This window comes from Camellia sinensis, chromosome 3 (genome assembly GCF_055761805.1).
Source record: "Camellia sinensis isolate YWXY chromosome 3, ASM5576180v1, whole genome shotgun sequence".
Classification (NCBI taxonomy): domain Eukaryota; kingdom Viridiplantae; phylum Streptophyta; class Magnoliopsida; order Ericales; family Theaceae; genus Camellia; species Camellia sinensis.
In genome coordinates this window covers 103,057,333-103,129,421 of record NC_138963.1, presented here as the reverse complement: position 1 = coordinate 103,129,421, position 72,089 = coordinate 103,057,333, and the positions used below count along the sequence as shown (strand labels likewise).

General features: G+C 34.3%; 3 protein-coding genes and 3 long non-coding RNA genes across 6 annotated transcripts in view; 3 read left to right on the top strand and 3 right to left on the bottom strand.

Annotated features, from left to right (window-relative positions):
* The first annotated feature begins 17,159 nt into the window (after positions 1-17,159).
* LOC114319378 (uncharacterized) lies at positions 17,160-19,097 on the top strand. Its single transcript, XR_003649417.2, has 2 exons — positions 17,160-17,706; positions 18,836-19,097. It is a non-coding gene; the product is annotated as an uncharacterized LOC114319378 (long non-coding RNA).
* A 5,514-nt stretch (positions 19,098-24,611) lies between these two features.
* LOC145821732 (uncharacterized) lies at positions 24,612-26,065 on the top strand. The gene is made up of 3 exons (XM_082918291.1): positions 24,612-24,941; positions 25,022-25,470; positions 25,633-26,065. The coding sequence occupies exons 1-3, from the start codon at positions 24,612-24,614 to the stop codon at positions 26,063-26,065; spliced, it is 1,212 nt and encodes a 403-aa protein (XP_082774417.1).
* Positions 26,066-35,229: 9,164 nt separating this feature from the next.
* On the top strand, positions 35,230-42,342 carry LOC114266075 (uncharacterized). Its single transcript, XR_003630536.2, has 2 exons — positions 35,230-35,372; positions 41,992-42,342. It is a non-coding gene; the product is annotated as an uncharacterized LOC114266075 (long non-coding RNA).
* LOC114266074 (protein DETOXIFICATION 46, chloroplastic) lies at positions 41,537-55,320 on the bottom strand. The gene is made up of 14 exons (XM_082920483.1): positions 54,685-55,320; positions 49,827-49,921; positions 48,434-48,542; positions 48,225-48,280; positions 47,061-47,116; positions 45,943-46,081; positions 45,687-45,824; positions 45,535-45,603; positions 45,313-45,423; positions 44,921-45,049; positions 42,927-43,004; positions 42,470-42,541; positions 42,186-42,248; positions 41,537-42,094 (listed from the first exon to the last, which is right to left on the bottom strand). Exons 1-14 carry the CDS (start codon positions 55,166-55,168, stop codon positions 41,984-41,986), a joined length of 1,710 nt encoding a protein of 569 aa, XP_082776609.1. The 5' UTR covers positions 55,169-55,320; the 3' UTR covers positions 41,537-41,983.
* An 11,529-nt stretch (positions 55,321-66,849) lies between these two features.
* Positions 66,850-68,109, bottom strand: LOC145821731 (uncharacterized). Its single transcript, XM_082918290.1, has one exon. It carries the CDS (start codon positions 68,107-68,109, stop codon positions 66,850-66,852), a length of 1,260 nt encoding a protein of 419 aa, XP_082774416.1.
* A 2,782-nt stretch (positions 68,110-70,891) lies between these two features.
* The window catches only part of LOC145822705 (uncharacterized), a 1,490-nt gene continuing 292 nt past the window's right edge, over positions 70,892-72,089 (bottom strand). The window contains exons 2-3 of the long non-coding RNA XR_014364370.1: positions 71,839-71,901; positions 70,892-71,479 (exon numbers count right to left, since the gene is read on the bottom strand). This is a non-coding gene — a long non-coding RNA (uncharacterized LOC145822705). The remainder of the gene's footprint in view (positions 71,480-71,838; positions 71,902-72,089) is intronic.

Genomic DNA, 72,089 nt, shown 5'->3' with positions numbered 1-72,089 from the left:
TGCACCATGTGAGCCACAGAGGCAACCAGCTGAAGGAGACCATCCATACACTCCATAGGCGCCTGCAAGTAAAGTTGAGCAATCAGTATCTGAAAAGGGAAAAGACGGGATGCGAATTATAAAGCACGGTCCATACCTGCGGTGTGCCCAAAGCTCTAACATACCTATGCTTTGCCTCTAGTAGCTCTATGGGGATTTGATAAGCTGTCCCACTCGACCGCCAACAGGGAATCACAGTAGGAATCACTGGCCAACTGGTTGCATGCACAGTAGGAGGGGCCCCTCTAATATCAGTCTCAGCCTCATGCGTAGTCTCTCTAGCCAAGTGGGCGCCTGCTGCATCGCCTATGCGAACTCCAGTCAGGGGCGGCATGACATGAGTCCGAATAAAGGTCGTGTAATCTCTGTCCCCTCTGAAGAAATCAGCGTCTCGCCCCGTCATGAACTGAACTATAGCCTTAACTGAGAGGCTTTCTATTGTCCTCATGGATGCCGGAGGAGGAGTAGCAACAACCAGTGTAGGTAGGCCCATGGTCTGGCGTACAAAACGCTCATCCAAAAACCAAGCCTAGCAGAATGGGCCCTCTAACAGGATCCGATACCGGGAGATAGCCCAAGATCCAGCGTACTGGTCCAATACTCCAATCGGCATCATTGCCCATGGCTGCCATGTGATCTACAAATGGAGAATTTATAAGTTGTTAGTTGCTGTTAGGTGTCAGGGTATGGATCAGAACAGTTAACAATTGAAATAAAGCAAAAACAACTGTGAGTTTCGGATTACCTCGTGAGCTAACACCATGTCGAAATATCAGCAATAGTAAGCGAAGGTCATGTCATCACAGTGCCCGCGGCAGCACCTACCATTATACCGCCATGAGTAGGGCACGGCCGGTGCTATCTCATTCACTGGCACTAGGGCAAAGGCTGGGAAATAGGCATAGACCCAAAGCTGTAAGGCACAAATAAGTTGTGAATCATTATGTGCAAACAGATATTAAATAGAAAGCACAAAGTAGAAGGCATAGTGTGTGACCAGTGATAAAGACAAAACGTGCAAAGCGGAAAGCACAATGCATAGACATATATAAAGGCAGAAAATGAAAAAGCAGAAAGCACAAAAGGCAAATAGAGCTTGAAAGTATAGTGCGTACCTCCCAGGCTCTCCAAAAACCTCCGACCTTGCTCCCCTTCATGTGGGAACCAAAGCTCATGTATCCATAGAGGGTGGCAAGGCCAGTGCCCTCCTAGTCATAGAATCACACCCAGGGCAATGTCACGAGGGCGCTCAATAGATACAGCCCTACGGTATTCCACATATTTGCAAACAAGGTGGTACCGAGAAGATAGATTAAAAAACCCCGTGTGTACTGCTCCACCTCCTCTTGTGTCTCTGGCTAACGCCTGTGGAAGCGCTCATAGAACCAGCTGTATCTGACCATGGCTGGCCTGTCTAGCACAGGGCGTACCCTGAGTAAATAAATCCATGCAGCCTCCCATCAGCCCATATCCATATCAAAAGGGATTAGATCACCCCTTACTCTCAAGTCGGTGATCATGGAGAAATCGTCAGGGGTTATAGTCATCTTCCCAGTCGAAGAGAAGTGAAAAAAGTCAGTGGTGTCCCACCACCTCTCCACCAAAGCTCCGAGTAAGGCCTAGCTGGCCAAATGTCATGAGAGCCCGGAACAGAATAGGCCAAAGCCTGCCGCATCAACCAGCTCGTGAACCCGAGCAGGGAGCTCCTGGTACCAGTCTCTCACTGTCATCGCCCCGTATCCTCTCCAAGAGCTAGAGTCACCATGTGACAAGGAAAGAGTAAGTCAAATGGCAAGACAGTAATGAAGACAGATGAAAGGCAATAATGAAATAACAAAACAAGTAAAGTGCATGAAAGCAAAATTTGTAGCTTAGTAGCGTCGTGAGAAAGGTGGAAGGTCTGCTCCCTCAACAAAACATCCTCAGGCACACCGTCCACAAAATTCTTGAAGCACAGCATGCCTCCGAGTGCCATCGCATGCGTGCATGGGTGATAAGTGGCCAGGTCAAACGGCCTCAGCCTTAGTGGCAATAGCTCAGGCTTGGGCCCTAGAGAAAAGACTTCCTCTGCCTCAAAATCAGTAGCAATGTCCGTCGCCGGCCTCAATAACCGCAGGCTTCTTGACCTCAGCAGTAGGTGAAGTACGGGTACCTCGGGAAAGGTGCCATCATGTGGGATATCATCTGCCATATGGACAGTGGGTGAAAAATGGAGAAAGTGAAGGAAAAAAAGGAAAAATCTGGAAAAAAAAAAAAAAAAAAAAAAAGTCAACTGTAGGAGAGAGAAAATGAGAGAAAAAGTCAAAACCCAGGAAAAAGTGTGGAACCCAAGAATAACCCAAGGGAAATAAGCCCTAAGTGATGAAAACCCAAAAAAAAATCAATGAAGACAAAATCTGATTGGTTCAAAGTGTAGAGGACTATAAGTGTTTTACAAATAAAGTTTACGTGGAGCGTTGGAAAATAAGTATAAAGCACGAATCTAGAGAGAGAAAACACTTAGAGAGAGATAGAGAGAGAGGAAAGGTTTTCGATGGTGTGGGTCTGTGAAAAGTGAAGCCCATCTGTTGTTTTAAAGAGACCCGAGCCGAAATGCCCGAACTACCCTTGAAAAAGCACGAGTGGCCAGCCGGCCCCTTTTGTGGTCTCAAGCTAATTTTGTTGCTCTCTTGTCCAAACAGTGTATGAAAGATCTTGTTTTCATCTGAGGAAGAAGAATTGAGGTATTTAAAGTTGGTGCGGATTCCGAAGATCCTGAAGTTGTGTTCCGGTTGCATCATTTCGGTTCCCTTTTCTTCTAAGGCATGAATATGTCCCAATTCCAAATGTGAGCAAGTTGTATCCTTTGAACATTTTGAAAAGCCTCCAAGTGGTAAGTTGGAGATCATGGCAAGGTGTCTTCAAACACCGCTTTCTGCTTATCTTTTCAAATTCCGCATGTCTATTGCATAGAACATGCATTACATCTTATTTCTATTATCTATTATGTTGCATGGAGCATATGTCATCATTGTACTCACATCAATTACAGTAAGTGTGTCACATCTGTGAATGTCATGCTTTTTAATTTTTGTATCCACCCTTGTCACGTGAGTGTGATTTGGGTTTTCTCTCTTTAACCTCGCTATGCGGAAGTGTAGTTTGGGTTGTTTTTTGTTCCTCTCTACACAGAAGTGTAGTTAGGATTACCTTGATATGCAGAAGTGTGGCTTGGTTTGCTCTTTACCTTGCTACAAGGAAGTATGGCTTGGTTCGTTCTTGACCTTGCTACTTGGAAGTATAGCTTGGTTTGTTCTTATACCTTACTACGCAAAAGTGTAGCTTGGTTTGTTTTGTTATCTTCTCTACGCGGAAGTGTAGTTAGGATTACCTCGCTACGTGGTAGTGTAGTTTTGGTTGTTTTGTTCCTCTCTACGCGAAAATGTAGTTAGGATTGTTTCTTGTTAACCCCTCCACACAGTAGTGTAGTGTGGTTGCTCTTGTGTCATCTCTATGCGAAAGTGCAGTTAGGATCACCTCCCTACGCAGAAGTATAGTTAGGTTTATTTCCTGTGTCCTCTCTACGCAGAAGTGTAGTTAGGATCACCTCGTTACGCGGAAGTATAGCTTGGTTTGTTTTGTTATCCTCTCTATGCGGAAGTGTAGTTAGGATCATCCCTCTACGCGGTAGTGTAGTTTGGGTGGTTTCTTGTTCCTCTCTATGCAAAAGTGTGGTTAGGGTCAACTCTCTACATGGTAGTGTAATTTGGTTGTTCTTTTGTCCTCTCTATGCCGTAGTGTAGTTCGGGTTGTTTTGCACCTCTCTACGCAAAGGCATAGTTTGGTTTGTCTCTTGTTAACCTTTCTGTGGTTTCTTGTACGTGGAAGCGTAGTTAAGATTGTTTCTCGTTTATTGATTTCAAGTTGCATTTCATTATTATCTCATCTTTGTAATTTTCGGGCGATATGCTCGTTCGTATTCTCAACTGTTGCATCGTATTATTTCTCATATCGCATTATGCCCCTAAACTACGCAGGTTTGATTCCTTGCAAAGGGATACGTGGGCAACTTTTGAGTACAACCAATTTACTTTTATGTCTTGATTATTTGCCCAAGTCTTACAGCCTTGTCAAAATGGGTCATCTCTGGGCTTTGACATTTACTCATGTCATTTCATGGCTTCGAGCCCTGTCAAAGAGGGGCAACTGTAGACACCCCATTTTTCACCGCCCTTAAGATTTGGGCACCTCCGATTAATCACCCAATGATGAATTTATACACTGTGCAAATGCTCGATTTCCTCAATAGGAAGCCTTAGTTTGGAGTCTCAAAAGCCTAAAAACCTTGCACCACCTTTGGATCCAAACAGTATTTTTCCAAGCCTGACCACTTAGAGGCCTGCAGGCTAACTAGTGGCCGGTTGGCCAAAAATTAGTGGCCGGCCGTCCCCCTAGTGGTCGGCCGACCGATTGTTTCGGTAGTAGAGATATTTTGTTACCAATTGGGCCAAGTGTCCCCACAGGTGCATGCCCTGCACCAGTTGTCTCTATACAGATAATAATATGCTTTTATATAAATACTTGACCACCCCTCATAAAATAAGATTAGAGTGAAGCAAAATTCTTGAAAAATATTTCTCTATCTCTATCTTGCAACCTATATACACCTTACCTAGACTCCCTAAACCAAATTTTTAGGGCTATTTGATGAGGTTATTGAGCTTGAATTTCAGCTATTGAGGGTGGGAATTTGTTGGTTTGAAACTCGAAGTGTTACTCCTCTTCAAGAAGTATAACTTCTAGCCTTCTTTACACTACTTTTTCCTTATCATTACTTGCTATTTTTGGACTATTTTTCAATTGCTTTTATGGGCTGAAACTTGTGGCTTAAAGCTATTAACGGTAGAGGGTTAATTACCATTTTTTGAACCCTATTTCCCTAGCTTTTGCCCTTGTCTTTCCCATCTTTTTCTCAACTTTTTACCACCAATTTTCAGAGGCTGAAATTTTTTTTTGAGGTCCCAAAAATGGAGGGGTTAGCCACATCTCTTTATGCTTGTTTACTAACTTCATTTCCTTATTATTGTAACCAACTTTTTCAAGCTTTTCCATGAAAATTTCAACACTGTTTTTAGCTATTTTAGGGTTGTGTTAGATTGTTCATTTGGTTTATGCTTTGTATAGTAGGCTTGTAGTGTAGTGGTCCTCATAGGTTTGGTGGTTTAGGCCTTAGCCAACAACCTATTTAAGTTGATAGCATCTATTTCATGCTTTTCATACTTATGTTCATACATAATCATCTCTGCACTCTCCCTGCTTTCTTGGCTTTTTATTTGTTTGAGAGTTGTTTCAACCAAGTGTTGTTTAAGCTTGGGAAAGAGACCCTTCCATGCTTAATGGTGTAATCTCTTTGGAGCTTCATTACCTAGGCATGGCATCTCTCTCATGCCTAAAAAAGCTTCATGTTTGACACTTCCCTCCATTAGTGGACATAATTCTCATTTTTGGACTAAAATGACTAAAGAATGGAAAGGTTAGTAAAAGAGACAATAAAATTAGGCTAAAATGGAATAAGATAATTAAATCAAGTTTGGGGTTCAATCGGACATTAGTTGAACCCGTTGAGTTTTGAACTGTTTCATACTCTTTAGTGATGATAATGGCTCAAGATTCAAGGTCTACCATTTCCCTTGATCAATTCCATGATAGGGAGGAGGTTTGCGAGTCTTTCATCATCATTTATTGAGATTTTGTCCCGTGATTCATAAACCATCACACAAGGAGTTTGTGTCAATTAATGGTTTGTGAATCAAGCCTACCCCTCATTTGATCTATTTGATGGTAAGGAGAGGCAGGGTGGACAAACATCCGCTAAAAATACTCTATTTGTGCTCTATTTATTTTCTGTTGCAGAAGGGAAAAACCCAAAACTAGTGGCCAACCAGCCACCTCTCTGTATGGCTGACCATTTTTACTGGCCGGCTGGCCACCTCATTTTAGGCCAGCAGTGCCATTTTCATGGCAGAATAGAACAGAGGCTAGGGTAAAAACAGTTCAATTTTCTGATTGCAAAATAGAACCATTCTAGCAGCAGAACAGAAGAATTTTCAAGTGAAAATTCGCAATTCATGCATGAGCCATTCCTCACTTCTTGGGGCCCGTTAAAATTATGGCTAATAGTAGTATGTTGTACCTAAAGTAGTGCACTTGCAATGATTAATTACTTAGTTAATTAATTTTGTATTGTAACTAATTAGTTAGTTTAATTCTAATTTGTATTAATTAGTTAGAATAGTTAATTAATTTTTGTATTGTAATTAATTAATTAGTTAGAATAGCTAGTTAATTTTTGTGTTGTACTTACTTGATTATTAGGATAGCTAGTTGATTTTGGCGTTGTAATAATTAGTATTAGGACATTTATTTGGACCCTCTTGTATGAGGGTACACTTGTAGTATTGTGTATGTCTTCCAATCCTCATTTCTTTCTCGTTTTTATTTACTTGCTTACCATGGATAGCGTAGAGCATCATATTTTTCTTAGCATTTCCATAATTTGCATCCATTTGTCTTGCATGCATAGGGCTCGGTTTATCATTCTAACAACATTGTCATTTATTACTTCGTTGAATACATGCACTACTGCATGCTATCAAATTGATTCATATGCCATGTTAAATAAACCAAACCTTTTAGTTGCATTTTTGCATGTGTTGCATTAATCATTTGCATTGTTAAGATCATGCATTTTTTCTAGCTATTTTTTTTTTCTTTTGGCTTGCCTCGATTGAGTACTAAGTGAGCATTCGTTGCTTTAGTATATTGCATGAGTGTGATTGCTACCATGTCAAGCGTGATTACCATGAGGCTAAGTGCTTAGTTATTATACCTATTTGAATGCCAATGGATGAAGGCTAATTGCTTAAATTGGGATGATTTGATTAAATGTACATATGAGATCACCGTTTCAAGTGGTACATATTTCAAAACAAACAGGAAATCAAAGCGTTTCAACTTTTGCAAATTAGTTTATATTTGTTTGCGTCACATAGTAAAGATAGCCTAATAATTGAAACAAGAGCATATAATGTAAATAAGAATCACATCATGATTAGGAGAGGCTGATCTTTGATCAGGTGAGTGGGGTGCTCAATTCATGACCTTCCCCTCTCATACCTAAGTTCTCGAGCCGAGACACTTTGGTGATGATGAATAAATGGCCTTTGCCATGAGTCTCGGGTTTCCTAAATTTTTCAAAATATTTAGGTAGCGACTCTGAAATGTGGCAAAGTAGTCTATTTTTGGCATTTTGATTCAAAATCAATTTTCCAAAAGGTCTGTCGGATCTAGACTCATTTTTGTTTATCTATTTCACATTGCACTTGTGAAATCAGATTCAAAACCACGGGAGTCCGAACTGTAGGACTATCTTATCCAAAAGGAGCACGAAAAGCAAGCTACAGTATGTCATGCATGAGTTTTAGGCTTTGAATTAAAGTTTGGAACATTGTTCTTTAATTTGGAAAACCCAAAATTTGACCATACCGCTCGAGAGATCTAGTATTTTGCATGCATGCAATATTTTTGCAGGCATAGGCAGTTGGCTCGAGTGATCAGGTTACCATTTGAGCGATCAGCTTTGTATTTCATACCTAGGCTCGAGCAACCTTCGAGTCTAGATTCAGACCATCTAGTACTTTTGTAGACCATGTGGCCGCTCGAGCGACTAATGTTGCGCTTGAGCGAAGTGTCCTGTTTCAGCATATTTTAAAAAGCCATATTCTATTCATAACTCTGTTCTCATTCCTTTCTGAGCACTCTTAGGCATGTTTTGAATATCTTAAATGAATTAAAAAGATAGAAAGAAGCCTAAGAGAATTAAATAAGTTAACGAACGGATTGGATAAGCAATGTGATTCAATGTGCGTATATGTTTATGTGATTTCTAGGCCCATCTACAAGGACGTGTCAGTGACTACAATCTTGTGAGTAATATCTTAGTAAAGATATTTTTATGTATCTTATTTTCTAAATGATACCAATGTGGTAAGTTTTCTAAACTTATGATTTTGTGTTATGAATGAGCCTTCTATCTATTTGATTTGTAAAAGATTTGTAAATGTGATTGACAAGCCTGAAAGCATATGATGGACCCAAGATCATTTTATATACCTGAATGGACCTAAGGTCGTTATGTATATCTGGAAAGATGGACCCAAGGTTGTTCCAATTATCTGTTTCTCTAACATCTAATAAGTTTGAATATCTGTTATGTGTTGACCCAATGGTCTCTATACAGTTGTAATTTATTTGACCCGAGGTTGTAAAGCCCAACGTCATTCCAATAAATGTGATTTGTTTTGCTCTATATCTCTATATCTGTTGAACTCGAGATCGTTTTGTCATATATTGGACCCAAGGTCATTTTGTTACATATTGGACTTGAGGTCGTTCCGTTATGATACGAAACTATTATGAGAATGATTTTATTCGAGTATTAGAATGCATTCATATAATCTCTTTACTCCGATGTTATTTACAATGCTTTCGTTCATTTAATTTATATATATATGTAGGTGAGCAGCGGGATGTCCAACCCTAATGAACCTATGGAGGAATACTGAGTTTTTGCGAAGTCAGCCAAGGATGCCTCAGACACAACACTTTTGTCTTTTGATTTTCTATCTTGTTTTGTAGGTAATGTTTGACCATGTCTATATACAACTTTTGGGTTGTATGCCAATGATATATGTATGATCTTGGTTATGTAAGTTGCTTTCATGTATGTATGGTGTGAGTTAATATATAAGAAGTTTTTGCTAATGCCATTTGCACAACCTCATAAGACAAAATTTCTTAGTCAGCTTCCTCTTCTAGCCGCCTCATTGTTAAATATGATTTGATTTTCGTTTGAGGCCGTAGGTAATCTCATGATTATTGGACGATTATGATCCAAACCTCTAGAGGCGGGTTTGCATCATGACACAATAATACAAGAAAGATGGAGGAAATAAGAAGTTTGGACCCAGTACTAATCAGAAGGCAACTGACAGAATTTTGACACTATATGAGGAAGAGGAAGAAAAAGACCCGACAATAATACAAGGTAATGTTGTACTCTACCACTCTTGGGCACATGTATTATTTGATTCTGGAGTACCACATTCATTCATATCATCAGCATGTGTTAAGTCATTAAGACTTGAATGTCAACCTTCAAAAGTTACCTTAAGTGTGATGTCACCAATGGAAGGATGTGTACGAGTAGGAATGGTGTGCAAAACTTGTGAATTAGAGGTCTCGGGTCTTGGAAATGTCTGATTTTGACATCGTTCTGGACATGGATTGGTTATCTGCCCATCGAGCAATGATCAACTGTTGTCAAGAGAAATAGTGGCTTATGCTCCCAATGGGACACGTTTTTAGTTTATGGGGGATACGCAAGATTTCCTAATTAGGATGCGATAGTATAATCAACTTGCGGCTTTGATAACAAGTTTGATTTTAAACGAGGAAGATCGGGCATAATTGGAACTTCCACGAGTAGTCTGTGAGTACGCAGATGTTTTTCCTGAGAAACTGCCAAGACTATCACCAACTCAGGATGTAAACTTTAGCATTAAGCTACAAGCTGGATCCACTCCAATATCAATGGCCCCATATTGTATGGCACCCACAGAACTCTAGGAACTGAAAGTACAGTTACAAGAGTTACTTGAGAAAGGATTCATTAGACCAAGAACTTCACCTTGGGTAGCCCCTGTTCTCTTTGCTAAGAAGAAAGATAGAACATTGAGATTGTGTATTGATTATCACCAGCTCAATCAAGTCACAATCAAGAATCGATATCCATTTCCGAGAATTGACGACCTTTTTGACCATCTCAGAGGTTTGAAGTGTTATTCTAAGATCAACCTCATGTCTGGTTATCACCAATTGCAAGTCAAGGAGGAGGATATACCAAAACCTACCTTTTAGACAAGATATGGTCAGTACGAATTCATAGGGATGCCTTTCGGTCTAACCAACACACAAACGGTATTCATGAGCTTAATGAACAATATTTTCACGCTATAATTATATCAATTTGTAATAGTGTTCATCGACGATATACTCGAGATCGGAAGTAAGTATGAGCATGAGCAACACCTGAGAATTGTTCTCCTTAGGGACAATCAATTGTACGCTAAGGCAAGTAAGTGTGAATTTTGGTTAAAGGAAGTGAAATTTTTAGGACATGTGTGTCAGAAGATGAAATAGTGGTACATCCATCCAAAGTAGAAGTAGTGTTGGATTCGAAGTAACCAACGACAATATTTGAAATCCGTAGTTTCTTAGGGTGAGCTAGCTATTATTGAAGGTTCATCCAAGATTTCTCTAAACTTGTTAAGCCATTAACCCAACTGACTCAAAAGGGAGTGAAGTGTGATTGGAATGAGGCATGCAAATGGTCTTTTCAAGAACTAAAGACTCGACTGACCAGTGCGCCGATATTGATCATTCTAGATAGGGATGTAGAGTACAGTGTGTATTGTGATGCATCTAAGGAAGGTTTGAGATGTGTCTTTATGCAGAATGGGAATGTGGTGGCTTATGGTTCTAAACAACTGAAGTCGCATGAGTTAAACTACCCATCTCACAATCTGGAATTAGTCGTCGTAGTTTTTGCATTAAAGCAATGGCGTCACTGTCTGTACAATGAGAAATTTGAGATATTCATGGATCATAAGAGTTTGCAGTACTTATTCACACAAAAGGAGTCAAATATTAGGCAGAGGTGGTGGATGGAGTATCTAGAAGATTGTCAATTTACTCTCTCTTACCACCCTGGTAAGGCCAATGTAATAGCAGAAGCATTAGGCTTTAAGAGTAGAGCAGTGGTTGCCAGTGCAGTAGTAAAGGAATGGAATATGGTTAGTATGTTCAATGAGTTTAGAGTTCAGATGATAGTCCAAGATGGGAAGGCATACCTCGGAGCCCAAATCATTATGCCTAAATTGTTAAGTGAGGTTGCAAAAGCATAGAAACATGATCAAGAAGTAACTTTTATCAAGACTCGGCTAGAATTTGAGGAATCAATGCTTGACTAGACAATCCATCTTGATGAGAGTTTAAGATTTCAAAACATGGTGTTTGTGCCAGAAGATGAGTCACTTAGGAAGACGATTCTTAAGGAATTTCATCATTCAGCTTTCATGATACACCCAGGAGGGACCAAGATGTACCAAGATCTGAAACGGTAATACTAGTGGAGCAGAATAAAGAAGGACATGGCCTTGTTTGTGGCCAGATGTCTTACATGTCAACAAGTGAAGGTAGAGCACTAGAAATCGGAAGGATTGCTTTAGCCCTTGCCCATCACTGAGTGGAAATGGGAACATGTGACCATGAACTTTGTAACTGGTTCACCAAGAATTCCGAAAGGGCATGATGCCATCTGGGTTATTGTGGATCGACTGACTAAAACTGCCCACTTTCTACCCTACTGGATCACAAATACATTAGAAGCATTAAGTCAGCTTTTTATCTGAGAGATAGTATGATTGCATGGAATATCAGTATCGATCGCCTCTGATCATAATCCACATTTCACTTCATAATTTTGGGAAAGTCTACAGAAGGAATGAGGGACAGAACTATGCTTTAGTACCGTTTTTTATCCCCAGACAGATGGCCAATCTGAACGCACCATTCAGACCCTAGAAGATATGTTGAGAGCATGTGTAATGGATTTCAAGGGCAGCTGGGAATGCCATATACCATTAGTAGATTTTGTTTACAATAACAGTTTCCAGGCTTGTATCGGGATGGCTCCTTTTGAAACACTATATGGTCGACTGTGCAAATCACCAGTCTGTTGGACAGAAGTTGGCAAGGTAGGATTAGTAGGGTCAGAAGTTATCCAAGAAACTACCAAGAAGGTGAAGCTCATCCGACAAAGATTTAAGGCACCACAAGATAGACAGAAGAGCTATGCTAATAGAAGAATGAGACCTTTGACATTTGAAATGGGAGATAATTTATTCCTAAAAATACAACCGCGTCGAGGAATCATACGTTTCGGAAAAAAATAGAAACTTTCTCCACGATACATTGGGCCATTCGAAATCATATAGAGGGTTGGAGAAGTTGCATACTGTCTCGCCTTACCTCCACAACTAACTAGGATACATGATGTTTTCTAGGTATTGATGCTTCGGAAATACTTTGTTGATCCTTCCCACATTGTCAACTAGGAATAGATCAAATTGGATGAGGTTGCTACTTTTGAAGAATTGCTAGTGGAAATTTAGGACAAGAGAAAGAAGAATCTGAGGGTCAAATTGATCCCACTAGTAAGGGTGCTCTGGCTTCATCATGGGATCAAGGAATCAAGTTAGGACGCGAGGACATGATGAGGGGCAACTGTCCACAACTTTTTGAAGGCGTAGCATAGTTTAAATTTCAAGGATGAAAAATTTGTTTAAGAGGGATATGTTGTGAGGCCCCTAACTTTTCTAAACCCTATTAAAGCCCCGAATTTTGAATTATTATAATAAAGTTCTTGGTTTCCTGTTTATTCGCAAATTAAACCCTAGTTTCTGGTTATCGCCATTTTCAATCGATTATTCACTTTTAATTCCAAAGCGAAGTAGCACAACCCAAATCATCCTTCTTATCTTTATTTTAATTAATTATATACTTGAAATAGGTATTTTATTTTATAAATTTAGTCCATGCCCTCACAGTTTATTAGTATTGCACTTTAGCCTCAATTTCATTACTTTATACATATACATATATATATATATATATATATATAATTACACTTCATTATAAAAATCATTTTCCACATATATCTACAATATTTTAAAATGTATTTGTACTAAAAGAATGTGAAAAACCCTCAAATTCCCTTGCACATGACCGACCACCCCTTGGAGGATTCTTGTGGTGTGCTTTGAAAGCATGATTCAATAATATAAGGAAGAATTTTTGGCTTGGACCCAAAATCATGGACACTTGTCTTGTACTAGCTATCAATCTAGTTCTACCTTAACTAAACTATAACTAGATCGTGATTTAAACCACACTTAAACCTCTTAATCAACCTCCATTTCATTACCTTTCAACTAAATACAAATTCTTTCCATTCAATTCCAACCAAAGATACTTTAGACCTTTCATCACTTTTTTCCTATAAATAGAACCACCCCCTTGCATATTTTGCACACTTAAACACATGTCAACAAACACACGGCTAAGGGAGAGAGAGGAGAGCAAGGTGCGAGCTTGGGAGGAATGAGGAAGAGAGAGATAGAGAGAGAGAGAGAGAGAGAGAGCTTTGTCCAATCTTAGTAACCTAGTAACAAGTAAGTCACACACCACTCTATTATTTTCTTTTCTTTTCCAAATACAAGATATTATGTGCCCATAATGTAGATTTCATAGTCTTATATATAGTTCTCATGTGTTCATTACAATGTGATTGAGTGTTGATGAGTACCTTGCTTGTGTTCAAATTGTGTTGAAGTAATTCATCAAGTTCTAACCTATTTAGTGCATCATATAAAAGACACTTCTTCAAACTAAAAATTTGAGTTATTAATATATTATTTGGCATGTTTTTATCATATGATAAGTGTAGAATTAGCCATGGTTGAATCTTTTTTTTATGACTCTTTTATATTAAGTTTTGAGCACAAAGAAACAGTATTTTCAGCCAACTTTCAAACATTCTACAAAAATAAAGAAAAATTCCCTTGGGCTCATTTTTAAATCAAAATATTCCTTAAAGTGTTAACTTTCAAGTAAAATTAGTTTCAATGGAAATGAATGAGTGGATTAAGAGAAAAATGATTTTTGTAACCACCGACAAATCTGGACAGAGCTGGAGTATTTCATTAATAACTAAAAATCTAGAAAGGCCATCTCACTTTTGTAAATTGATTTTAAACCTAGACAAAATTTTCTTTAAACTCTCACAAGGTGAAGTTTTAAGAACCATTAGCAGTGCCACTTTGATAGTTATATTTAAAGTGATTCGAATTTGGACATTTGTTACTTTTAATAGTTTCATACTCTTAGTTGATTGGATGTGCCTCCTATTGTTTAATCAAGCCTTAGTATACCATCTATGTATGTTTGTAATTGTATTTCCTTGAATTTATGTCTTCAAATGTTTATACTTGTGTCGTATTTGTTATTTCAATAGCTTGTTCTACTCAGACATAACATACTTAACTCAATGGGAAACTAAAAAGGGATGGTGTTGGGATTTCACTTACTAAAGTAAATTTTATGAGATAATGACATGCTAATTTCAATTATTGATTGGTGGGATGTGTTCCCTGTTCGAGAATTAAGTCTTGTGCAAGTGATTCATTTCAAAACCCTTAAATGGATCGGTTATATTCGGACCCTATAGGTGATTTTTGATATTGGTGTTATAAGGTTGGGGAGGTTTGGGGTGTTGATCCATGTTTTACCGTCTCTTTTCAATTCCTCAATTGGTGTTACACGGTAAGTTATCATTGAAGGCATCTGGGGTAAGGTTTGCAAAGCAACAAAAGAGGCGGTACCGAATAATCCGAGTCCAGTTCTTGTGGTTGGGAGGATGAAATCTCTTTGGGGGATTTCTAGTCTACTAACACTTAAAATTCTTACCCTTTTATATATTGATTTGGATATCATGCTTCATTGGTTATTTTAATTGTGATTGTGTATTGGATTAGAAAAAAAGGGAACAAGGTGTGTATGAGTTTATTGGATATTCCAAACTCATGACATTTCATACCAGGTGTTGAAGAATTTTACCCTAACGATGGCACGACATAAACTTTCAAGAACGTATGGCTATCTTAGAAGGAATTATAACTTATTTTGTTTAAGTTCATCTTGTAATCATATTTTTGAAATGTAATATTGATGGAAATACTTGTTTTGTTACTTGGACTTAATTATTGTAACTATTACTTCTGCTCTATGTATATATTATCATGTGTAAACCTACCCTTTACTTTCCCGTTAACTTATGTTGTCCTTGAGTTAATACCTTACTAAGATATGTCAAAAAGGTAACTTCACAATCTAAGGAGATTGGACTTAGAAGGGAAACAATTTTAACTCCTTTGATCTTTCATGGGATCTTACTTGGTTATTGATCAAATGACTCATTAGTGACATTTCCTTGATCTCAACCTCTATATTAAAATTTGAGGCATCACAATGAAGATAAATCTAGGTATTTCGTTTTTCGAAAATTATTTTTAATGTTGGAGAATTACTTAACATTTTCTTCAGATTGCTTGAGATTAATTGTGATTGCTTGAAATTAGTTTGAGATTGTTTCAAATATGTTTGAAACAAAATTTTGTGTGAAATCTGTTTGCTTGAATTTTGTTTAATTTTTTTCTTTTTTTGGTTATGTTTGGAGGAGTTTTTGTTGGGAAAGGATGACGAAGGGAGAGAGGAAAGGAAGGAAATCAATTGGAGAGGGTGAGCTCACAAATTTGGCATTTGCCAAAGGTTGTGCCAAATTTGGCACAAGTTTTGGCATTGCTATAATTTGACAGGTCCAATAGCAGCCCATTACAGCATCCTTTTTTCCACACCTGTCAAAATATGACTTTGACAGCTTCAATGGAAGACCATTGGAGATACCCATAGAAAATATCAAAATTTATTTTCAAATTTTCAAAATATGTTTCACACAAAAATAGGAACAATGTGTTTTTTTTGGGTCTTCTTCTAAAGACATGTAAAATAGAACACAAAAACATAACCGAACATATTGAAAATAGTCAATCACTACGAGAAATATAGGTTACGCCGGCGCTTATATAACAACGTTTTTAAAAACGCTGCAGAAAAGGTGGTGCTTCTTTCAAAAAAAACGTCATGTCACCCCGTAGGAAGAGGAAGGCCTGTTGCGTTTTTCTATATATCGGATAAAAAAAATATTTTATAAAATTCCTCTCTCATAAAAAGAACCGTGAGTGAGAGATGAGGGTTTTTACTTTTTAGTGAGAGAAAGTTTGCAAGAATGGCGTCTAGGGTTTGGATCTGCTGATTTTTCTTCGATTTCTCAGTAATCATTTTATTTAGGCTTTGGATCTATGTGTTCTTCAATTTCCCTCTAATTGATTTGCGATTTGCCTTTGAAAGCGAGGAGTTATAGACGAATCGAAACTATTGGTTCGATTTCTACACTTCACCGTAAGAATTAAATTGAGTTTGTTTTGATCTCACTTTGTCGTGTTTCTTGATCGATTTCTGTCATGCTAATCTATTAAAATCTGTATGTATCAATTTCTTGTTCTTTCTTGGGGTTTATATGATTAGAAACCTGATCTCGAGAACTCAAAGCTTGTTAGGGTTTTCGCTAATTTCTCTTAGAAATACAGGGATCTGATCTCAAAACTTGTATTTCGTGCTCTATTTGCGTCGAATCGATCTCGGTGTTCCCATGGTTCAAGAAGAAGAAGCCTCTTAGAACTAACAGGTTTGATCTGGAAACCTGTGTTCCGATGGTTCGAGAATGAGAGGTCTCTCTCTCTCTCTCTCATAGTTTGCATATTTGATTTGATATAATCGACCAAATTTTTCTGATAGTTCTTCTTCTAGCTGGAATTATTGCTTCTCAATATTTTTTCGATTTGCTATCGTAGCAGGGACTTTCCAGAATTTTATTTTTTATTTTTTATTTATTTTCAATGAGATTGGTCCCTCCAGACCTGATCTGTTCTTCCAAAAAGAGTCAAATCCACTCAAGCACCACTTCCTCTTCTTCTTCTACTATTTATTTATTTATTTATTATTATTTTTGTGATAGTTGTTTTATGCTATTATTTGAGAGAAAATATCATATTAATGTGCTTTTTTGTTTTCGCACTCGTAAGTGCACACTGTTCTAGTGCCTGTACTTTGCGGGGAATGGGTTTGGACTTTGGTCAAGTGTGATGTGGATGATTTTTTTGCTTCTCAAAGTGAGTCAAGTCTGTCACACCTTGACTTGGGTTTGCAACAGCTTCATGGAGTTTTCACTTTTTGAAGGTGGGGTAGGGAAAGGCCAACCCACCCCAAATCCATGCCATGTTATTCTGAACACTTGTTGTTTTGTTGTCATCACCATGGTCACTAGCTTTGGATCTATGACTATTTGGTTATATTAAAATGAAGAAATTGTTTTTGAATTAATTATATCAATTTGGGGATATTCTTGCTTGATACAACAGTTTCAAAAACCTCATCCATCTACCTATTTTGTCCCTTTTGAATAGAATTACCACCATTAAGCCTAATTGGACTCACAAAAGATGATTTTAAACTGTGTTTGGGTCTTGAATTTGTGGAAAGGAGTGGACTGGTTAAATTTAGCATACTTTGTGCAGAAGGGAAGATTTTGAATTCTTGCTACTCTGGGAGCTGTAACTATCTTATCTTTCGCATTCTCAGACTTCTCCTGGGGAAACTTGCCTCGCTCAACTAACTATTTGACTAAATTTCTATGCTTCATATATGTAATCGTATTCAGTTAAATTGTCCATTCTTACAAGTGTTTTCTAAATAAAAGACAAGTTATGGGTGTGTTATTATGTTCCATTCATGTCAAGAAAAGATGATTTACCATATACTTCAATGCTGCAGGCATTTCTTGAGCATGGAATACCAGACAGTCCTGAGATGGTTGTTGAACTAATGCAGAAGGTAATTTCTAGACAGGCAATCATTTTGTTCATGTAATGATAAAACTATTTTGTATTCTAACCAAGGATGTTCAATGGTCGTTACATTTAAATTAGTTCATAAATTGACATCTTTATATTTATGTTTAGGAAAAAAAATGAAGAAATAGTTTATTTTTGTAATCGTTTTGATTATGTATGTTTATCTAAGGTCTCTAGGTTATATTTTCAAATTGGAAAAATAATATTAATAATATTGTAGACCTTAGCTTATAAAATATTCATATACATGAGTGTACAAATTTTTTTGATTGCATATACATTAGTATGTATATATATTTAAATTACATATACATTCATCCATAAATTTAGAGTGAAAATTTCAGTTTGCCCCCATGGTTCAACTCAAGCTTCATGAACTTTAATGGCCAACAATAAAACCAATGCACAGAGTGCTACACTAGCATATGGTTAGCTCATAGATTGGTTGTCCAAATCTAGAACTTTTTAATGCTTATATACGTCTTTTCTCAATTATTTTGCTGGATTTTTTTATCAATTGAGTGGTTGGGTTAGTGGGACATTGGTTAAAGTTTGGATTTGTGATAAATTTTTGGTCTGCTATATATGGTATCTATATTTATAATGTAATAGACAGAGAATAATTCTTTAGGTTGTGTTGATAATCATATTTGGATAAAGAAACATATCTGTGTAGGGATTGACCGGATTGACCGAAGCCTATGGTGCCCACCCATCAATGTCAAACCAACCGTAGTTGGGGTTCTTTGTGATAATACTTGTTTCAAACCTGCTTCAAAACTAACCCTAAGTTAGCTTAAAACTTGCTTTAAACCTGCGTGTGGTGCATCACACTATGATGATTGGTAATAGCAATAGTAATGACTAGCAATGTAGGCTCTACTTTATTGATCTCTCAATTACATCCAAATTTCAATTACATTCTCTTATTGAATAAGAGTTTGTCTCACGTTTACTTCTTTGATGTTATGTGTTGAAATCCTATTTACCCATTAAGAAATATTGAAGTTTAATGATTTAACTTTGTAGTATATTAATTTAAAAATTAAATGGAAATGAAGTTTGGTGTGTTTAATTATGCTTTTAACCCTGTGAAATCAACTTTACAGTTTAAATTGGCTTCCCTTAAGAAGTTGTCTCTCAATGCAAAATGGATACTTTGACCAAGATATGGCCTGGCAAACTTCAAGAACTAAGAGAGACGAGAGTTTAATATTCTGCACCCTTATTTTTGTGCTTTTGCAGATTCTTAACATGAAATTCTGTTTGTTTTTAATGGAACAAGTGATATTTGAAAAATTGTTGTCCTAATTTTTTTTGTGGACCGCAAGCTGGAGGTTCTCCATGAAAACAATATCGATTATTGTGTAATGCATTGGCATGAAATTTTGTTTATTGCATTGTCTCACAGCCAGAATTTACTTAGCATCATATTTATGTATGTTCTCTTGAAACAAATACATTTGATTCTTTTTTTTTTTTTTCTTTTTTGTATTTGTGTTTGTAGTTGAAGGCTTGTTTTCCTTTTGTTACTGTTCTTATCAAAGTGTTTTTGAGGGCTTATGCATCACAGAATTAGCACAATTTATTTTTTTTAAAAAAAAGAAAAATGAAGCTATAACGGCGTTTGTTAAACGCCACTATAGTGATATTTTTAAAATCGAAAAAAGCTACTACGACGTTTTTAAAACGTCGTTAAATGTCGGCGTGACGTCATGTTACTGTTATGTAATACATTTGGCGGCGTTTTTAAAAACGCCGCCTATTCTCATATAATGACGCTTTTAAAGCGCCATAAAGATACAGCGACGGCCGCATCTTCGACGTTTGATGTTAAACGTCACGAAAAGAATTAGCGGCGTTTTTAATAGTTATAGCGGCGTTTTTTAAACGTCTCTAAAAGCCTCATTTTCAGCAGTGAATTTTGAGCAATTTTTTACATGTACCCGGAGGGTTGGGTGAAACTATCTCTAAATACACAACTCAAATGGAAAAGTAATACACTGATAAAAAATAAAAAAAATAATATACAAGTCCACTTTCTAAATTCAATGATGTGTAAATAAAATGATTGGTTGATGATTAAAGAATAAAATGGTTGGTTGATAATTAAAAAATAAATTAGAGAGAAAGTTGGCTTAGATATTTTGATAAAATGTTACATCATTGGATCTAAAAAGTGGATTTATTTTTTGGCCCGAATAGCACTACTCTAAAAAATAACATAAATTAAGTGTTTGATGTAAATTTAAATTTGATATGATATAGATTACACTCAAAATGAATTCAAAACTTGATATATTTTATCCAAATCAAATCAGCACAATTCATCATTTTATTTTTTGGACACTTTTATGAAAATCAAATCATATGTAGTGAGATACATGGATAGCACTATAAGAATAGAATCATGGAAAAATCTATGAACTGGGGGAATAATTAGTCAAAATTTCCTCATAATAAAACTCTAATATATTAAGGATAAACATAAAAAAAAAAAAAATTTTAAAAGTCCAGCACACAACATTGTTACCAAAATATCTTTAGTGGCTAATTTAATATTTTAAACTTTAAAAATGATATCACTTTTGATTTAGATGTCAGTTTTTAATAAAATAAATATTTTTAAAATTCTCTCATCAAGATATATCAAACAAAATTTAGATTGACTATGAAATTCTTGAAAATAAATAAATAAATAAATACCGTTATAATTGACCTAAAAAGTAAAATTTTACTCTGATTCACAATAAATCTCAGTAAAATTTTACTATTAATGTTAGTTTCAATAGGAAAAAAGATTAAGATTTTTTTTTATAAAGAATTTTATAACTAACATTGATCTTGTTTAATAGATCTTGACGAAATGATTCTAAAATTACAAATTTTATTAAAAACTAATATATATATATATATATATCAAAAGTTATATCATTTTAAAGTTTGAAATATAAAAGTAGTTACTAAGAATAAGATTATCTATTAAAAAAAAATGGAAACAAATTTGTCTGTGTAATGTTCTGTGAATTTATATTTTTCTAATTAAGTAATTAATTTGCATTAATTGTCCATGTATCTCACTAATTAAAAATTAATTAGAAATAGTATTTGACTCAACGAATTTAGTATGGTACTTGATCATGTTGATTTTGAATTAAATTGAACCCAATTACATGAATCAATTAGTTCAGTTTGGTGGGTCCACTCTATATCTGAGCATGCTTTATTTATTTAGAGAATTACTTCCCAGTGAGGGCAGTAAAACAATCTTACAAATTAGTGGGGAAATTCTGCAAATTACAACAGCAGCGAAGAGTGGGATTTTTATTACCAAGTCGTGGGATTTTGAGGGGAAATGACCTATTTACCCTTGCAAGAAAAACGACATCGTTTTCCCTATTCCCACCCTTTTCACAATTGCCCGGCCAATTTCCCTATTTGGGGCGTTTTCAAAATTTTAGTCCCACTTTAGGGTGTGTTTTTATCTTTATTCCCAAAGTAGGGTAAAACGATTTTTGTAATGCCGTTTTTCAGAAAACGGTTTTTGAAAAACCGTATTCATCGATTAAAATAATAATAAAATTTCAAACTAGAAACCGGCTTTTCTAAAGCCGTTTTTAATTAAGTTTTTAATTAATTCTGAATTAATCAAAAACGGTTTTGGTAAAACCGTTTTTCACATTAATTTTTTTTGTAATTTATATTTTCAACATAAATATTTTTTGTTCAGAATTTTTTTTTAATAAAAACCGATTTTAGGAAAGCCGTTTTTTGACAAATTTTTATTTTAATTAAAAACGGAACAAGAAAAGCCGTTTCATTATACACAAAACCTCCCCTTCTCCCTTGCACTTACGAAAGCCGTATTTGACCCATCTTCTTCTCCCTCACTCAGCCGAACTCTGAAGGAAGACCGACGACGAACAACGCAGGAAAACCGACGATGAACAACGCAGGAAGACCGACGACAAACAACGGCCAAGAGTAAGCACCGGCAAAACGAGGAACACCTACATCAAACACCCATATTCAGGTTTGTATTGCATAAATTAGGGTTTTCATTTTAGATTTGGGATTTTAAATTTCGAAATTAGGGATTCAGATTTCGGATTTTATATTTCGAAATGAGGGTTTGTAAACTTTTCATTCAACAACGCAGGAATTTTTTGTATAAATTCTGCATTGTTTGCAAACCCCTTTCTCTCGTCAGTTGCTTCATTAGTTGTGGGTAGAACCATTATTTTCATTCACCCTCCGTTTGGCTTCTTGGAAAACCCAAGAGAAAGAAAAGGAAAAGATCAAGATTTCCATTCTTTTGCTTGCTAATATGTTTACTTGAGTGGGCTTTATTTATTTTATTTATTTTTCTGTTCTTCTTGTTCTTTTTTATGTTAATTTTTTGTATACTATACTTGAATTTTTTTTCTTATTTTCTCATATTTTCTCTGCAATCTAACACAACATATCTGTATTTTTTAGCTGTTTAGTTAGAGGATTAACCAATTTCATGTGTCATTACTCTGTCTGGACTATCATTAATTAAAGTTGTTAATAATGTCTACTTAACTTCTCAAGGAAAACCTGAAATTTTCCATAATTTCTATTTAAAGTTGCTACTTTCTTTTTTGAACTTGTATTTTCTTTTTTCCCCAGTTGTCACATGGCTGCTCCAATGAAGCATTTCTAGAAAAGGGAACCATCACCATTTTTTAATAGCTTTTTGGTTTTTAATTTTGTTTGATGAGCTTATATGGTTTCTTCTGTCTATGAATTTTGAGTTAATTTTGGGGTGATAGATAAGTTTTGATTGCTTTCTTGTTTTGAGTATGCCTTTGGCATGTAATAATATTCCCAAAATTGCTTTGTTTGTTTGTGTCTGTGTGTGTAGAGAGTCTTGTTATCCCATGATTTGACGCATCCCTTGAAATGTGCTAATTTTTTGTATCAATGGTGAGGTTTCGGTTATATGCAACTTATTGTTTACTGAGTTTTCACAAAACATCATAGTGTTTTATTTTTCTTTTACAAATACTATGATCTCCAAAATTTTATAGGAATTGCTATTCTTCTGTTGATATTAATGCCTCTTGTCTACTGAATCCGTTGCTGTCTGAAAAGTTACCTAAGATTGTTCAAGTGGTTGATATTAAAGAGCTATGTGTTATTGACTTTATTGCATGTACTGCAGTCTGCATGTACAGCCCTGAGATGTTAATGTGTAAGGAACAATCTTCTATAGGAAATCTTAATTTGTTATGCTCAATTGCTAAGCTCTATCTACTAATTAATGAGATTTTCTTTTTCTTTTATGTTCCAACATAATGATAGTGAACTTGGTTACCGTTACTAGTTTTCCATTCTATTTCTTCTATCCTCAAGTTGATATATATTAGGTTCATTGATTTTGACCTTTATAGTTATTAATAATGATTATGATTTTAATGGATTGGAGAAGTTAAAATGATTTATTGAGGACCAAATAACGAATCAATACTCAAGTCTCAACCAACTATTGATGGAGATCATGGATTTGATCGGTACAAGCACACCAACAAGTTTGTGGATTCAATTAGAGTTGTTTTGTAAGTTGTAATTTATATTTTGTTCTTTATAGTGGATTGGTTGATTGGACTAGGTCCTGTGGTCTTTTCCAGATGGGTTTTCCATGTTAAAATTCATGAGTCTCTGTTTGTGAGATTGATTTATTTTTATGTTTGCAATTTAGATTGAATGATTAAATTAATTAACCAAACACCACCAAAGCAATCCATATCAACGAATAAAAATTTTTCCCAATTCGTACCAGAGCATATTGATTTTGCATATCATAGTATTATATGTCTTGAGGAACATTGAGTTATTGTCTCATGCTGCATTTTGCATGAGGTGGCGGCTTTGATCCTTTATGGAGTTTGATTTCCTCTTGTTCTTGTTGATTAATGCATTATATTCTTTAAGAATGGAGATTATACATTTTGGACATTTTATTATGCTAATTTGTAACGAGATTATACATTTTGTTACTGATGTTACACAATTTTATGATAAAACCATATTTTTGTGATAGAGTGCAACCCTTTAGGGCCAGATATATAGATACTAGGGTAAAATGCCCATGCCTTGCACAGGGTTACAGGTACTATTGTGATAAATTTAAATTTAAGAAGTACACACATTGTAATAGAGTTTAGAATTTTTTTTTTTTTAAAAAAAATGAGCTTTTATTTTTGTCTTCATCTATTTTTGATTTTTTTAAGATTTTAATTAAAAATCTATTTATTTTGATGCACCTAATATAAATATACTTAAAATTTTAATATTTATGAGAAGTCTGAAAAAAATTTCACAAAACAATAAAAAATATGAAAAACTGCTTATTTTTTCTTATTTTTATTTTTATTTTTAGTAAGCTTTTTTTTTTTTCTTTTTTTCTTTGTTTGTTGTTAATTTTGGCTAGTACTTTGTTCGGTGGTACTGTATGGGTGTGCATATGTGATGTCAAACCTGGGTTATAAATTGATGTTAAAGAAATCAAATGTTGTTATTAAAATGTGCTAATTTTCCCGTCTTCTCTAATAGGATCAAAATTTCGTTTCCGTACATTCTTTCGGTTAGGTTGGAAATGAAAATAGAATTAGAAGCTTTTCAAACTTTTCGAGAACATGAGAAATAACAAAAGGATTTGAAAGTGTATGAAAATATTTAGGAAAAAAAAAAAACTTTTATTGATGTTAATAAATTCTCAATAGTTAATTACTTGAACATAAATTCTCAAAAGACCCATGCCTAAAGGCACTACTGTGTAATATATGTGGTGTTGGCTCTCAAATGTTCTTACTTTATTATTTAGAAATAATTGAGTTACTTTGAATGCAAAGTGTAGGTATGGAAGTTGTAAGCATTATGTTCTATTGGGGTGGAAAGATTTTGCACAATCGCGATGAAGGTGTGTCGTACGACATCGAACCTCAGGGGTTGTATAACCTGAAGCGCAATCGAGAATGCAAGGTCGTAGAATCCAAAGGAAACAGTTGGGTGGCCGAGTGCAAGCACGGCTGCAACTGGAGGGTTCGGGCAACGAAGTTGAAAGACAAAGATTTCTTTCAAATTAGAAGGTTCGAAGCGCCACATCAGTGTGTATACCCTAGAATGAATAGGGACAATTGCAACCTCAAGTCCGAGGTCATTGCTCATTTCATCAAGGCACAAATTGCGGTAAATGCCATGTTAGATACATTATTTTTTTAGGATTTCATTATGACTGTAATGTATTCGAATATAATGTATATTTGCAGATATCACCAGAATTGCCTTTTGCTACCATAACTGAGGTCGTGAAGGAGAAGTTTCAGTTCACTATATCATATAAGAAAGCGTGGCTTGCAAGGACGAAGGCAGTTGCAATGGTGTTTGGTGACTGGGACGAGTCGTACCGAAGGTTGCCTAGATATATAGCCGCATTGCAGGCATTCAATCCAGGCACAGTTGTCATGTGGGACATGATTCCGAATTTGCACTCTACCTCAATCGGAACTGAAATGTACATGAACTATGTGTTCTGGGCATTTAAACCTGCAATAGAAGGCTTCAACTATTGTCGTCCAGTGATATGCATTGACGACACACACTTGTACAGGAAATACGAAGGGAAGATTGTTGCGGCCACTGCAGTGACTGCTGCGGACAAGATTGTACCTCTCGCCTTTGCCGTTGTTGACAAGGAGATGATCAAGAGTTGGGGTTGGTTCATTACTCTGCTTAGGCGACATGTGTGTCGTGACCGAGAGGGGGTCACATTGATATCCGATCGACACACAGCTTTGCTTAGTGCCGTGTCAAGAATTTGGGACAATCCAGCAGTTCAACCAAGAGGATACCATAGGTATTGCTTGTGACACATATGTAGCAATTTCAATGAAAGATTCGGCAATACAGTAGCGAAGGATCTTGTGTGGAGAGCTGGTTCTGCACGGCAAGTGCGGAAGTTTAACAAGATTATGGACGATATCTACAAGCTCGAGAAGAATGCTGAACGGTGGTTTAGACGGATGGACCCTATTCATTGGACATTGTGCCATGATGGTGGTTGTCGTTGGGGCATATTGACGACAAACCATATAGAGGGCTTCAATGGTGTACTGAAAGGCGCACGCAGTGTTCCCATTGCAGCATCAGTTGAGATAACATTTTATCAGCTCGTTAAATATTTTGACGAGGGCAGGACCATTGCTGAAAATGCGAGCCATCGGGGTCACTTGTACACGGCTAATGTTCAACGATGGATTGACGAGCACCAAGCTAAAGCGAATGTGCATATGTTGGTACCGATTAATAGGTAATTTTTATTGGATTCACCGAATTCACTACACATTAACATTTTGCACTCGTCGATCATTGATGTTAGTCAATATTTAAACATATATGCATATTAATCCACGTACATACATTTTTCCTGCAAGGGAATAGGGGAATATGAGGTGAGGACAGCACTGCATGGGATGGGGGGTGGTGTACGTCAAATAGTTAGTCTCCGACCACCGAGTTGTTCATGTGGGAAGTACACATTATTTCACTTGCCATGTTCCCACATGCTTGCTGTGACAGCAGATTTGGGCGAGGACCCTTTTCCTTTCGTTGCACCAGAGTATAGGTTGGAAGTCCACAAGCGTATCTTCGCGCAGAAGTTTAGGCCCATGCCGCACGAGCACTATTGGCCTGACAATGATTACCCAACTTTGCTTGCGATTCTAGCTCGACAACGTGAAGTTAAAACGGGTCGTCCTTAACATAGCCGCATACACAACGAAATGGATATTTCCAGACAAAGTGGATTGCACCATTGTAGTTTGTGTTTGCAAAGAGGGCATGATAAGAGAAAATGTCCAGCGAGAATCCGATCGATTCAACAGTAGTTGTTTATGGTTGCACCTCTTATTTATCTTGAGCTCTTTTATTCTGGTTTTTATGTTGAGCAGTGACTTTCAAATCCTTTGTAAGACCAATCCAATCCAATCTTTGTAAGACCAATCCAATCCAATCCGATCTCTCATTTCCAATTCCAAATTCAAACTTTTTTTGAATTCTCAGATCATACCAGGAATTACAAGAGGAAGAGGAAATCAGCCTTGAGAAAACATTGCTATATATAGCACATGTAATTTGAAGTCTGATTTAATAGGGTTTTTGTTTTGAGTAGTTGTTTTTATGGGTAGTTTATATTTTATTGAAATAGTAGGGTTAAGTGTGTTGGATTGAAGAAGTTTTGTTAGGCTGAATAGAGAAAATTAGGGTTAGGGTTTATGATGGAAGATTGATTGATAATGGTGCGGCTGTTGGGATTGATTGGCCAATTTCCCTGTTTGGGGCATTTTGAATATTTTAGTCCGACTTCTAGGTTGTATTTTCTACTTTATTCCCAATATAGGGTGAAACAAGTTTACCAAAATCGTTTTCGTTAAAATGGCATTGGCAAAACCGTTTTTGATAGCTTAGTCAAAAAGCTTATCTTAACTGGGGGTCCTCAAATAGTGACCTCTACGTAAAGAATTTCAATCTCCATCAGGAAAGAAGAAAGAGTCACCTTCTAATTGTGAGAAAAAATAAAATTTCATATATATTTTGTAAAAAATTGTTAGCCTATCTAACAAACTAGTTCTATTATTTTATAGGACTCTATCTATCTAAACAAACACATAATTTTTTTTCCCTTTTCTTTCACTTTTCTGTATGATTGCATTCACTTTCTTTTTTCATGTATTTTCTATTATATCCAAACAAAATGTTGCAGCAACGCATATTTTTTTTTCTTTTCTTAAATCATCGTTCTGCCAATGGCAGGGAATTTCTTTTCTTAAATCTTTTAACCAGAAGCAAGCAACAAAGAATTGATAGTGCTTGAGTGAAATAATGTCATAAACAATGTTGTATGTTGTGTCATATCTTCATTACTGGAGTGTAAGACAATGTTGTTGTTCATCTAGCGTACAAATGTATTTCAACTATTTGTTATATGAACCTGAAGTTTATGAAATCACTACATTTATAAGTACACAAATCCATTCATTGAACTATTTGTAGAATTACAAGAACTATTCAAAAACAATTGAAATATCTCCCTTCATTGATAACATAGAGAATAAGCATTACAAATCCATTACAAGATAAATGGTTTGGTCATTCATCCAAACAATTTCATTCATTATCATCATCATCTGACATCTCAACATCAGATTCATACATAACATCCATGTTCCAGGCGAAGTACTGGTGTGCATCATCCATTAACCCATCTTCGGCACGCTCATTTGCGGTGTTCATTAGTGAGGACCTTTGCAAACGTTGGGTCATGCGATTAACTTCGTCGCGGATACGATGCAATGCCCTTTGCAACAACTGTGGAGTGTCAGTTGGCATACGCATGGCTAACCGGGGAGGAAATTTAATATTAACTTCACGACATAACTCAACGAGAACGTTTGCTCGAGTTATGCGAAATTCCCACTCAGCTCTCATGGTATTGATGGTGGCACGTGAGTAACGCAAATTTGAATTTAATGGGTATTGAAATTCATCTCCATCTGCAACCCAATAGCAACCCATTGCTGAATATAGATCAACCACCGTATATCTCATGATGATATCGCTCGAAATAGCTGTAAAACTTTTATTGTGGTATGATGCGATATTTATACCATATATATATACATTGTAGCTGTATGTATGAAATTATTGTAAACAACTATGCATCAGAGTTGTCACGTCAACTTTTATGACCTGAAGAACTATGCATCAACTTGATAGGAGTTGTCACTTCGACTTTTATGAATTGCATAATTTATTATTATTTCAAAACAAAAAGTAAAAAAATTGTGAAAAAATATTTCAAAAAATTAATAGAGCGAGTGCAAAAAATTAATAGAGCATTTCTTGTTCGATCACATGCATGCCACTAGCCTTATACAGTGCATTCGGCTGCCAGGACTCCACTGTTGTCAAGTCATGAACGAATCTAAGGCCTGTAGCATCGGCTATTGTGCCGCAGATGGTGTCAGCCTAGTTAGTGTAAAAATATAACTTTACCTTCTTTCAAAGGCAAGTTGAAAATTAAGAGGTTGTTTGGGATGATCTAAATAAGTGTATTTTTTGTCTTTTTACAATATGTTTCTACAATATATTTTTCTACCCATTGTTCAAATCACTTTTTCTACAATATTTTTTACTTTTATGTATTTATTAATTTTTTTAAATATTTTACGATCAAAATTTGTTTACTTTTTAGGTGTATTGAAATATTTATTAATTTATTGTTATTTTGTTCTGACACCCCCTCAAAATTTTTATGAATTGCATAATTCACATGGACACAGTAGGTATGGTACGATAATAAATTGTAGTTCGGCGCAGTGATACGTCCAACATTTCTCAGTGATGCGCGGCAGTGGCTTGAACAGGCGTAATAACTTGGATGCTTTATTTTTTCCTTAGATGCTATGTGACTTTGTGCAGCGATACAGTGATGCATGTGACTTTGTGCAGTGATACAGTGATGCATGTGACTTTGTGCAGTGATACATAGATGCATGTCACTTGATGCATATGATTTTATCTGACAACCACGTCCGTGACTACATCGCAGGTACGCTTCGTCACGAGTATTCAAGATTGCATGAAATGAATAACATGTCATAATATCACGGGTATCACTTCTTCTATAGTGCCCCAGCATGCATTATCGTCACTAGATCATCTCTAGTTAACCCTCACTATGATGTCTATAAATACCGATACCCCTAGTATGGTGTTTGTTCAAGTCATAACAATAGTAATATATATCTACAATTACTATTATTATTTGTTTGTTCATTTTATGCACAATGTCTTCAAGAGGTGCAGGAAGTTCACGCTGACAAAGAAATCAGAAAGTGTGGCTGCTACCTCTATTTACTTATGACTACAAGAGCGAAAAGTACTCGAGTCCGAAGGATTATTATGCTGGTATCCGAGCAGAATGGGCTTTTAGGGTAACAGAGCAAGAAGAATTATTTAATGATCTACGTAACTTTGGGGCACCGGTACCTCATCGTCGTTCATTAACCATGGCTAGACGAAATGTGAGTGACTATGAAAAAGCAGTTAGCAGAATTAAGAAGGAGAACAATAGAATGTTGATGCGGAGATGTCGACATTTCATGCTTCAGCTAGCCACCGAAATGGCAGAAGCAAGCAACAGAGATTTGACAGTGATTGAGCGAAATAATGTCTTAAACAATGAAAAATATCTCTCTGACTACTACATGTCAGATAAGGAATGAGAAATCAAACACCTTTATCTTTCATATATGTTTGTATGTTCTCTCGTATCTTCGTTACTGGAGTGTAAGACAATGTTGTTGTTTATCTAACGTACGGATGTATTTCAAGTATTTGTTTTATGAACCTAAAGTTTATGAAATAACTACATTTATAACTGCACATTTATTAGTTCATGACTTTCTTTATTAAATTGCAATAAGTTAATGAATGTTCTGGATTAATGAATGGATTAATGTATGTTGAATTACGTGAATACTTAAAACACATAAAACAGAACAAGTAGCTCGGTGAAAAGCTTCCCTTAATTAGGGCTCGTGAAATAGGGATCCTCTACGTAAAGAATTTCATTCTCCATCAGGGAAGAAGAAAGAGTCGCCTTCAAATTCGTGGAAGTCCAGTCAAGTACTCCTACGTAACCCACGTTTCACTCACAAGATCCACCATTATTTTAAAGTTTATTTCAAAAGTTGAGATTGTAAATGTTTCGCAAAATATTACAAATTCAATATTCAAAAGTTGATTTTAAAATAATTCCAAATGACCACCAATATTCAAATAGGCATAGTTTTCAATGAAATACAAATAGTTGGTCGTAACAACGAATGATGCATAGCTAAGTGAAAAACAACATTGCCTACATAAGCTTCCTTTTCTATTACAGTGACAATTCAGAAAGTCGCATGGCAACAGTGAATTCACTGATTTACCTTATAGTGAGCATGCCCTTATTTTGTCCGTATATGTAGATGGATTGTCAAGTCATGTGACTTCGTGCATAGGCTTTGGTTTTCTCGATTTTTTACTCGATTTTTTGATTATAGTGACAACTCATCTTTTATTGATAAATGTGAGATTCTCAATTCAGAAAGTCACATGGCAACAGTGAATTCACTGATTTACCTTACAGTGAGCATGCCCTTATTTTGTCCGTATATGCAGATGGATTGTCAAGTCATGTGACTTGGTGCACATGCTTTGGTTTTCTTGATTTTTTCCTCGATTTTTTTTATTATAGTGGCAACTCATCTTTTATTGATATATGTGGGATTCTCAATTCAGAAAGTCACATGGCAATAGTGAATTCAATGATTTACCTTACAGTGACCATGTCTTTATTTTGTCCGTATATGCAGATGGATTGTCAAGTTATGTGACTTGGTGCACAGGATTTGGTTTTCTCGATCTTTGCCTCGATTTTTTTTTATTACAGTGGCAACTCATCTTTTATTGATATATGTGGGATTCTCAATTCAGAAAGTCACATGGCAATAGTGAATTCACTGATTTACCTTACAGTGAGCATGCCCTTATTTTGTCTGTATATGTAGATGGATTGTCAAGTCATGTGACTTGGTGCACAGGCTTTGGTTTTCCCGATTTTTTACTCGATTTTTTGATTACAGTGACAACTCATCTTTTATTGATATATGTGAGATTCTCAATTCAGAAAGTCACATGGCAACAGTGAATTTACTGATTTACCTTACAGTGAGCATGCCCTTATTTTGTCCGTATATGCAGATGGATTGTCAAGTCATGTGACTTGGTGCACAGGCTTTGGTTTTCTCGATTTTTTTCTCGATTTTTTTTATTACAATGGCAACTCATCTTTTATTGATATATGTGGGATTCTCAATTCAAAAAGTCACATGGCAACAGTGAATTCACTGATTTACCTTACAGTGACCATGCCTTTATTTTGTCCATATATGCAGATGGATTGTCAAGTCATGTGACTTGGTGCATAGGATTTGGTTTTCTCGATTTTTTCCGCGATTTTTTTTATTACAGTGGCAACTCATCTTTTATTGATATATGTGGGATTCTCAATTTAGAAAGTCACATGGCAACAGTGAATTCACTGATTTACCTTACAGTGAGCACGCTTTTATTTTGTTCGTATATGCAGATGGATTGTCATGTCATGTGAGTTGATGCATAGGCTTTGGTTTGCTCAATTTTTTGATTACAGTGACAACTCATCTCTTATTGATATATGTGAGATTCTGAATTCAGAAAGTCACATGGCAACAGTGAATTCACTGATTTACCTTATAGTGAGCGTGCCTTTATTTTGTCTGTATATGCAGATGAATTGTCAAGTCACGTGACTTGGTGCACAGGTTTTGGTTTTCTCGATTTTTTGCTCGATTTTTTTATTACAGTGACAACTCATCTCTTATTGATATATGTGGGATTCTCAATTCAGAAAGTCACATGGCAACAGTGAATTCACTGATTTACCTTACAGTGAACATGCCCTTACTTTGTCAGTATATGCAGATGCAATGTCAAGTCACATGACTTGGCACACAATATTTGCTTTACTTTGTTTTTCCATTCTAGTGACAACTCATACCTTGTTCGTATATGTGGGATTGTCATGCAGAGGCATCTTCCTAAAGCCGTTCATAGCCAACTATATAAACAACTAAAGGTGAAGACACAACCTTACAACTTATTTCACCCTACGAAATTATCATTCATTTGTTTTAAAAAATTAGCATGACTACATGGTTCATAGGAGGGAGTGGGAGTCGCAGAGGTGGTAGGAACTTGCAAAGGGGTGACAGTTCACGACGAGGAGGGGGAAGGGGAAGTGACGATGCTGAAGATGAAACACCATTTGCTTTGTTAGATGCCTATTGTGCTTATCATGATAGGTTTGGGAAGCGACATTTTGTCATGCCCAAGTACTATCGAGATCCATGTGGTTTGGTGGAGGATCCATCAGATAATCAAACAGGATATGGTTTAGCAAATGCTAGACTTTTGAAGTGGCCCGCACTATTTATAGAGCGAGTGCAAATGGAAAGATTATGTCGGGAAAATCGACTGAAGGTGCCAAAAGCACGTTCTGTTGAGATCCAAAAGGAAGATCCTGATAATGTTGATTGACTATGTGAAAGACTACAACGTGAGATTTCTCAAATGGGCCGTAGGTTAGCCCGTGATATGCAGCTACACATAGTTAAGAAGGATGCCCAGAAGAACAGAACAGAACCAAATGTTGCGGCTATCAAGGGTATCATGGAGGATCCTGAACTTATCTCTGACGCTGAGCTTTCGGATTGTTCAGACTCTGAGCCACCTGCCGATTTAAGTGCGAATTAGGTGTTAATGACACACTTCGGCAATATAACAACTTGCATTAATATGTAATGTCTGTGTTAGACTAAGTGCTTCCGTAATGAGTTTGTCAAATTGTCTACCTAATATTTGTCTGTCTAACTATTATGTTTATGTATTGTGTGTTCAGTTCATGGCGTCCAGAATGTATTTTTGTGGGAGACTTATGTCTGTACTACCTATGTAACTGAAAACTGTTAGATTTGCAACTTCAATTATGTTGTTTTCACGCATGTATGAATATTTAGTAAATTAGTGACTTCTTATATTATGTATTAAGTTTTATTACAAAAATGTTGACAAAATTTATTTGTGGAGAAATACACTTTTATTTGTATTAAGCTTTCAATGTTCATCAAATTTTCGGCCCCAAACAGTAAAAGCGTGTTTTGTAATAGCGCTTTAGCCTAGTTTGGAAATTCCGTCCAAACTAGGCCTAGTTTGGGAATTAAGATGATAATTTGGCTTAATATGGGAAAAGCCCCGAAATATAGTGCACATTAAAAAAATAAATAAATATTTAAAACATAAAATATTTATTCCCACTCCAGGGTGGGTTTTGTAAACACTTTGAAATTTTGAAAATTTTTTAAAAGTGATTTTGGAATTTTTTTTTCAAAAAATTTGAACTACAAAAATTCGTTTTTTCTGTTTGTTTGTATTTTTGACATTTAGTGTATTTATGCTAGGTATGTTTAAAAACTTAAAATATTAAAAAATTCAACAAAAACAAAAAAAATGTGAAAAATAAGAAAATAGAATTTTCTAAAAAATGTTTTAGAAAACTCAAAGCAAGCATTACGTTTTAATTTTTATTTTTATTTGTGCTGTAATTTTTTAAAGAAACCCATCTTTGAATACATTGAAATTGCTGCTCTCTTACTCATATTTTCATTCCCAAGTCCAACCTTCCCACATGAGAAAACATAATTAAAAAAAAAAATTTCTAATACCATTTTTTATTAAAAATATTTGTCGTCAAAAAATATTTATGTTGAAAATATAAATTTAAAAAAATTAATGTAAAAACTTTATATTTTAAAACCACTTTTTATTAAAAATATTTTTTGGTAGTTTTCATATTTAAGTTGAAAATATAAATTTTAAAAAATTAAAAATTAATGTAAAACCGGTTTTTCTAAAACAATTTTTCTAAAACCGTTTTTTATTAAAAAATATTTTTGGTCATAACATATTTATTTTAAAAAAAATTAATGTAAAAACGGCTTTTCTAAAACCGGTTTTTATTAAAAAAAAATTTGAACAAAAAATATTTATGTTGAAAATATTTATTTAAAAAAATTAATGTTGAAAAACGGCTTTTCTAAAACCGGTTTTCATTAAAAAAAAATTTTGAACAAAAAATATTTATGTTGAAAATATAAATCAAAAAAAAAAAATTAATGTTGAAAAACGGCTTTTCTAAAACCGGTTTTTATTAAAAAAGAATTTTGAACAAAAATATTTATGTTGAAAATATAAATTAAAAAAAAATTAATGGGAAAACGGTTTTACGAAAACCGTTTTTAATTAATTCAGAATAATTAAAAACTTAATTAAAAACGACTTTAGAAAAGCCGGTTTCTATTTTCAAATTTTATTATTATTTTAATTGATGAATACGGTTTTTCAAAAACCGTTTTCTAAAAAACGGCATTACAAAAATCGTTTTACCCTATTTTGAGAATGGAAAATGTCTCGTAATTCAAATTTTGTGGCTCAAAAGTGGCTCAAATGGCCAGACGTCGTTTTGGCCATTTTTATGTTGTTCTGTACTCAAAATGACGTCGTTTTGGCCATTTGAGCCACTTTTGAGCCACTAAATTTGAGCTACGTAGCATAGTCGTTTGAGAATAAAGGTAAAGGAAAATGTCTCGTAGCTCAAATTTTGTGGCTCAAATGGCCAAAACGACGTCGTTTTGAATACAGATAACGACGTCATTTTGACCATTTGAACCACTTTTAAGCCACAAAATTTGAGTTACGTAGCATTGTCAAAAGGTAAAAACACACCTGAAATGGGACTAAAATGTTCAAAACGGCACAAAGAGGGAAATTGGCCCGATTGCCCCTCTCTCTCTCTCTCTCTCTCTCTCTCTCTCTCTTTTCGTTAGACCCACCCTCTGCTCCGCCTCTCCCTCGCACTCCGGCGACGTCCTTTTGTCCCTCAGTCTCATCTCACTTCCTAAAGGCAGAAATGCAGAGGTACCTCTCATCACAAACCCTAATCTCTCTTTTATTTTTTAGTCTCTATATATGTATGCATTTTTTCAAACAATGGTGCTTTATATGTGTTGTATGAATTTTTTTTTCCCTATGATGTTGTAAATGATTTCTGGAACAATTTTTCAAATGTACTTCTTGAAAAGTTTCATCGACAACAAATTTTGGGCTACTTCTTGAGATTGTTTGATTGAACATTGTGGGTTTGTAATCCTTGCGTGCTAAGTGTTTGATGAAATGCATATGACAATGTACTTTGTTGGAATTTAGTCATTATGTAATCTGTGTAAATTTATTGTTCTATTTTGATTGTTATGGTGTATGCATACCAGGAAGTGGACATTGCCAAATTATTTGGTGTTCTAACACTTACACCCCACACAGATTACACTTACACCCCACATAGACTACACTTGCACCCTATGAATTCTGTACCAATCTCTATCCCATTGACTTTCGTTCAAATCATTTCATTCAAAACAACCTTGAGTTTGTCTGACTGAACATTTATGTGTTTGCAATTGGAAGAAATGACACAAATTGATTTAAGTCTGAATCCTTGCATGTTAAGTGTTTGTTAAAATGCATAGAAGAGGATTAATTGTTTTTGTGGGATCCTTGTATATGAACTTGTTAGGTAATTGTGTTGTGCCCTAAGTGTTTGATGAAATGTCTATGACAATGTACTTTGTTGGAATTTTGTCATCATGTAATCTGTGTACACCTAAAATTAGGGGTAATTTTGTGTTAAAAGTGTTTCTTTACTTTGGCCACTTAAGCAACCCCCCAGCCTATTGGTCAAGAGTCTTTGTACCTCATTTGTAGATTATATGCTCGATTTTCTTCACTTATTAATTGTTTTTATTATATTTATTTGGGGTCTTTCTTATGTAGTGGTTGGGTTTGTACTTTGCAATATTTTTGTGATAATGGGGTCTTATCACTCATTTAGAAGTTATAACCTTTTGTTGAATGTATGTGGACATAGATTTCTTTTGCTTCTATGGGTGGGAATGTGTGTGGGTTTTCTAAATGTAGGGGAAAAAAAGATTTTAGAGTCCAATAATCACAAAAATAGATATTTTTTTGAAGGTTTTATTTGTTTGTCATGGTCTATACATACCCAGGAAGTGGACAATGACACATTATTTGTTGTTCTAACACGTGCACCCTACACAGACAACATTTACACCTCACACAGATTACACTTGCACCCCGCACAGATTTTTACCAGTTGCCATCCCATCGCCTTTCCCTTACTAATTTCATTCAAAATAGCCTAGTACATGTGTGCCTTCCTTTCCTCCCATGTTTTCAATTTGTTCATGTTTCCTATTATCTTGTCAATGCTAATGTTCAACTTGTGTTTTCATACCTCGTAATATCTCTCAATATGGGGATATATATATATATATATTTTTTTGTGTGTGTGTGTGTGTTTTGTTTTTTTTTTTTTTGGGGGGGGGGGGTGTGTTTTAAAATATGAACTTAACCCCTTGTAATTTGGTCTAAATTGAAAAAGTAACAGATTCTATTAAAGTTAACAGCAAATATATACCACATTGAATTGCGCGCGTGAGACACAGTAAGAATCCCCAAACTGTACTGCTAAAATGATATTTTGCCCTTTTTGTAATCTTCTTTTTATGTTCCTTTTCTTCGGGTAATTCTCTTTTCACACACCATTTACTGTATGTGCACAAACTTAATGAATTATTATTATTATTATTATTATTTTTTACAGTTTTACCATTTTACAAAATGTCAATACACACACCAAACTTTGAAACTAGATTTTTTCAATAAATATTTTTTGAACTTGGAAAATTCTTAGTATGCATTTTCTTTTTGAAAAAAAAATAAAAAAGAACTAAAAATATGTAAATAGTTCAGCACTATAGAACTGAAAATATGCAAATATATAACAAAGAGGATGAAAAAATTAAAGTCTCATTTGGAAATACATAACCGAAATTATGTAAATAGTTCGCAACAATATAACTGAAAATATATAAATGGCTCCAAAATATAAACTTAACCCCTTGTAATTTGGACTAAATTGTAAAAGTAACAGATTCTATTAAAGTTAACAGCAAATATAAACCACATTGAATTGCGCGCGTGAGACACAGTAAAAATCCCCAAAATGTACTGCTAAAATGATATTTTTTCCCTTTTTGTAATCTTCTTTTTATGTTCATTTTCTTCGGAAAATCCTCTTTTTACACACCATTTACTGTATGTGCACAAACTTAATGAATTATTATTATTATTATTTTTTTACAGTTTTACCAATGAACAAAATGTCAATGCACACACCAAACTTAGAAACTAGATTTTTTCAATAAATATTTTTTGAACATGGAAAATTTTTAGTACACATTTTCTTTTTGAAAAAATAAAAAAGAACCGAAAATATGTAAATAGTTCAGCACTACAGAACTGAAAATATGCAAATATATAACAGAGAGGATGAAAAAATTAAAATCTCATTTGGAAATACATAGCCGAAATTATGTAAATAGTTCGCAACAATATAACTGAAAATATATAAATGGCTCCGAAATATAATCTTAACCCTTTGTAATTTGGACTAAATTGTAAAAGTAACAGATTCTATTAAAGTTAACAGCAAATATAAGCCACATTGAATTGCGTGCGTGAGACACAGTAAGATTCCCCAAAATGTATTGCTAAAATGATATTTTTTGCCTTGTTGTAATCTTCTTTTTATGCTCCTTTTCTTCGGAAAATTCTCTTTTCACACACCATTTACTGTATGTGCACAAACTTAATGAATTATTATTATTATTTTTTTTTACAGTTTTACCATTGAACAAAATGTCAATACACACACCAAACTTTGAAACTAGATTTTTTCAATAAATATTTTTTGTACTTGGAAAATTCTTAGTACGCATTTTCTTTTTGAAAACATAAAAAAGAACCGAAAATATGTAAATAGTTCAGAACTATAGAACTGAAAATATGCAAATATATAACAGAGAGGATGAAAAAAATTAAAATCTCATTTGGAAATACATAACCGAAATTATGTAAATAGTTCGGAACAATATAACTGAAAATAGATAAATGGTTCCAAAATACAAATTTAAAATTATAAATTTAATTCAAAAGTATAGAACATAACGTTTTTCCTTTGTTCAATAGTTGTATGTCAAAAATTTATATTTGATTCAGAAATATAGAACTAAAAATTATTATCTTATTCGGTTCTTGATTGTCGAATTTTTAAAATTTATTCGGATAACCAGTGCCAATGGTTTTTATTCTCTTTCCTAGTTAATATGGAACGAATAACAAAAATAGTGAAACAATATGTTTTGTTTTGTTTTTGTTTTTGTTTTTGTTTTTTTTTTTTTTTGCGCTTCAATTGCGAGAGTATTGTTGGAGAGTGATGAAAAATGCTGTGTGTAGGCACAATTTAGGTTTATGTGTGGTGTAAGTTTATGTTTTGTATGATGTGTGTATATAATGTATTGGGTTTCTGTGTTGATGTGTGCACACATTATATTTCAGGAGTATGTTTGAAACATTTAGTGTGTGAAATGAGTAAAACAAAATAAACAAATTTATAAATATGTGCACCAAAAAATGATGTGCACAAAGAGTAAATAGTGTGTGGAATAGAATTGAGTGTTGCTATTAGCATTCTATCAATTATTTTGGACTCTCTATTTTTTTAGCTTTCTTTTTTATTACAATATAACCTCAAATAAAATTACTAAAATAGACATCAATAATTTTCGGACATCCCATCTCATAATTAAGTCCGCACACCCACTATATCATGGGTTAGGGTTTATGAGAGTATCCACATCCATCACCACCCATCCATCTTTCTTATCCCACCTTCAAAATCTACACACTCTCAAAATCTTAAAAACCCTTTGGCAGCAATATTCTAGCGATAACGGTGGCAACTATTTGATTACCTACACTTCTCCAGCAATAACTATGAGTGGAAGTTTTTTCGGCAATTACAACTCCATGAGATGAGAGGAGTACAACAGTAAAAGATCAGAGGAAATTCATAGCTTTGATGGTGTTCTTAGCTCAGAGGAGATTGACCTTTTAAGAGTAAATTTCTTGAAAAAAATAACAAAAATAATAAAAATTGTTCGTCATTTTTTCAAGACTAAACTTCCGAACATATGACCAAAATTAAAAAACACAGGTCCGAATATTGTTTATTTGTTCGAGAATTGGTAATCGAATGCTTCTTATTTGTTTGGAAACAGATAATCGAAACTCGTGGAGATCTAGAACTCACAAAAGGAGAATTTTGAATCAGCAACAAAAAACTTTACATTTATTTTTTTCAGATTATGTACAAGTATGTGGAGATGAAGTAATCACTTTCATGGGTTTTGTTAGGGTTTTAGGAAAAGAGGCTTTTTGGGGTGTGATGGTGTACATTCAATTGAATGGGTAAAATATTTTCACAAGGATAATTTTAGTATTATTTGGTGGGAGAAAATAAATTTTAAGAGTTTTAGAATTTATAAGTGAGGGGCCAAAGAAATTGGGAATTGAAAATAATTAATGGGTGCTAATAGCATCGATCAATAGAATTACCCACCTATTTCTTCTCTTCTTTCTTCCTCCTTTGCCCTTTCATCTCAGCAGCTGACCTACTCTACCCTCCTCCTCCTTGTCATTGTCCATTCTCTCATCGCTTTCATCTCCTTTTCTTTTTTTTTTCTTTTTTTTCCATGGCTATTTATTGGATGTGTGTATGCATATATGTATTTATGTATATGTTTGTGTGTGGGTCTTCTTGCCTTGTTTGGCTGGAACAATTAGGGTTGCTTCCATGAAGAAAAAAAGTGTGAAGGACAAAAAATCAGCGATAATGCAGCTGGAGGAAAAAGGAATTAGTGATTTCAATTAGTCACATATGATATATGTACATACATATCAATTGATATGGGTTATGCCATTTGTGAGTTAGATTATCACAAATGACATAACTCAATACTATAGAAGTTATAATTATAAAAAAAAATTAAATTGAATTATAACCAAACATTGATGTATAACTAAACAACTTTTAAATCATAACTAAAATAATATCATAACTAATATCACAGTATATCATAACTAATAAACACATTAGAAGGTGGTTTGACAACACCACAAATAAGTATAGCTTATCTGTTACAAGTTATCATATCATCTCTTTATTTTTCTATACATATTTTCATAAAAAGCAAAAAAACCATTAGGCTATACCCAAAGTACCCCTAGGTCATAACAAAATATACAAAGATTGTAACCAAAACTACATATATAATTTTTTAATTGATATATATATATATATATATATATTTACATACTATGTGGTTCCAATTTTAAAAATCTTTTTTGTTTTTGTTTTTTGTTATGACCTGCAACATGGACGCAGTGGGTTTGGAATTGAAAATTCTTTCTTGGATCGATTCTATTAGCAAGGTGTGCGCGATGTAAGTCAATTTGGTTTGAGAGTCAAATTATAAATCAAAATGTGAATGACATATTAATAAATAATCAAATCGTGGTTTAGATGGTTCTAATTTTAATCAATTTGCTAGTTGCTTAAAAAATTATAAAACATTTGCATAATATAACACTAATTTATATAATATTTTATATAACACTAACTAATTTTATATAACATTTTTTAAATATATAATTCTAATTTACAATAAATTTCACATCTTAAATCTCTCTCACACTTACTTTTACTTTGATAATTCATTAGAGATGAAAATAAAAAATAAAAAATAGATATATATGTATTAACTATAGCAAATTTGAAAAGCGGATTATAAATTTCGAATCGCGGTTTTAAACTAACCCGCTGTTAGCCAGCGAATTGGTGTGGATTGAGCAATATTTTACACAGTCCTAATATTTAGCTAAGAAGAGGTGCTGGAAGTGAGGTAAGGGGCGGAGAAAGCATAAAGCAGAAAAGAAGGAAAAGAAAAAAAGAGAAACAAAGGGAACGAAATGGAAAGGAAATGAATTCATCTGGTTCTACGATTGTGATGGTATTGAAAAGAAAATTAGAGTAAAATTTCAGGGTAATACAAACTTTTTATAAATATTGTTAACACAGTTAGTATTTGCATCACTCCAAATCATAAGCGGGTTAAGTGTATATTTATAGAATAAGGGAGTAATATGTTTTTTCAGTTAAACCACATGGTGATAAAATTTAATTAACTGTTTTTTTCCCCCCTGGTTTACAGGCCCAACATAAGACTAGAATTTTGAACTATCATTTGTCTTTGAACATCACATGTGCTGACTATCTAACCAATATTATTGGCAACAAATGAATAATATTCCTAGAAAACATTCCCAGTTGAATACCGGCCCTAACCAAAAAAATGAAAAAATAAAAATGAAGCAGAAGCAGCCAATTCAGTACTAATAGTTTGACAGATATGTATGCTGGAACAGCTTGTGCTAGTGCATAACTAATGCTTTTGTAGCTTGATTGTGAGCCTTCAATGAGTAATGACAGCTTCACCTTTGGCATGTTGTAGTAGTCTCACTTTCCAAATATACTGACATTGAATTGGAAACTATGCAGCTTTCAGCTTTCCCATATTGTAGTTACTAAACCGCGTTAAATCGTCAGAGAATAGTACGCCATCTGGCGAAATGAGGCGGCGAAGAGCAAGGATAAACCGGGCCTGAAAAAAGGGGTGCAGGGAAATTTCTTTGCTCATTCAGACAAGTTCAAATAGAGAAAGTTCACATGATTGCTGGAAATGTTTTTCTTACCCATTGAAATCCCACGAGTGCACACCAGCAGCCTGGCAGACCGTATCCTCTACTGCTGACAAGCTGTCAAGGAAAAAGTAAAAAAGAAGAAAAAAACAAGTATTGTTAATGGCTTAAGTAAGTAACTTAAGAGGTTGATGGAAGAGAAATTTATTTATTTGTTGGGTTTGTTCTCTTTTTGCTAGATTCATCTCATTTTGGGTGATTGAGAGACATCGTCGAATTTAGAAACAACCAAGGCGAAAAACAATTGGTGCTAGGGAACCAAGAAAGAAATCTCATACCAACAGGAGAAGAGAGCCCAAACCGAAACACCCTGTCATTGTTAAACTAATAAATTTGAGATCCCGTCCTGCCTGCAAAAGCAAAAACAGATACATTGATATGCCACAACACTAATCTCTTATGCAAATGAATGCTCTATTCTAGAGCACAGAATGAAAAAGAAACAACTTGACAATTCAAGATTCTCTACATACAGGAGGCAAGACCAGGAATTCATATAAGCTTCTATCCACATCTCAATTAGGACAATGAGAAATTAATTCAGCCAAGCAAGATTGTAAAATCATCGATCTTTAACTTATAGCAAGAAATGCATAGGCTGTTAGGACAAGCTAAACATTATTATCTCTTAGAATTGTAATTCCAAATCTGCTTTTCATTTACCAATATACAGAGTACAGAGACTTCAGAAATTTTTTAAAGCACCATTAGTGCAGAAGTCAAGGTAAAACATACCAGCAATGTTCCCTCAAAGCTGTGAGTACAGGGTGTCACACACAGCGCGATAAAAAATGGAACCAACACTTTGTGCATCTGGATGAACGAAAAAACAAAGGACAAAATATTAGCAAAAACAAGAAAACAAGTTCCCAAACTTCCCGTTCGCACAAGTATGAACACAAATAGGTTTTAAACAAATAATTGCCATTCATATGTATTTTATTTAAGATGATATAAGAAAAATGTCTTGATTAACAATTAATTGAGCTAACAACGAAACTAAACATATTACAATCTCATGTTAAAGATAAGTAACTAAGCTCTGTCTGGGAAGAGTTATTCCAGGTTTTTTTGGCTATTTTAGCCACAAAAAACAAAATTAGCTATTTTAGTTACAAAAAATAAAATATCACATCCAACTCAGGATCATTACACTATTTTCTCACAAAAAAGCAAAAAAAGCTAAAAAAGTCAAAAAGTCCTTCCCAAACCAAGCTTTTTAGCCCAGGCTAAAATAACCAAAAAAGTCAAAAAGACAAAAAGCCAACCCATTTTCCAAACGGTGGCTAAGGATAACACAAAGATCTTTTTGTTTGAATGTTGAGGACTTGTATCTCTATTTTTATTAATTTTTTTCTTGTTGAACCCATGGATTGGGTTGGAACTGAAATGAGCTAAAGTAGCACAAAAACAAGATATCATTGATATAGGTAAACAGACAACTCAGTAAATCAGTTGTTGAAATCCTGACAACCACACTAATACTGTGTTTGGTTAGAGAATTTGAGAATGAATTTGAAAAGAAAAACAAAAAAGAGGTGTAAAATTAGATAAAATATAAGTATATTTTATTTACATTTCACATATCTTTTCTCTTTTTCTTTCCCTTTCTAAATTCCTTCTTAAATCTCCCAACCAAACACAGTGTAAAAGAGCACATATTAAGAAGTAGACGCTGCAAGAAATGGAAGTTGTAGTTTCTCATGATGTAGCAACATATTTTTATGTGGTTCTTTCCTTGTTACACACCATTTTACCATTATAACAGAAAATATAAAAAAGGAAAATAACCAATTCGTCCTACTTACCCCTATTTTGAATAAAACACTCCCACAAAGTCTTGGTTTTCCTATATTCCTTATATATCTCTCATGACATTTAAGAGAGTCAACATTTAGAACAATATTTCTATTGTGGATTCTGTTAGTTTTTTTTTTTTTTCCTCCTTTTAATGAGGTGATTGCTAAAACCAAATATTGTTATGGTTTGTCAGAACATTATCAGATTCTGTGCAATTTCAGTTGGATTCTAATTTTTAAGTCACTATTAATTTTTTGATGCATTATGTATAGATCTAGAAGTCCAAATCTAAACGTTAATATTCTATTTGGTTTTGAGATTTCAAAATAATTTTTAAGTTTTTAATTCATATTTTTTTTGGATGTACTTTTTAAATATTTTAGTATTTTTTTTTTTACTTTTTATATCCACTTAATCTAGATATACTTAAAAAGTAAAAAAGTAGTGAAAAATCTTTAAAAATATTCACTAAATACTAAAAAATACAAAAGAATATAAAAATTCAATACATTTTATTTTGTTCTGTATTTATTGAATTTTGTAAAAGTTTCTTCACAAATATTGCATCTAAAAAATATTTGACTAAAATATTAAAAAATATCACTAAAAAAATGCTAATTAAAAACTTAAAAACTGTTTTTGAAATTTCAAAAAGCCAAACTGAGTGGATCTTGTTTATAATTTTTGAGATCCTATTTATGATTTTTTTTTTCTTGAAGTCGATGATCAAATTGTCAGTAGAAGTGTAGCTAATATCCATGGAAAGGGTAAAAGTCGAAGTATAGAATTAATGTAGTTTTGAACTATTTTGAAACAGTTTATTTAAAGTAGGATTAATGGTATTTCTTTGGGAAAACTAGAACAAACTGGTTATTTTCCCTAAAAAGTATTCAAAATTAAAAATAACTTGAAAAGAAAATTGAACTAACCTGCTGTATGACTTTTGGATCAGCTGTGAAAATTCCAGGGAACAACAAAGGAATAGATGTTCCAATAGTTCCCAATATCAGTCCTAAAAATGCTCCAATGATCACCAATGACTTCAACAACATTCGAGCCTGTTAGGCAACATGAACCTTTAAGAGCATGTTTGGCATAGGAAAATCCATTTAAAGACATATATTGTGACAAGTAAATTGTATGCAGTAGTAATAATCATGTCCAAACTTATCATGCTGTCCAGTAACTAAAAATTAATTACTTACCCCCCCCCCCAAAAAAAAAATTAATTGTACGCATACCACATGTTTCCAATGGAAAGCATGGAGGTCAAATTTGGAGTATAGGCGATATAGCATCAATATAAACAAGCGTGACTAACCTTTGCCAGACTTCGATTAGCTCCATACATCAACTCAGGCATGAATGATTGAGCAGTTTGAGAGAGAGGCTCACCCCATACCACACACATGCTGTACAATTGAATCAGGACCTAGAGTAGACAGTGATTTGACAAGAGAGATGTACATTGGTTTGTTACAGATGAATGTTAAATCAAAGAAAAAAGAAAATCGGTGATGGGGAACAGTTGAATAAAACGAACCTGATGAGCAGCAACGGTGACTGTCCCCATAGATGTAGCAAAATAAATAATGAGAGAGTAAAATGCCACCTAAATATCAAATTTTTTTAGATGCGGTGTAGTTATGGGTGAGCAGATACAGCAAGAAAATCAAAGTAAGAACGTGTACACACCTTTGAACTGATTGTTAGAAACACTGGAGCAGCAAGTATGATTATTTGCGTAAGTTCACTAGGTGATGGAGCAGTGATAGCAAAAGCATTATATCCTTTGTCGTTCAGAGCTTGAATCATCATATAAGCTGAAATAACCTGAAACAGATTCTGGTGAGCAGCAAAACTGAAAAAGAATGTACTAACTTTGGTGCATCAACAATGGAAATATGCTAAAGATGATGAAACAAATATATTAAATACTCATTCTGCATACCTGTGACACCATAGTCGCCCAAGCTGCTCCAGCAATACCATAGCCTAAATAACTGCATAGGATGACATGACCAATAATATTTACGGTACTAGCAACTGCCAGAGCCTTCAAAGGTCCCCATGAATCTTTCATGCCAAGACTGTGCACCAGAAGAACATATCAGAATACATATATAGCACTAAGGAAAATTATTTACAAACAGAAAGTTCATACAAAAAATATATCTAGAATGACGTGTCAATGACATTTTTGAAATGGGTGTTTTAATTAGAAATGAAGGGACCAAACACATTATTCCGTATAGAAATTCTATACAAAAATTATGTTTGTCTATATATATTTTTTTGGCACATGATAGGATGTTAGTGGGTTAGTAAGTTAGATTACAATGAAAAGGCCGCAGTCGTTCCATCGACTCGAACCCTAAATCTCTGACATTCTCACTGTCCCAAGTAACGACTACATGGACCACTGGGCCAACTGCCCTGTCGCAAAAGCTTATGTTGGGAGTCAAACCCATACTGTCATGTGTTTATAAAGTTAGAAAAAATATCACTCTATTTTAAACAACCGTCCTCATAGCTACTACTAGATGAAGTTAACAGAAGGGTGTCAGCTGAAACAATATGAAGCCATCATTCTTCAACTATAGGACACAAAGTTCATTTATCTGCTCTGCTTTAGATCTGCCTACATTCCAGCTAACAAAAATGTATAACTAATAAAACAAGAACATGTGGAGCACAAAACATGTTTCAATGACAAAAGTTTATCTTATGTCTAACAAGCATAATATAATATCCTTAGACCCAAGTTCTTTTAAACTAAGCTGTTGATATTTAAAAATAAATAATAAAAGAAAGAAAGAAAGAAAGAAAGAAAGGAAGAAAGAAAGAAAAGTGGGAAAAGGCACTTGCAGCACACACGGACTTGAATGGAAAGCTCATGACTAATGCTTTGCCATAGTGTGTCCGAATGGACAACACAAAACATGGTATGTCAAGTGTCAAGATTAAGCAATGGATAAATACTCTTCCAACACATTCAGTGAATACAAATAATATCTTCTATAAGTAGCATTTGTGAATAATTGGTGGAAAAACACAACATATTTGCACCTTGCACTCTGAGCAACCCATCCAACAAGGACTGCAGGCCATGCTAAGGCTCGAATCTACAAAACAAAATGGTTCAATTTAGCTAAGAAGTAACGGAAACATATAAAACAGAGAAAGATACGATAGTAAATATGTATGAAGAAGGATTCTGTTTAACAGATAGTTAAAGAAGGAAAATTTTACAGCAAAACATGATATAAACATCAATAATTTATAGCTAATGGTGGAGTGATGGTGCAGCTCTTGAATATTTGGAAGCCTAGGGTGAAGCCCGTGGTTCCGAAGGTGTTTTGGTCTCATAAATGTAATTGAAAGAATATCAACTCCAGTGCTACTCTTCATTTTTTACTAGCTAAAGTACCAAAAAGACATACTCTTTATTTTACCTAACTAATTTTTCATTTATATGATCCAACACTACTCTTTATTTTACATATTTATCCACACAAACTAGTTTAAAGAGCCTTCCAATACTCTCAAAATATAGCTAGCATGCAAGAATCTTGTCAAAATGGCTATCGTACTAACTAGCCTTTTTCTTTTTTTTTTTCTTTTTGGAACTCGTACTAGCTAGCCTGTAAGAGTGAGTAAAATAGCATGAAACTAGTTATAATAGCTAACAAAACTATTTTAAAGAGCCCCTTAGAGATGCTTGGATTTAATTACTTAGTATTAGTAAGTGATTTGATTTTGTTTCTCAAGTAATATTAGAAAGGATTCCTAATTAGATTAGGGTTTTGGTCCAATATATGATGGTTTTGAGATTGTAATGATAAGTTTTTTTAAAGAATGTTATTGAGAGTAAACATGATGGCCAATTTGTATGTTTCCTTCCCCCTTCTTCTCTTCTCTTATTCTGTTCTCCATCATGGAGTCTACTTCCCAACTCCATGACTGACATCAATGGGTGAATTAGTTTCCTATCCTAATTGGAAAGCAAAATAATAAACCAACAATTTTTTTTTTTCCTGAAAAAGCATCCTCTATAAAAGCAGCCAATTCTAATTTCAACCAAAAAAAAAAAAAAAAAAGAAAAAAGAAAAAAGAAAAAGAATCCAAAATATATTAATAATAAAGATCATTACGTGAATCTTGGAGATCGTAGGAAGAGTCAGCAATCATGTGACAAAGAACATAAAAGAGTTTACTTAATGGTAAATGAACCTGAACATATTTATTTGCAGCAGGTACAATATGCACATTCTTCGGGCCAGCAAAAGCTGGAAAATGTTATAAACAGAAAATTATCAGTCTCTGGATAATGTCGCTAATGATGAAAAGATACAAACATGAATGACATTCTGAGGTAATCAGGTTATGCCACATGTCCTTTATATATAAAATGATATAATTTTTGAATGAGTATTTATTACCAGTTAGTGCCCATGCTCCCAGGAACCTCATAAAGAAAAACATCAATATGCCACAAGTCAACCCAACAAAGAGCAAAATGGATATCTGGTGTTGCACTTCCTTTTTATCCTGCATCAGTATTGACTAGTTAGTAGATGCGAACAATACAGTAAAGAGCCAATCTATCTCATTTGGTAACAAGTGATGCTGCCAAGAAATTCGGTGCTTGGAGACAACGAAAGCAGACCAGCTTTGATAACATCTTGATTTAAAGCAACAGAAGCGCTCGAGTAAACAAACAAGCAATACCAAGGCGTAAAATTAAAACCTAGATAAAACACACCAAATAGTTATAGAAAAATGCTTACAACAACCATTTGGGCTGTCAATAGTCTTAGTGGATGTGTAAAAATTGTATTGAAATGTGTAGAAAGATAGAAATATGTGAAATTATTTGGAGACGTGTGAAAAAATACATTGAGAGTCGAACATTTTTTTTTACATTTTGTTCCCCTTATCATTAGCATAATCCATATATAGTTATATCTATACAGTTATTGGATATTCTCTACTGTTTTTTGGTCAATTCAAAGGGATATTGAGGAATGCAGATTCTGTTTTGTAAGGCGGGCTCATAATATGGTAGCACATGTTTTGGCAAAGTTTGTGGCTGCTGGGAATGGGAATTATAATTGGGAGGCCCTGCCCCCTGGTGATGGCTGTGCTGTGTGATGTTTGATATTTTCTCTACCTTCTATCAATATATCAATCTTAGGATTAAGGAAAAAAAAAAAAAAAAGTGGCAACAGAGGATTTATAGGAATGTCTTGAACCTGTCTCAACAGTTTGTTGTTTATGCACCCTCATGTTTCGTTTTCGTTAGTGAATCAGCTTTGCAACATTAGAGGCCTTTTTAGGCCATATACAATGTGAATGTGAAAGAGTGATTATGAATTAATGGTAGAGGAATTTTGCAGAAACAAGTCGCCAATAGTTCGCTGCAGAAGCAGCATCCGCAGCAACTACATGGGGGCACAATCAACTGCATTCAATAAGTAATCAAACACCTTATTCTGGTGAATTTATATATTTTATAAAATTTACATCATCAATGACATATCAAAACAAGAACATCATATTTTGATGTGCACTAAATAACATTGTCATTTTTATTAACTCCACAAAGAAAGATGACCGATTAAATTCACAATCTTCCAATATTTCTATGGAGAAAATAAGGCAAGAGAGGGGGGGGGGGGGGGGGTTGGTTGTGGGGAACATTTTTTTCTAGGTATGAACTTATTTTCGGAGAAAACAACACAATTCATTAAACATATATCATAAAAACAAATGTAATCCATGATATGACAGTCTAAAGAAGAACAGCTTTCAACAACTAATCAACAGACTAACCCTTTTGGCTAGGGACGTAGCAACCATATTTGAGGTAGCAATTGAAAGGAACATAAATACATAACTCATATTATCACACAGCACTGTCCCAGGCCCTGCCAATGCAATACAACACACGACAACAATTCAAAGTTAAGTCAAACCAAACCCATCCTTCAAACACAATACACAATGAATCACAGCTCAAAAAATAAAATAAAAAACATAAGTGCAAAATGTTAATGACTGTACATAATAAATTAATGTTATCTTATCTTAGGAGTAATACTATACAAATAAATATTTTTTTAACAATTTAATTTAGAAACTGATGTGATAGTTGAATGGTTCTTGTCATTTAATTCTGAAAAAACAAATAAATTTTATAAACTTTTGGCATGTCATAATCAAAGGTTCTTGATAACAAGTGACTTTAGGTTAAAAAAAAGGAGAAAAAAAACCGACACACTTTTTATTGAATCTAAAACATTTTAAACAAAATTCAATACACTTTTCATCAAAATCAAAAACACTTTTTAACTTTCTCACCTATTTCCAAGATACTTTTCACCTAATCTCAATATTAAACAATACATAAGGTGCTCATTAGTATGCCCTCTGATGAAATTTTAAAATGTGAAATAAAAAGCCACTTCAATCAATAATATAATAACCGGTCAGAAAAAAAAAAATTCAATAATATAATAGGTTTGACACGAGTGAGTTTAAGAAGTTTAAAAAATTTGTTAATTATTACAAGGGAAATTCTATAGTGCACGTACACACCCTTAAAATTTTTGTGTCTTTCGTTATGAATTATTGTGTTGTTAATTATGACTCATTGTGATATTAGTTATGATATTATTTTGTTTATAATTTAAAATTTTTTTGTTATACCTTATGTGATGTGTGGTTATAGCTTAATTATTATTTTTTATATAGTTATAACTTTTATGATATTGAGTTATACTATTTGTGACAATCAAAGAAGTACAGACACGTCAAAATAGGTGCCGTGGTAGTATCGAACACAGAGACACGCCAGGGAGACAGACATTTGCCGTGTCCCTTTAATTTTATTATTTTTTTTGCAAGGGACATGCTAGTAGCACGCATGTCCAAATCTGGATACATAAGGGAACACGGTGACATGCCAAATGGCAAGTCCCTTTAATTTTTTTTTTATTATTATTATTACTTTTTTTTTGCAAGGGACACGTCGGGGACACAAGTGTCCAAATATGAATAATCCATTAATTTGTTTAGTTGTAGTGGCTTATATATTGAATTTATTCTCAAAAAATATATATATTGAATTAATGTTAATTTTTATTAATTTTAATTATTTGATAACATAATATTAATCTACATAACAAATATAAATATTAAAAAAACAATTTCCATGTCTCCCGTGGTGTCCATGTCCCTATTCTTTTAAAATCACCGTATCTCATGTCCATATCCGTGTCTATATCCAAATACGTATGCGTATCCGTACTCCATAACTGACTATCAAACTCTCAAATGGACATTATTATAATCAATGTTTTAAAAACCGGACCGGTGAATGAACCGGAAAAATGATCGGGTGGACGGGTCACCGGTTCAACCGTCGGGTTGAACCGGAATCGAACCGTGACGTCATAAATATATTAAAATTATATTTAAATAAAAATATAAGTAATAAAATTATAAATTAAAATTTTTAATAATCTTAAATATTTCTCTTAATACTTTTTTTATTAAAAAATATAAAAATATATTTAAAAATATTATTAATTTTCATTTTGGAAGAAGAATTTAAATATTTAATATTTCTTCCATATGATTTTAATTCAAACACTTTGATTGAAAGAAGAGCAAAATTTTTGGAGGGATATCAAATTTTAAGTTTCCCTCCAATGAATTTGATTGAATCCCACATAGATTTCTTGAGTTTTTTGGAAGAATTTTTTTCTTATAAATAGATAGAAGCTTTCACAATAATTTCAAGCTCTCAATGGGATTCCTCACAAGAGGAGACCCTTAAAAGAGAGTTTCCAATTAAATTTTTATTATATATATAATATATAATATATATATATATATATATAAAATAAGAAAGAAAGAAAGAAAGAAAATAAAAACACAAGAAAAAAAAAAAAAGAGGCCGGACCGGTTCAATCAACCCGTGGCCGGGTCGACCGGTTCACCGGTTTAACCGGTGGGTTCACCGGTTTTCAAAAAATAGGCCGGTTTTTTCAAATGGCCGGTTTAAGAGGGTCGACCGGACCGGAACCCCATCCGGTCACCGGTTGAACCGGCCGGTCCGGTCCGGTTTTTAAAACCATGATTATAATATTACCTTTTAACAAGGATGGATCTAGGGGGGGCCACACCCCAAAAAATTTGAAAAATATCATATATTATACTAGACATTTTAAAATAATTTAAAATTATAGGAGTTCGCACCCCCAAATATTTTTTAGATAATTTCAAAATTATATAGAGTAGCCCCCCAATTTTTTAAACTATTTGGAATTTTTTTTTTTTGAATTAGTTAACATATATAATAATCTATTTTAAATTTCATGTATATGTATTTTTTAAATTAGGTCAAGATGAAAGCAAAATTTTAGAAACTTTAATGGGTCAAAGTGTAAAATATGAAGCTTTTACAAATATATAAACTATAAGGCTTGCTGGAGAAGCTTGTTCAAACAAAGTACTAAGATTAAAAAAAAAAAAAGAAAACAACTGATCTGAGAGACTTATTGTGATTCGAAAGAGAGGAGAGGAGTGAAGAGATGAGGGAAGAAACGGAGAAGCTTTGTTGTCGGACTTCGTCAGAGCTGGTTGGCGTAAACGGTGGAACCGTGGACTCTCACTGGTAAGTTATCTGATATCCCTTCAGCTTCAATGTGATTATTCTGTTTTTAGACTGAATATTATGATTAATTGTGATTTTAGACTGAATAATGCGATTATTTTTCCATTAATTTGTTATTGGTTGTTATTGGTCACCCATAAGCCTGTAGACAAGTAGAAATCTTCAACCCAAGTTTCAGTTTTGGTATCCCAAACTTGAAAACCCAAATCCCCAACTTCCTACGTCACATAACCCACAATTACACCCCCACTGTCAATAGATTTTGCTCCTCTCTCCAAACACTCTTTTATTTTACTATGCCAATCGAAAAAATAAACACACATACACTCTTTCAACACACACATCAGAAACTATCACCTCTAACATTATCTGGGTTAGCAATTGATTTTGAATTTTTTTAAAAATAAATAATAATTTAATGACAATGTGGGGCCAATGCAAGCTGGTTGTTTTTTTGGGTGAAATTGTGGCAGAGAGGCTGGCATAGGATGGAGAAGCCAGGAGTTGCGATAAATATCTGATAATTATTATTGGTACAATTGTTAACTAAATATTGTGAATTTTTTTTTAATACTATGATTTATTGTAATTGGTAAGTACTGTGTTGTGTGATTTCTTGATAATTGAATAGGTTTTTAGGTTATGATTTGTTGATTTCCTCCAAGAATTTGGATAAAAATCTAAATGTTATTTTGTGCTGCCATATATTTTATGACTTTTAAGAATAGGATGGAAGATGGTTTTCTGGCTAGTTACTTGATTACGTACATTGAAAAAGACATTGCTCGAAGATTTGATGTAGACTCTATCATTCATGCTTTTGATATTATGAAAGAGCGTCAAGCTCAATTGAAGATGCCTAATTTTAGTAAATAAATGCATGTAGAAATAGTTACTACTTTTTGTAAGTGAATATGGGCAAAAAAATATTCTCAATTGTATGATCATCTTTTGGTACTCAACTATATTGACAAGGAATATATAGCTCAATATTTTATCGTAACATTATTGATTTTTTTTCATATTAGTAGAAATTGGTATTGAATTTCAAATTTTATTGGTTAGAGGTTAAACGTACTTTGGCCCCCCAAAATCATAATCCTGGATCCGTCCCTGCCTTTTAATTTTAACACGTATCATTTCAAATCCAAGACGTTTTTATTGCATGTTACATTATTTTATAGAACATTATTATAATATTTTATAGAACATTATTATAATATATATATATATATATATGGGTAAATTACACTTTATTCTCTTCAACTATCAGAGTTTTTCACTTAAATTAAAAATTGATACAATGTATCACTTTCATCTTTTGAAAGTTTTAAATCTAACTCTTATGTCTCTATTATGTTAACAAAATAGATGAAAAAGGTACATGTAATGTGTGCACGTCATATTTATGATAGATCTTTAAAAGATATTTTCATTATAAATATAACATACGCACATTACATACACTTTTTTGATCTGTTTTATTAATAGAATGGACATGCAAGGATTAGATTGAAAATTTTTAAAAGATGAAAGGTACATAGTATCAATTTTAATTTAAGAAGGTAAAGTAAAAAATTGGTAGTAGTTAAAGGAGGTAAAATATAATTTGTTACTATATACAAGTTATATAAATATCATAATCAAATCCTCTTCACTCATAACTAAAAAAAAATGGATACATTATTCCTATGTTTGTTTTAACATTTTGGTTTAGGATTATTAATCCAATGGATAATTAATCCAACAAATTTGTAGGGTTATTAGTAATGGGATAGGGGTGAGATTATTAATCCAATAGATAATTTATCCAATTGGATAGTGAATACCACACTAATTTGATAGGATTATTAATATTTCACTATTAATCATGTGAATCAAACATGACCTATGTGTAACGCCACAATAGCTCATAATTAAAGACCACAAGATTTGTAACTGGGCATATATGTCTAGATAGATATATGTGTATATATAATATTGTTTTGAGTAGTATTTTGCATAGATTACCTAAGGCCGCAAGCTCAAGAGAACTTCCCTGGCCAATGACAGCAGTGTCAATGAGGCTCATCAACGGACCACAAATCCACAACCCAGTAGCTGGTCCAGAAAACTTGACAATCTCTAAAATCTGATCCCAAATGCTACGATCTCCTGCGAACTCTTGTCTTTCCGGCGAAACCGCCACCTCTGTTTCCTCCGGCGTCTCTTCCGGTTGTGCAAAGGGCGAATTAGAAGTGATCTTTTCGACATTTTCATTCGCAATTTCGGGGTCTTCGCTCAGAATTTCTTGGCTTGGACTAATGCAACAAGTTATCAGTCGGCTGCGGCGGCCGGAATAAGTTGCCGGAGAGATTCGAAGATTTGCCGAGATTCGAGAAGAACTTGGGCGGCGATTTTTGGAAGAGGAGTGTAGATGGGATGTGCAATGTGGTTTGAATATGGGGTTTTGAATTGGAATGTGGTAGTGGCGACTTAGGGTCTTAAGATCCATGTTTTAGTTTTCTCAGCTATAATACTCTATGCTATGGCTGAAGAGAAAATGTGAGCTCTATGCTATGGCTGAAGAGAAACAGAGAGAGTGTGAATGTGAGAGAGAGAGAGAGAGAGAGAGAAGAGAGAGAGGGGTGAATTTTAAAAGGGTTTGAGCCGAGTGAAGGATTCGCGGTAATAAATAACAGTCACAAACAGACACCCTACCAGTAAGAACTTGGCCACAGTAGTAGCGGACTCTGGAAATTAAGTTAGAGGTAATGTTTATTAATTATAATTTTTTTAATTTAAAAATAAATCATGAGTAATATTAAGATGATAATAATTTTAGAAGATAAATTTAAACATAAAAAATTATATATTCATTATTAATAAAAATAAATCAAAATTCTATAATAGTGTGGAACAGCTCGATGTGGAACGATGATGTAAATTTATAATTTTAGCACAAAAAATTATGGATCAAAATTCTTAATTTTAAAAAATAAAAACACATCATTTATAGCACAAATTATTATAAAATCTATTTAATTTTTATTTGTCAGAAAAATATTAAAGAGATGACATTGTTTATAAATGGTATGTTTTGAATGAAAATTATTAAATAGTCTTAGAGTACCATACGATGTTGCCCACATGATGCTCAAAGCATAGAAAATCACAAATTACACTAAGTGGTATGTCAACTACTTGAAAATAATGAGTTCATTATATCTAATCTATAATTTTTTTGCTATACTATTGATTTAAACTACTATATAAACAATACCACATAGTGTTCCCAAAATATCAAATAATTACTTGTTGTGAATAATACAATAACTCTTACCCAAAGAACATGTTAAGAAAAAAATAAAATACATTTTATACATGACAAAAAAAAAAATTCAAAAGTGAAGGAAGGCACTAGGCCCTAATGTGACTCCAAATATGACCTCCTTGGTCATATAATATAGTAATGCTGACACTTTAAATGTTTTATCAAATGTTTCACATAGGAGTGAGATGTATATAGGATTCACATAGTATGAATCATATATTTATGTGAGACATTTGATAAAATATTTAGAGTTCTTAGCATTTTTATATGATAATAGCGGTTTTTTTTTTTAAATTTATTGTTAAAACAGATTATAAATTGTAATTTATGTAGTTATAGATTATAATTTTAGTTAGAAATTGTTAATTTATTTGGTGCAGCTACTGAATTATAGAATTAATTGAGTAGTGTTTGATAAATAAATTGTGAAATAACTTTTTGATGTATAAATGTCAATTTTACTTCTATTAACAGTAAATTGAATTAACCTTTATTTTTTGTTATTGATCTGTACTTTGCCCTTTTTCTATTTTAATGAATCCAAAAATAAATAAATCATTTTCTTAGGGTATAATCGTAAAATAATATGCCCACCACAGGAGTTAAAAATCAATAACAGGGGTCGATAGTTTTTCAGAATCAGTTTTTTTGGATTAAAAAAAACTTATATAATCAGAAGTTGTTTGGAATAATTTTAAGTCAATTACTGTTTTTAAACGATGCCAACCAGAATCTATTTATCTACTAATAAGGCTTAGATAGCAATATATTTTAATTAATAATTTTGATGATTTCATTGTTATAGAGAAGATACATAAGAAAAAAAAATTTGGGGGGTGAATTCCGTTAAATAATAATTTTTGATAAGGGGGTATTTGAATTTTTAAAATTACAGAAGTAATTTATATTTTTAAGTAAACCCTAATGATTGTATTTGTAATTTATCCAAAAAAATAAATTACAAAAAAAAAAAAACCAAGAGATTTACCCTTGTAAATCTTGAGTTTTTAATTTGGACAATTTAAACATTAATATTTTTACTTATTTTCAATCTAGGCCATCGTTATGTTTTCGTTAAGTAAAACTGACAAAAAAAATAATATTTTAGTTATTAAGCTCAATGTGTGCACATAAAATGTCTAAAATATTTTTTTTATTGAATTTAATAACTAAAATATTATTTTTTTATTGATTTTTTACTTAACAAAAATAGACAAATAATTTAGATCGAAAATAAATTAAAAATTTAAGATTTAAATTCATAAAATTAAAATTTAAGATTTATTTTATTATAATGCTGGAATTATGATTTTTTTATAATATTTTTCATTGTCCACTCAAGCTTCTTTGAGACTCACGGTTATTTTGGTGATTGGAAAAATAGTCAAAAAGTAAAAAAAAAAATTAGTCTGTTTATTTTTTTGTATATCTTTTCATTAAAAAAAATTAAAAATCAATTAAAATAGTCAAATTTCCAAAATAGGTCTCAACAATTATTTGGAAAAATTACCTATAAGTGAAATTTATTTGTAATTTTTTTTTTAAATTTACAATACATTAAAATTTTTCCTAATTATTTGGAGAAATTATATACATGCCTGAATTGGAGAAAAAAATTATCAATATATAGAGAGGTGCAAGTGGCAATTGCACTCTCACAGTCTTTCATTTACATCCTATCACAAATATATTTATATCTTTATATATAAGTAATTTTTTTCTCAATTCCTACTTGTATATAGTTTCCTTAATTATTTTTGCTCGTGTGTGAGATGAAAGATTTTATATGACTAAAATTTGGGGAGACAAAATCAATACCTGGCGCCAAAAAGAAAAAAAAAAAAAAAGGGCTAATGCACTGCCAAGTTTCCAAAATCAGCACGTGACCAGCGTCTATTCCATGAGACTCCTTCAACCACAAAATAAACGCTACAAAATTTAGAATAATAAGAATAAAAATAAGTCGCATTATTTTCTTTTGAAATTAAAAAAAATTAATTAAAATTAAAAATATTAACATACTATTTAAATTTTTATTAATTATACATTAGTCGTATGAATAAAAAAATAATAAAACATTTCTTTTTACATTAAAATGTATATTTTATCTTAATATGTCACGTGTGATGTGCATTGGTTCGATGATGTTAATCTTACTAAAATAAAAATTAACGTAATTATTTTAAACTGATAAGATTTATGTTTAAATATCAAGAATTGTGAGTATGATTTATTTAAAATAAAATTAAAAAATAAAATATTGTTGAACCCCCACATCTCATGAAACAGCAACTGTATTTCAAAGGAAAGGCTAGTCTGTGTGTGTGTGAATCTGGTTGTGTCAGCCACTGCTAGCGTTGACCCTCTCTCTCACTTACCTTTCTTTAAGCACAGATATATAAGCGTTTGAAAAGTTATTATTTTAATTTTTAATTATTTTAGTAGATTAAAATTTTTATATTTAAAAAGATAGTTGAATTTTTTTATAGTTATATGTGATGTTTGTGAAAAAAAAAGGTAAAATAATTATGAATTTAATATGACATTTTATATTTTATTTTTTTTAATAAATTTTAATCCAAAAAATTAAAAAAAAAAAATCATTGCCAAACACCCCATATAAAAGTGTGTATGAGTGTGAAAATAGTTATCTGCCTTTCAGCCTCTTTAGTTAGCTAGGCTCGACTCAGTGCTTCAAAGTTTAGATGCAGACTGGGAGATGCATGTTTGACTAATCATAATACGGGTTTATTTTATTTTGCATCTATGAATTATTATTAAATTATTTAATTTTTTAATTATTGATTGAATTTATTAAAATTTTAAATTATATAAATCATGATTTGTTTACTTTTTAAATTTTTGATTAAATCTATTAAAATATTTAATTTAAAAATATTTATTTTATGAAAAAATTAGAAAAATAAAATATAAACAAATAAATATTATAAATTAGTAAAATAATCTACCTAGTTAAGATTTATTTCAAAATAACATTCAATTTTTATTATGTCTTTAAAAAGTGAATGCTAGTTCTTCTAGTAAATTTTCTTTATATTGGTAAGAGTAATTGTTTATAATATTTTCTTATTTATCTTCTACAATAGCTACTTTTTTTGTCTTTACATAAAATTATATGTAGAATGTCCATTATTACAAAATTAATTAAAGGTCACAGTTTTTAACCGGGATCTTAAACTTTCAATATCAATTTTTTTAAACTTTCAATCTCAATTTGTTTGTGTAACCGTGATTAAAAGTTTAAAAATCTAAGATCAAATGTTAAAACTGATAGTAACAATAAGATCTTAGTTTTGTAAGAAACTGTGACCATTTGTTAAGTTATTATCTCAGTTTTTACAAAAACTAGGATATTTTTCTAAACATACAATCTCACTTATTTAAAAAAACTGAGGTGTTTTTCTCAACATATTTTCTCTCCACTCAATTTAGCTATTTGATATTTTACTTAGTCCAGATTTTGGAATAGATGGCGCTATTTGGGCCCGCAAGGCCTACCACGGGTCCCGTTTCGATGATTCGAACCGTTCATTTTGTCGAGTAATCTGTGTTTTTCATTTATAAAAAAAATTAAGTTGATTAAATAACTGTAACTTGTTTAATTTATTACCTTTGTCACTAAAAAAATATTTGGTTTATTTTTAAAAACACAATTATTATCAATTTTTTTAGTGAAAATTTAAACAAATTATAATTATTTGATCGATCTAATTTTTTTTGTGGACGAAATACACGAAGTGTTTGACAAAATAAACGGTTTGAATCATTGAAATAGAATCCATGATGAGCCTCAGAGGCCTAAACAATGTCCTCCAGGCTAAAAGCTAGACTGGAGGGGATCCATCTCCTTCTACTTAAACCATTTTTTTGGCAATAATTTTATTACCAAAATAAAAATAAGTACAATGAGCTTAAGCCACAAACCTATAATTTTATTACCAAACTAAGTTGAATTTATTACAACTCAACGTACAACTTGAAACATAAGGCAAAATATAAATACAAATATAATAAAATATTTCGAAGAAATCCTAAAAAAAATTGAAAAGTCAAATAAACTTGAATTGGCTCCTCTACAATCTGAAAGCCCCCTATGTGTGCAAGAATCATCATCAAGGCCATCAATGAAAAGAAAAGTACAAAACAAAAAAAAGAAAGGAATAAGGAAAATGTTTATTGCGGTCCAACTATAGGCATTAAGATACTCTAGAGTGATCTCCTACGATGAAGGAGATGAGCCTGACACGTGTCCCATTAATGGAATCAAGGGATTGATTCCTACGATGAAGGAGATGAGCCTGACACGTGTCCCATTAATGGAATCAAGGGTTGAGATCAATCCCTCACCAAAACGACGTCGTATTGGTGGGGGAAATTTAAAAAAAAAAAAGAAGAAGAAGAAGAAGAAGAAAAAGAAGAAGAAGAAGAAGAAGAAGAAGAAACGTGAACAGAATGAGAAGAGAGAAGAGAGAGATTCCATGGCCAAAAAGAAAGAAAGGGGCTTCAAACTGTATCATCATCATGGATTTTGATATGAGAGATCTAAATAAATAAAAAAGAAGATTAAATCGATTCGATAATAAGATTAATTTAGATCTGTATCATCATCATCATCAAAAAGATTGATTCAGATATGTATTTCTATATGTATATATGTATATTTACAGACCCCATAGTGCGAGCACCAAAGATTGATTCAGATTTGTATCATCATCATCATCAAAATCAAAATGAGCAACAAAATCAGCAGATCCGGTCAACTGACATGGAAATCGGTGACATAAGGTCTTCCAAATCTCTGCAGTAACAGCGAAGCCGTGCCAGCGACGGGGCTAACTTGAACAAGGGCTGTTTTCATCATCGTCATCATCATCATCATCATTATCAAGGGTTGACTTGAATAGATCTACCTCTTTCAAGGCCTTATCAGAAACCCTTTCATCACTACTATTTAGCTGTGAGATTTCAAGAGGACATGAAAGAACAAGGAACAAAACAAAATTGGCAAAGAATTAAAGACACAAGCAAGCAAAGATGTGATTAAAGATCAAAGTCCAAGAATTGTTATTTTATGTGGGTATACCCACAAACAAAGAAAGAAAAAGAAAAACACATGATTTGTGAAACACTAGTGTATAGATCAAGAACAAGAACCACTCACTATTCACTTGAATCAAAAGATTTCTAAAATGAAGTAGAGTCTCAACTCAAACGCATATGGATGGCTTGTTTGTATAGAAGCTAAATCGAGAGATTGAATTGATTTATAAGATATCGAAACACCCAAAATCAAAGCTCTAGTCCCTTCTCTCTCTCTCTCTCTCTAACTCTTCCTAGGAACTGAGTGAAAGTGAAACCTAGAAATTTGATTTTTTTTTTTTTACTCACCAAAACAACGTCGTTTTGGTGAGGGATTGATCTCAACCCTTGCTTCCATTAGTCGGACATGTGTCGGCCTCATCTCTTTCACTGTAAGAGATCACTCTGGGGGGATTACTCTAGAGGATCTTAACGCCAACTATATACAGTACATGAAAGTAATTTTCACGTACAATACAAAAAAACAGTATTCTGATAAAACAGGGATGTGGCATCAGGATTCATTGGTTTTACTGAGATGATGTGATGTGACTTAATTATTTATTTATTTTTTTTTAACTATAACAGATGGTATGGAGAAGTTATTTGGTAGTTATGGGGCATGATTACATGATATTTTAGATGTATTGTAATTGGTGGAGGAGGTGGAATTTATAATTTTGTATTAGGTAATTGAGGAATAATAAAGATATGATGGCTTGTGATTGACAAAGGATATAGCCACGTGACGCTCCTGGATCAATAAATAATTTTTCAATGGTATGATCTTTATACAATGTTTCACATTAAATTATTTATATAAAAAATTAGACTAATCTTTTTTAAGATTTAAAAAATATATTAAGTACCATAAAATTTGACATAATTATATTGAATTTTCTTCAAAATTTATTAATTTAAATAAAATTTAGCTAATTTCTCAGTAGTATTTTGTTAGTTGCATGAATTGAAAAATGATGTTGTGTGAGTGAAAATCTGACCACACTGCCCGTTTAGTGATCAACTGAAGAGCACAGGCAGAATAGATGGCTTCAGCAACCTGTAACAGAAAGAAAAGGCTCCGGCGGTGGTTCTTCCACCCGGGGGCACTCCGACGATCAAGTCAGTATATCTCTCAAAGATAAATCAAGTATTAAACGTAATACTCAAAACATAAATTGCATACCTTAGACCCATGGGGGTGCCTCTCTTTTATAATATACTCAATCCAAGTCCTATTAGAAGTATGACTTCTAAGAATTCCAATTCTTTGTTTACTTCGGACTCTTTAATAGATAAAGATAAACTCCCTAAGAGCCTTATCCTTATCTTGGTTAAGTCCCCTCCTCGTCTTAGGACTCTTGTCCCTTATCTCGGATTCCGATATCTTCGGAGATAACCTTGGCTTCTCCGAGATTATCTCGGCTTAACTACCAGGACACGTGGCACCTCGGATGACACGTCGGCGTCACCATGCCACGTGTCGGTATTCAAAAAATACATCCCCACAACTGCCCCCTAGGTTCTATTACCTCGGCATTCTGAGGTGATGGAACCTATTCCGATATTTCGTCACTTCTTTTCTGAGTAATGGCTCAAAAACTGATTTAGCCAAGATTATCCACTTTCAGCCGATGTGTTCTCTTCGGAGAACAAGGCTTCAATCGTACTCTCCCACGCGCATGAGCTGTCATGCATATCTAACCGTTCCTTTCACGTGTTTTGTCTTTATTGAAGCGTGTCGGTGACGTGCCTGAAAGCTGTCTGTCGTTCGTCTGCGCCGTTCTGACGCGTGCGTTGCTCTAGGCGTAATAATTGCCCTATTTTTGCCGCCGTTTCACGTTTTTGACAAAACTTTTCCTTTGCCTCTATTTTTCCTTCACTTTTTCATTCTGTCTTCTTGCTCTTTCTCTCTCTGAAAGCTCTTTCTTCTTGGAATCTGCCATTGCTTCGATCTCTCTTCTGGAACTGCTCTTAATCCCTCACTCTTGCGAAGCCTTCTTCGCTGTTGCAACCAATTTCTGATTTCGGCGAACATTGCTCCGGCTTCATTTGTTCCGGTAAGATTCATTCCCTTCAATGTTAATTTCTCTTTATGTGCTTTTGTCTGCCTGTTGCCATTACTGATCTTGTTCGAAGCCTTGGATTTATTTGTACCTTGAATTGTGGCTACATCTTGAACTTCTATACCTTTTTCACCATTCTTCTTGCCACTGTTCTTGATTTTTTTTTTACTTCTGTATCTCTATTGTTTCTAAGAGCTATACCTCTGTTCTTGAATCTGAAACTTCGTCTTTGTTTTCTGTTTTTCGTATCTGTCCCAGATCTGTGCCTTCGATCCTTATCTTCGTAGCTCATAGATTTGGGATTTGTCTGTAGAACCTTTAATCTTTAGGAAAAACTGAAAAACGCCCATCTTCTGAAACACATTTAGCTTAAGCCGACATAATGGGTATGTGGAGGCATAGGGTAAATACCCCAACAAAACTAGAATACTTTAGGCAAGAATTCTCTATCCCAGTCGATGTTCATCTCAAACTAACTGGGGATAATGATACCATCGTGCCCACAGACCATACAATGCCTTTTCCTGTAGTTGCTTTTACCGAATGTGGACTTCGGCTTCCACTTGATCCCCTTTTTCGTCAAGTTCTCCATTTCTATAAGCTGAACCCCATGCAACTTACTATCAATTCCTATAGGGTGATTAACGGTATTATAGCTTTAGCTAGGCAAGAGAACCTTAGAATTACCCTGGCCGACCTTCAATACTGCTATACCATGTGCCCTCTTGACTTGAAGGATAGGGGTTTCGTTTATTACCTTAAGCCGAGATCTACTCAATACAAAATTGTAGCCGACCTCCCAGACTCCAACAAGTGGGCTGGAGATGATTTTCTCATTGCTTCTGGAAATTGGGAATTTGGCCCTGACGAAGATGTCCACCTCTACCCTTTGCCTCGAACAGTTACAGAGGGCAAGAGTAAGAGCCCTGAGTCAACACTTAGTTGTTTTTATTTAAGTCCTTAATACTTTCTGTTTCTGACGTCTGTTTCTTTGTTCTGCAGATCTTCATCAGCCACCGAAGAATTTTCGCCAATCCTTCTTCCCAGGAACAGATCTGAAAAAACTCCTTAACCTTCCAATCCATAAACGAAAAGCCCCACTGTTACTAAACTTCATCCCTACATATAAGTCCACTTTACCCGACGTCCCAAGAAAAAGGAAGAAGAGCCTTTCTCCACCCACAGCTATAACTTTAACCGCTTCAACATCACGTACAGACCAAGAGTCTACATCTGACCTTGCCGGTCTTCCATCAACTTTGGCCCCCTACTTAATACCGATCCCAGAACGCAAACGTCGACGTAGACTTGTAAAAACTGCCGAGATGGTTCGTTCGAGGCCTGTCGTTCAAGATCTCCTCGCCGACCTTCCAACCGACGTCGACGCCGTACCAACGCAATCAATGCCCCCACCAAAGCCGAAGAGAGTTAAAAAGGCTCAGCCCAAGGCCAAGGCTACAAATGCCGAGGCTGAAGATGCTCTGCCTATTTCTAAACTAGCAGAAAGCAAAAAATCAGCTTCCACTTCCACCAAGAGGTCTGCTGAGGGCCAACCCTCAGGGTCTACACAATCGAAGAGGCCAAGGTCGTCGTCTGCGACGACCTCGGCGTCAAAGAAGCCCGACGTCCCCTGGGCTCCTCAACTAACTCTGGAGGATAGGCCCATCATGGCCAGTGAAAGTGCCGACGACATCAACGTTGGTGTCGCCCTTAGTACTGCTCTCCTCCTCCCAAACGATCTGAAGCGCAATGCGGGGCTTAGTGAGTATGAGAATTATGCTCTCATGCTCCAACATTCTGTTCAAGTAAGTATTTCTATCTGTACTTGTGATTCTTCCTTCTTGTTTCTTACTGAAAATATTTTCTAATATTTCTGTTTTTTTTCTTCAGGCCATTCAACACGCCCATTCATTTTCGATGCAATCCTTTGAAAATCGTCAAAGATTGGCTGATATGAAGAGGGAGGCATCTTCTATGAAGAGAGAGATAAAGTCCCTTGAAGCAAAAATGAAAAAACTGGAGGATCAAGCCGAGGCTGCAACTAAAGCTCAAACTTTAGCTCTTGAGAAGGCCGAATCTGCTGAGGCCGTTAAAAAAGTTGCTGAGGCCGAGAAAAGAGAGACCGAGGCTCAGAAGGCCCAAGCGGAGAAAGAACTCCAGCAAGCTCTGGCCACCAAAGAGGCCGAAGTCAAAGAGGCCGATGAAAAGGCCTACGCCCAAGGTATGGCCGACGTCGCAGAAGATTATAAGCTTCAAGTCAGGCAGGCATGCAACAGGGGATTTTCCCTAGGTTGGATGTCCCTGATAAAGAAGCTTGATCTCCCTGTTGACTCGCCCCTTCGGAATGCTGATGCCATCCCCTTGCCGTTTTCTCTACCTCCACCTGAAGGCGAATCAGAATCTGAGGCTGATGCCGAGGATGAAGATAAAGAGGTCAATGAAGAAGCCTTGGTGAGAAAACCCAAGGATGCCGTCGAAGCCAAGTCCCATCCTCCTGCAGAGCAAGTTATGGACTTAACCTTAGATGAGGAGGGCGATGAGGCTGAGGAGGCAACCAAGGAAACTGCCACTGGGCAGCTATCGTCCAATCTTCTCTTGATAGAAAGAAGTGTTGAGGAATCATTAGCAGAGATTGATGTCGAGATACAAGAGGAAAAAGTGGCCAACGAGGTTCCACCAGAATCGTCCGAGGTCCCAGTCCCTGCAGCGGCTAACACTGAAGAATCTTGAGAAAATTGTCTTTTGTACTTTTTCCTGCTTTTTCTGTATTTTGCGCTTTGTACTCTTTTAATTTCTGGACAATGCAAAACTCCGTCTTATGGACGACGTGGCTTTTTCAATATGTTACTGCAACTGTTCTTTCTATGGATGTTTTTATCTTTGTGATGTTCTGTTGACTGCTTCTGCATAGTCTTGTACTTAGAAAATTTTTTGCATGTTTCTTCATGTTGCTTCCTTTGTGTAATCTTCTCGGGGTTACATACCTCGGGTATAACTATAAAACATTTACTTTGGCAAGAAACTGACCTGTAAACTTTTCATAAATTCTAACAAGTGTGAAACATATACTTCTGAATGTAAACTTTGCAAGTTTCTTTTCAAGTTTTAACAAGTGTCAAAAAGTGATCTCGGGAAAACCTACTTGTAAATTGCTACAAATTTCAACAAGTGTTTAAATAATATACTTACCCTTTAATAGATAACATTGAAAATAGAAAACCCCAATTAATAGAATCATATGCCTTCTCAAGTCTAACTGAATAAGTAACCCCTTCTTTTTGGCTTTCTTCCATCCGTCAACAACTTCATTTGCTATTAACGCCCCATCTAGAATATTTCTCCCACTCAGAAATGCAGACTGGGATTCACTTATGATATGAGGCATTACAGATTTCCGTCTATTAGCCAACAATTTTGCTAAGATCTTATATATAGAGCTCAGCAAACTTATAGGTCTATAATCCAATAGCCCTATTGGATTCTCCTTCTTAGGTATAAGGGTTATGAATGAACTATTTATACCCTTTACCAACTTTCCATTGATTTGAAATTCTTTCACAAACTTAACCACATCACCCTTCATGACTTTCCAGAACTTCTGATAACACATCAAATTAAACCCATCCGGTCCTGGTGCCTTATTTCCATCACAATCCATCACTACTGATTTAATTTCTGCTACTAAAAAATCTGATTCTAACCATCCAGACCTCCCCCTGCCTTCCACTGATGGGAAACAACCCCCCAACACAGGTCTTGATGACCAATGCTCTGTGTACTGGTTTTTAAAATTTCAAACACCTTGCTCTTCACTTGACCCGGATCTTCCACCACTACCTCCCCATCTAATATAGAATTTATTTCATTTCTAACTATTCTGCATTTTGCAACTACATGGAAGTATCTTGTATTCTTGTCCCCTTTCATTGCCCAAGTAAGTCTTGACTTTTGTAACCATAACCATTCAACCATCCTACTCAACCTCCACATCTCAGCTCTGACTACACTTCTCCTAACTTTTTCAGCACCATCAAGTTCCCTAACTTCAGCCAAGATATCAAAACTGTGAAGTTCACCCTCTGCTGCCTTCAGTTTATTTTGTACATTACCAAAGACCTCCACATTCCAACTTCTAAGGCCACCTTTCAATCTCTTCAATTTTTGAAACAGTATAAAACCAGCCCAGCCTACTACACTGGGCTCTTTCCAACTCAACTCCCAGAACCTTTGAAAATCTTTGTGTAAAAAGCAAGCATTTAATACCCTGAAGGGTTTTGGACCCCAATCTCTTTTATCCTCCATCAATAGAAGCGGACAGTGATCAGAGACCAGTCTAGGATGACCCCACAGCTTAAAATTAAATACCTCAAGCCACTTTGGGTCTACAAGAATTCTATCTATTTTGCTCCACTTCTCACCAGTACTAGAATTACACCAAGTGAACCTCCTCCCAAGTAATGGTAATTCAGATACCTCACACTTGTCAATAAACTCATTAAATTCTTTCATACCTCTATCTCTCCTCGAACACCCTTTTCTTTCCCCAATCTGCCTAATCTCATTAAAATCCCCTCCTAAACACCATGGATTAAGAAATTCCTCCTTCAGCTTCAACAAACAATTCCACATATTCCCTCTAGATCCCACATCATTAGGAGCATAGATGTTAAGAATAACACAATGAAATTGGTTAAGGAGAGTACCTGATAATAATATAAACCTTCTATTGTTGCAACAATCCTTAATTTGGAATATGTCAGGATCCCAAATACACAATAAACCCCCTTCAGAGCCTTCAGCTTCCACCCCCATATACTCCATTTTTCCCCTAGCCCACACTGATCTGACTTCTTCCTCAGTTAACTCTGATTTCTTTGTCTCTTGAAACAGGGCAATATCTACTTTTCTTTCCATCACAATCTTCTTAATTTTGCTTCTCTTCTCCTTCCTCCCCATCTCCCTAATATTCCATGATAACATCTTCATAAGAACATCACTATTTCACCTAAATACCCCCCAGCTGGTATACCCTACTCCCCAACTCTCACCCCCCCGACAATTTGGTCCATATCCTTCAGTTCAAGGTTCACTATTTTCTCCAACACTTCAGCCCTCTTCCCATTCAGCTTCACCCCAAGGAGTTCCCCCAATTTCAGTGTTGCTTCAGGCTCATTAAGGACGATCCTCCCTTTATCCGCACCACTCTCTATAGATGCAGTTAAGGACGATGCCGCCACTGCTGCTCGCCAATCTGCTGCCTTGGGCCGTGCCAAGCTTGTTGCCGCACCTCTGCTCCCGTATCTTCTCATTAGATCAGCTGACCTTCTTCGTAGCAAATTCGGATTGTATTTCTTAATACATTTGATCCTCTGTTTCCCTTTTTTATTCCTTCTTAGACTGCAATTGGGTTCCTTCTCATAGGCTTTTGATAAACTTGATAGCCTCCCAACAGGCCCTACTTCTTTTACCTTGTTACTACTAGAATTTCCTTCCTGCCCCAGCCCAAACCGTGGTAAACAAAGCCCAACCCCCTGATTTGGTGTATTATACTGGCCCAACATAACTTCAATATTTACCCTAGGCCCTTCTATACTAGGTCTGTCTAAACTTCTAACAAAACCTTGCATACTGACCAGATCATCCTTACTCTGACTAACTACCGTCTCCTCCAAATAGCCGTTCCTCTGCTTTCGCACATCCATCATTGTGCTACAGACCTCAGCAGCCACTACGTTATCCCCATCACTTCTACCAGCTATATATTCCTCTACACTCCTCTGGCATTCCAAGTTGTCCACCTCCTCACTCCATTTTTCACCACTTGGCCTACCCACCTGGGCCACATCACACCCATCCTCCATATCATCTGTTGAATCATCCTCCACATCAGCATCTTCATCTTCAACAATCCTGGTATTCCGCCCCACACTATGATCTTCCATGACATTTGAACTGCCGATCTCCACCACATATTGAACCTTATGACATCTGCAAGAACATTTTCCTGATTTCAACTTGATCACCTGCTCTTCACATACTCTCACTGGAAACACCCTCCCCCCGCATTCCAGATTTACAGCAGAATTTATAGATTCCATGCTTTTGGTAGAAATCTTTACCTTTGCACACACAAATGTCAGTGGTTGACTCATATCACCTTCAAGACATAACACTTGCCCCTACACCTCACCTATCTTTCTTATGTTGGAACTATTCCACAAGTGCAATGGGATGCCATAGCAACTCAGCCATACACTTCTTTCCTGCTCCAAAACCTGCCCTGGTTTTCCTTCAGTAATTTCTTCACACCAATCTACAATCAGCTCCTTAATAGCTAGTAATTTTATTGCCCTCTCCTTCTTTGAGTTGAATGTTATAACAATATCCCTTCCCCCACTATCTCTTACCATTACATCCTCCACTCCTATCGCTACTATCTCTCTTTTCAGACTAATATTAGCATATTGTACCTTCAATCTGATTATTATACTCTCCAACAACCAACCGTTCCCTACCTCTTTTGCCTTCACCAAGATACTCCCTCCTCCTACACCCCTTTTGCTTGCCACCGCGTCTACATATGATCTTCTATCTCTAAGGCCACTACACCCAATTGGAATGTCTCCCCCTTTATCAGCATAGACTACTGATCCCCGTACTTGGTTACGTAATGGCATCTTTTCAGCTTCACCCCTAACCTTGTCCTTCCCAAACTCTGCATGTTTTACCTGTAAGGATCGATCGTCCACCCATAACCCATTTGCTTTCTAGACAGCTATATTAGCTGCCACAGAACAACCAAACCTCACAAATCCAAGCTTTGTGTTAGTCATCCTGTGCCTTTTTTGAGGTATAAAGACATCAATTACCACTCCAAACTTTGTAAATAGATTGTACAGGCCTTTTGGGTTCAGAGATGCTGGTAAGTTATCCACGAACACATTGAAAACACCTGCACTCCCTTCCGACCTTCATGGTCTTGATCCGCCCGTATCTCTAACAACCGGTATCCACCCTCCTTTTCCTTGTTGCCTCATCTCTCGCCTCTTAGTATTGCACTACTTACTATTCAATTTGACTTAACCTACTATTATATCAAATTTAACATACTACTCAATTAAACCTTACTTAGTCAATGGAACCCCACTTACTATTGAGTCGTAAATAGAGTCCAATGACTGGTAAATATTGTGTTTTATGAATGGTAAGTATTACTTTCTTGAGTCATAAGTATTGTCATAATAATTGGTAATTATTGTCACGATTTATTTATATAAGGAAATTAAAATATCCACTTACTACTTCATTAAATTTGATTCACTATTTAATCAAACATAACTTACTACTCAATGATATTCCATTTACTACCCTACCAGATTTGACTCACAATTGTGAAATTTATAAAACAATTAATAAAAAAAATGGATTTAAAATTTATTTTAACAAAATTATATAGAGTTTATAAATAATAACTTACCATTTAAAAACATTTCGTTTATAATTTTTTTTCTTTATTTATTTATTTTTAATATTATATCAAAAATTAAATTTTCACGATAATGACTATTTTAAAAAATTAGTACATGGTAACAAATTTTAATAAATTAATATTTACCTATCATATTTTACTTTTTACAAATCATAACAGGACAAAAATTTGGAGGGAAAATAGTTAAATATGGTGTGCCATTAGTTTTATGTATTTAAAATTAATTTAAAATGCAAAAGAAGACACAACTTTCAATAAATGAGGAGGACATGTTTAGCAGGCAATATTTTAAATAGTAAGCTTATTCATAACAAATAGTAAGTGAGTGAATAATAAATAATAAGTATGTTTGTAGCAAATGGTAATTTAACATCATTTTTTTCTTTTTTTCAAAATTAACTAAAACTACTCTACTTTTTGGAAAGCCACCTTAAATTATTATTTTTTTTTACTTAGTTTTGCTATCTAGTCATCCAATGACTATTATTCATCCTATCTAAATCTAATGGTCTATATTTTTTTTATATTCCATACATGAAAATCACTTTTATGTATTTCCTTTTTCTTGATATTCAACTAGCACTAGTGGAGACCAAATTCAAGAAACAGTTAGGAAATGTCACCAGAGGGCATCGTAGTTCAAAGATTTTCAGAGAGCTTGAGATTTCTGGCGCGTCGTGTACTGAAGGATGGGAAAGTCATGAATAGAACAGTTTATGAGATTATTGCCTATAAAAAATATTTAAAATACCTCAACTTCACAGTCTCAGTGGTAAGTTCTGCTATTCCAGCCCTAAAATTAGCAATCTTCTTGATATCATCATAATCAAGAACTACCTAATTGAAAAAACCAGTTGCACATTAATCATTAGAGCATCACCCCATTAATTGAGAACAAAAATCATTCCTAAATGGATAATAATGAATAAAACATTATTAATGAATAGCATTAATCATCCATCATGTTTCTTTGGCCATGATTGTTTGAAAATTGTACAATAATGAATGCAACACGCCTTGGAAATACGTCATGACCACTTAAAACTCCACATTCTTTCTGTGGAAACAAATTACAGTGCAATGGATCAGTCGTCATAAGAGGAGAAAACAAATCAAATCGATCGGGGTGAACTTTTAGGATCTATATCAATGTAAGAGATTTAGCTTAATAATCTACCAGATACGAAAACCCATACCTGAAGAAGATAGACAGAGATGGGCAGCAATCTCTTCAAAATGTGCAAGAGTCCAAATCCTAACTGTAGAAATTAATTTCAATGACACAGAGAATAAGAAATTATAAGGATAAGAAAAGGAATAGGTGCAATATTAAAGTTGCATCTTAAAAATGAAGAACAAAAAAAGAGCAAGGAACACAGCAACAAAAACATTGTAGTCTGATAGCAAGCCCCAAAGTGCTAGTTGTATTAATGTATCAATGGGGAAT

Excerpts from the sequence above, each read along its gene's own strand:
- LOC145821732 (XM_082918291.1), top strand. The coding sequence starts at position 24,612 with ATGGAAGTTGTAAGCATTATGTTCTATTGGGGTGGAAAGATTTTGCAC. Across the intron at positions 24,942-25,021 it reads TCATCAAGGCACAAATTGCG|ATATCACCAGAATTGCCTTT; the intron begins GTAAATGCCATG and ends GTATATTTGCAG. Across the intron at positions 25,471-25,632 it reads ATGATCAAGAGTTGGGGTTG|CAATTTCAATGAAAGATTCG; the intron begins GTTCATTACTCT and ends ACACATATGTAG.
- LOC114266074 (XM_082920483.1), bottom strand. The coding sequence starts at position 55,168 with ATGGATCTTAAGACCCTAAGTCGCCACTACCACATTCCAATTCAAAAC. Across the intron at positions 48,543-49,826 it reads CTACGTCCCTAGCCAAAAGG|GATAAAAAGGAAGTGCAACA; the intron begins GTTAGTCTGTTG and ends ATACTGATGCAG. Across the intron at positions 42,249-42,469 it reads TGGGCTCTCTTCTCCTGTTG|CTTGTCAGCAGTAGAGGATA; the intron begins GTATGAGATTTC and ends TTTCCTTGACAG.
- LOC145821731 (XM_082918290.1), bottom strand. The coding sequence starts at position 68,109 with ATGGGGAGGAAGGAGAAGAGAAGCAAAATTAAGAAGATTGTGATGGAA.